This window comes from Miniopterus natalensis, chromosome 3 (assembly GCF_054644295.1).
Source record: "Miniopterus natalensis isolate mMinNat1 chromosome 3, mMinNat1.hap1, whole genome shotgun sequence".
Lineage (NCBI taxonomy): Eukaryota > Metazoa > Chordata > Mammalia > Chiroptera > Miniopteridae > Miniopterus > Miniopterus natalensis.
Genome location: NC_142083.1, coordinates 96,711,552 through 96,781,382, shown reverse-complemented (window position 1 = coordinate 96,781,382; position 69,831 = coordinate 96,711,552). Strand labels below are relative to the sequence as shown.

Sequence of the window (69,831 nt, the reverse complement as noted above, 5' to 3'; positions counted from 1 at the left end):
CCATGACTTCAATAGGGTTGAATGTTTTAGAGGACTTGCTGTAGGGTGAGGGGAAGCTCCTGAAGCTGGAGGCTCTAGGTGAGCCTGGAAAGCTACCGAGGCAGACCCCCTGTGCAATAAGAAGGTTCAAAAAGTGCTCTGGGATAAGAAAAAGAAGAAAATGACTAGAATAGGACATAAGAGTCAGTCAACTGGTGTCTGACATAATGTAGGACAGGGAGACGCAGTGCAGGGAACTGACATGACACAGTAGTCAGACTCCTGGGCTTTGACATCAGATTCTGAGTTCTAGTCTCTCCTCTACCATTTACCTGGCTTTGAACAGGTCACTAGGCTTTTCTGAAGCTCAATTTTCCCCCTGAGTAAACTGGAAAATAACAACTTTGTTGAGTTGTTGTGAGAATAAAATGAGGTTACAAAGCCCTGGCTGGTGTGTCTCAGTGGTTAGAGCATCGGCCTGAGCACCCAAAGGTCATGGGTTCGATTCCCAGTCAAGTACAGGTACCTGGGTTGCAGGTTCAATCCCTGGGCCCAGTTCTGGGTGCATGAGGGAGGCAATCAACTGATGTGTCTCTTTCACATTGTAGTCTCTCTCTCTCCCTCCCTCCCTTTCTTCCACTCTCTCTATAAATCAATGGAAAAAATACCCTTGTGTGAGGATTAACAACAACAAAAAAGACTGACAAAGCCCTAGCCAGACTCATGAAAATAAGAGAGAGGATCCAAATAAATAAAATCAGAAATGAAAGAGAAGTAACAACTGACAACAAAGAAATATGAAAAAGTATAAGAAAATATTACAACAACTATATTCCAAAAAATTGGATAATCTGGATGAAATGATAAATTCCTAGAAACATACAATCTTCCAAAACTGAATCAGGAAGAATCAGAAAACCTGAAGAGACAGATAACAACTAGTGAAACTGAAGCAATAAAAAAATAACTCCCAGCAAATAAAAGTCTTAGACCAGATGGCTTCACAGGTAAAATTTACCAAACATTCTAAGAAGAACTAACACCAGTCCTCACAAACTTTTCCAAAAATTCAAGAGGAAAGACAACTCCCAAGCTCAATGTACAAGGTCAGCATTATCCTAATTCCAAAACCAGATAAGGACATTATAAAGGAAGCAAATTATAGGCCAATATACCTGATGAACGAAGATGCTAAAATCCTCAACAAAATATTAGCAAATGGGATACGGTAATACATAAAAAAGATCATACACTATGATCAAGTGGGATTTATTTCAGGGATGCAGGTTGATACAATATCTGCAAATCAATAAATGTGATACACCACAGAAACAAATGAAGGGTAAAAACCACATGATCATATCAATAGATGCAGAAAAAACATTTGAAAAAAATTCAGCACCCATTTATGGTTAAAAACAACAACAAAAATAACTCTCACAAAGTGGGAATAGAGGGAACATACCTCAACATAATAAAGGCCATATGTGACAAACCCATAGCCACCATCATACTCAATGGGCAAAAACTAAAAACGTTTCCCTTAAGATCAGGAACAAGACAGGGTGTCTGCTTTCACCACCCTTATTCCACATAGCACTAGAAGTCATAGCCACAGCAATCAGACAAGAAGAAAAAAAGGCATCCAAATTGGAAGGGAGGAAGTACAACTGTAATTATTCGAAGATGACATGATATTGTGCTTAGGAAACCCTAAAGACTCCACCAAAGAGCTACTAGATCTAATAAATGAATTTGGTAAAATAGCAGAATACACAATTAATATTCAGAAATTGCTGGCATTTCTATCACCAATAATGAACTATCAGAAAGGGAAACTAAGAAAACAATCCCATTTACTATCGCAACAACAACAACAAAATAAGGCACCTAGGAATAAATTTAACTAAGGTGGTAAAAGACCCGTACTCAGAAAACTATAGGACATTGAAGAAAGAGATTGAGGAAGATACAAATAAGAGCAAGCATATACCATGTTCATGGATTGGAAGAAATAACATCATTAAAATGTCCATACTACCCAAAGCAATCTATAGAGTCAATGCAATTCCTATTAAAACACCAATGGCATATTTCACAGATCTAGAACAAATATACCAAACATTTATATGAAATCAAAAAAGGACACTTTATTATAGCCTCAGCAATCTTGAGCAAGGAGAACAAAGTTGGAGGTATCACAATACCTGATATCAAACTATACTACAAGGCCACTGTAATCCAAAGAGCCTGGTACTTGCATAAATACAGGCATATAGATCAATGGAACAGAACAGAGAGCCCAGAAATCAACCCACGACTATATGGTGAATTAATATTTGACAAAGAAGGTAAGAGCATACAACGGAATAGAGACAGTCTCTTCAGTAAATGGTGTTGTGAAAACCGTTGGAAGTCCTGCTTGGACAGGTACATGGAAAAAAATGAAACTAGACTACCGACTTACACCATACACAAGAATAAACTCAAAATGGATAAAAGACTTAAATGTAAGTCGTGAAACGATAAAAATCCTAGAAGAAAATGTAGGCAGTAAAATCTCAGACATCTCTTGTAGCAATATTTTTGCTGATATGTCTCCTAGGGCTAGGGAAACAAAGGAAAAAATAAACAAATGGGACTACATCAAACTGAAGCTTCTGCACAGCAAAGGAAACCATAAACAAAATGAAAACAGAACCCACTGTATGGGAGAACATATTTGCGAATGATACATCTGATAAGGGGTTAATTTCCAACATATATAAAGAACTCATACAACTCAACCAAAGGAAGACAAATAACCCAATTAAAAAGTTGGCATCGGACCTGAATAAGCACTTCTCCAAAAAGGACATACAGAAAAAATGCTTATCATTACTAATCATCAGAGTGATGCAAATTAAAACTATAATGAGATATCATGTCACACCTGCCAGAATGGCTACATTCAATAAATCAACAAACAGCTCAGCCGTTGTGGCTCAGCGGTTGAACATCGACCTATAATCCAGGAGATTGCAGTTTGATTCCCAGTCAGGCCACATGCCCGGGTTGCTGGCTCGATCCCCAGTAGGGGGCGTGCAGGAGGCAGCCGATCAATGACTCTCTCATCATTGATGTTTCTGTCTCTCTCCCTCTCCTTTCCTCTCTCCAAAATCAATAAAGACTTTTTACTTTTTAAAAAAATAAAAATGTGTCTACCTTTTGACCCAGAAATCCCACTTCTGGGAATATATCCTAAGAATTCCAAAATACCAATTTGAAAGAATATATGTACCCCTATATTCACAGCAGCATTATTTACAATAGCCAAGATCTGGAAATAGCCCAAGTGCCCATCAGTAGATGAGTGGATAAAAAAGCAATGGTACATTTACACAATGGAATACTATGTGGCTATAAAAAGAAGGAAATCTTACCTTTCGTGCCCATCAGTAGATGAGTGGATAAAAAAGCAATGGTACATTTACACAATGGAATACTATGTGGCTATAAAAAGAAGGAAATCTTACCTTTTGTGCCCATCAGTAGATGAGTGGATAAAAAAGCAATGGTACATTTACACAATGGAATACTATGTGGCTATAAAAAGAAGGAAATCTTACCTTTCGTGCCCATCAGTAGATGAGTGGATAAAAAAGCAATGGTACATTTACACAATGGAATACTATGTGGCTATAAAAAGAAGGAAATCTTACCTTTCGTGACAGCATAGATGGACCTGGAGAGTATTATGCTAAGTGAAATAAACCAGTCAGAGAAAGACAAATACCATATGGTTTCACTTATATGTAGGATCTAATGGACAAAATAAACTGGTGATCAAAATAGAAACAGAGGCATGAATACATGGAATTGACTGACAGCTGTCAGAGGGGAGGAAGGGGGGGCAAATGGATGAAAGGAGGTAAAGAGATTAGCCAAAGAATACACATATGCATAACTCATAGAAACAAATAACAGTATGGTGATGGCCAGAGGGAGGGTGGAGGCAGGGGCTGGATGGAGGTGAGCACAGGCGGAGACATCTGTAACAGTGTCAACAATAAAACTAAAGGTAAAAAAGAATTTTAAAAAAGGAGTCATTAGCCAGAAAAAGGCAATTAAGCCAATACAGAAAGGGGACTCAAAGGGTGAAAGAGCCATCCCTGACCACATCATTTGTGTACCTGTTGCCAGGCATGACTAAGGCTTCACATATCCTGGACTTATCAGTTGTGTGATCAATGAACTTCAAATTGAATTTCTGTTGCTTGCAGCTTAGAGGATCCTGAGTAATATAGCAAGACCTCGGTGCAGAGAGTGGGAATATAGGGCTGAATATTGGCTAGAACTTGTTCTTATGAAACCATCTGATTTTCAGAGTGAGTTAAATGCTGAGGCCAACTTTCAGGTATCCATAGTAGTTGCCAGATTCTTTGGGGCTTTTTTGGCCATAGTCAGGCAGAATTTGAAACTGGAGTCCTCTTCCATAGCTGGGAGAAGGGAAATATGAGAGGAGGGCATCTCCCTTTTCTCAAGTTTGGGGAGCCCAGAGTCCTCACCTTCCTCGGGTACTTGTACAGGGCTGTCACTGACTTCACATGCAGTTCCTTAACGAGCTGGTCCAGGACATGGGACAGAAACTGTGGTGCCAGGACCACGAAAGCCTTCACCACCTGCAGCAAAGATGAGGGCCAGGGCCAGGAGAGAAAGGACCAAAGTGCAGCGTCATCTCCTGGGATGATGCAAAGTCAGTGTTAAGGCTTCCACCACAGTCACCACCTTTATGTGCTCTTGATTGAACCTCAGATATTTGGGGCTGCAGAAAGGGAGAGAGTGCAGATACTAATGTACAAGAGTCTGATTCTCTCTCAAACGGCTTATGGGGTGGGCAGTAGGACTGTAGATTGAGACTCACCTCCTGTCCCAGGGACACTAGAGAGTGACAGGGAGAAACTAGACAGTGAGGAGAAGAAAATAAAGACTGTGGACCATATCCCCCAATGATCTGTTTAAGCTCTTCAAACTGCAGTTTGCACAGCTATATTATGGAGATCCAGTTGTCATACTTAATTCATGGGAAATACAACGAAATCACATACAGCCTGGCTTAGCTCTGTGCTTGGCACACAGTTTTCTCAGTAGACGATTCTCTTTGGGCCCCATTTGCCTAGGGGCTCCTATGATCTCTATGGTGATATGTCCCATACCTGCCAGACATATGATATTGTCAATTTGCACCCTACAGAAATGTACTTGGACACTGGCCCACACCTCTGAACCTTGACTTCTCTCCACACACCCACCAAGCTCCATGAGAGTCCAGCTGGGTCTTTTCTGTAGCCCTGCATGATTGTAAGGGTCCTTCACCTTCCCCGTATTCTCACTGCAAACCCCGTGGCTCAGAGGCTCTGTCTCTTGGCTCAGATCTCTCTCTGTTCTTCCGGTCAGAGACCAGATTCTGATTCAAGTGCCACTAATAGAAGACCTTTGAGATGCTTGCTATGTGCCAGATCTTAGTCCAAGCACATTGTAAATATTAGCACATTTAGTCCTCAAACTACCTTTCATCTTACTTATGGGAAACTAAGGCTCAGAGGCCAAGTAACTTGCCCAAGGTCACACTGCTAAGGAGTAGGGCCAAGATTTTGGCCCAAGCTGTCCAGCCCCTAGAATACACGCCCTTGATCATCATACTATACGCCCTTGTTTCCCAAATCTGCACAACCCCAGGCTTCCGCTCCCCATCACCTCTCCTCGGATGGGGCCCGGGCTGCTGACAACAGCCGTCTCCATAGCAGGGTGCTCCATCAGAACATTCTCCACCTCTACAGACCCCGTCAGATACCTGTAGAAGAACCCACCCGTCAGAGAAGTAGACACAACCTCCAGGCCATCCCCACAGTCCAGAATCAGTCAGAATAAAAATCCAGGTTACCCTTCCCAGCCCAGAAACCAAGCTCACCCACTGGAGCTCATGATGTCATCTGCCAGGTCCATGAACTGGAAATAACCATCTTGATCCTTGATGGCTCGGTCTCCCATGAGCCAAATGAATATTGGCTGCCGTCTTTTCAAGATTGTCCTGGTGACCACAGAAAGACAGTCATTGTGCCTGCAAAGCCTAAATCTTGTGTCCCAGACTAGGGTTGCCATGAACAGATTTGCAGGTTGTGCAGTTTACAGCCTGAACATCTATGCATGGTGAGCTTTCCCTGAGCCTGTCAACCCAGCCCCCAGGCAGAACTGGATCTCTCCCCTTGATTTCAGTTACTCCTCCCAGGTTTTTCCCCTGCTCCCTCGGGCAAGTCGAAGGGGAAATGTTAATGCATTCATTTGCACAGGCTCTAGGGCATTTTCCCTGACTGATTCCACCTTCCCCTCAATGGTCAGCCTAACTAATCCTTGCTCCATTTCAGGATACCTTTGAAGGGTACCAAGGTTTATGAGACATTTTTCTTGGCTCCTTTCTTAGATTTGAAAGTTCTAGAAATACACCAGTAAACCGCCTGGGCCCTGCCAATGTGCTTATTTCTACAATGGCTGGACCCCTCTGTTCAGCTGAGGCACTTGTTCTTGAACAGTGAGAAGGTTTGGGGTTCGCCCCTTGTTAGTGCGTCTTTGTGTCTTGTTCAGGTGGAGGAGTGTGGGCTCCGGACTGGACATTCACTCACTGGGCTCGAAGGCAGCGTAGGGAGTTCATAGGCTGGCCTCGTCATCTGGGAAATAAGGGCACGGAAGGTCAGACGGACCAGGAGGCATGTCCAAAGCCTAATAGCCATTACAGATGACAGAGCTGACTGGAGTCAAATCTCTGACCCCCACCTTGACTCTTGCTCCTGGTCACCGTTCAGCCCCTGCTGGCACTAGCTCTGCGGGCCTTGAGTCTACCTGTTCCCTGGACTATCCAGTGGGGAGAAGCCCCTGCCTTAGCTGCCTCACCGACGTGTGAAATGAAGGGGGACAGCCCCAGGAAAGGCCTGGAGAAGTGCACGTGCGGCTGTGCCCTCGTCTCAGGCTCACTTTTCCTCATGTGTATAATGGGAGTGAGAATTTGGGTCTCCAGCAATTCTTCTTTTACACACTCTTACACAGCACTGCTCCAAGTGTTTCACAGGTAATAATGCCTTTGGTAGCCATGGTAGTGCTATGAGATATTATAACACACATTTTACAGGTGGGGACAGCGAGGAAGAGAGATCAGTCACTTGCTCAGTGAGCAGTGGAGTCGGGTTTTGAACTCAAGCAGTTTGGCTCCAAGGATCTCATAAGGTCATTGGGAGGAATAAATGAGTGTAATGTACGCGACGTGCTTTAGGACTGTGCGTATCATGTAGTGAGCACACGATAAATGGCAGCAACTATCATTACCGACTGATTATTTCATTTAATATGAGGCCTTCCCTGCCCCTTTTCAGCAGCGCGGGGCTCGCGTGAGGCTTCTCTGGAGCGAGGTGTTTGGAGCCGAGGCTCATCGAGTTGTAACATCCCGAGGCCTGAAGACAGGAAAGCCTCCAGCTGCACGGTGCGGTCTCGGCGTGAGGTGTCTAACGGGGCCCTCAAGAGCATCGACGGCACAGCGGAGGGAGATGACACTTAGGGGGGGCGCAGGGCTGCCCCGGGAGAAGCCGCCATGCACAGCCCAGGGCAGTAAGCTTTCTGCCACGAAGCGGTTCTTGTGGGTGGAAAGGGGTGTCCAAATAAACATAAGGATCATTTTTTAGATGAGGCCTTAGTGACGGGCTAAGGATGCAGGGTGATTGGCCAGCCTTTTACTTGGCAAAGCGCCCATTCTTAGACACTGGATCTCCTTGTCAATGCCCTCGGGAAGTTCATAACTTTAGGAGTCCCCCCCAGAGCCCCACATTCCCACCAGGGGACGGTGGTGGGGAGACACATCCCTTACCACGTAGCCAGAGAAGATGCCTATGGGCCTCATGGGTTTGATCCTGATGCCCAAGTCTCCTTCTGCACCAGGGGGCAGGACATGGCCCTTGTCGTCTACGACCTGGAGGAAGAAGCCGATTGGAAGAATGCGCGGCCAGCAGGAGCTGCCTTCAAGAGCAGCATGGAAGAGCTGGGCTGGTCAAGTGGAGACCCTCTTGCTCTAGTGGTGACTGAAAACAAGAACCAGAAACCAGGAGAAGCCAAGAGTTTGAAACCCAGATCTCTGGTCCATCCGCCTGGAATGGGTTAGGTGAAGCCCCTTACTGAGACTGGACCAGTTGAGCTTGGGAAGCCTCTGGCTTCGGGAGCTCAGGAAACACAGCAGCCTCCCGTTGTCTCTGAGGCCCATGGACTTGGACGTCAGACAGATCAAAACGCAAATTACGGCTCTGCTACCTTACTCGTTCGTTGCCTCTGAGCTACTTAAGTCCTATGTCTCAATGCCTTCCCCTGTAAATCAAAGATAGTAACGGCTTATTTCACAGGACTGCTGTCAGAATGAATGGGGTACTAAAACGAGAGCCCCACAAATGGTCACCATAGTTGGTTAGCGTCGTCGGAGCAGGAGTTACAGGCAACACTGAACAGAATATAAATTGTTATGCTCCAGGTCTGGGCAACTGTGCACAGAGCCATAGACACACGTACACGAATTCTACTCGTGGGAATTTAGCCCAGAGTAATAATAAAGGAGGGGAGCAAAGTCTTAGCTACAACACACTTATTGTAGTGATGTTTTTACCAGTGAAAATTTTAGAAATCATCTATTGACCGACAGAAGGCATAAGGAGTGGTGGAACCATGCTGTCTACACTAGGTAGTCGTTAAAGATCCTGCTGCACGTCAGTATTAATTGACCTGGGAAGATGGTCACCCCAGGTTGTTCAACAGGAAAAGTAAGTAACAAAATGACATGTCAAAAATGACCCTTAGGTTTGATTTTAAAACGTGTGTGTTTATATAACTGACTGGTCGGCTAATTTGCTAGCTACTCAAAGTAACTTCCTCTTCATGATGAGAATATAAAATGTCCCTTTTCTTTCCTTCCGTCTTCTTTCCTGCCTCCCCCCTTTGGCATATGATATTAATACTTTTTAAATTTTTCATTTATTGATTTTATGAGCAAGTGGGAGAGAGAGAAAGCACACTGATCGCTGTTGGATTTACTCACCGCTCAGCGGCTGATTCCTGTACCTGCCCTGACTGGGGCTCGACCCCGCAGCCTTGGCCTATGGGGACGACGCTCTAACCAACTGAGCTACTTGGCCAGGGCTTATTTTAATATCTTTACTTTTCACTATTTTTCCTCAATGAAGAACGTAATAAATCAGTTACTGAAAAATGTGTGTGTTCCCCATTTCCCTTCGTCCTGAGTGCACCTAACACACCTGCACATCCTAAAGGGGAATCTCGGTCCCCAGGCAGCCAGGTTTCACTTCCATTGTCTTGGAAACTCTGCAGGTGAGTCCCAGTGGGAAGCAGTAGACAGATGGGCCGACTTCAGGAGGCTCAGAAGGTCATAGAAAGAATCCAGCAGAGCAGGTCCTGACACAGTCCAGAAGGTGGCTCCCATTTGCTGGCTCTCTTCCTCCCGTTTCTCTGGCTCTCTCCCTTTTCCTGGAACCCCCATCCGAGGGGTTGCACTAAATTGTTTGGAACGCAATCTGATTGACTGCTCCCCAGGAAAAAGGAACTAATAACCACATTATCATATTTTTAAGGAGATCCATACTTTCCTAAGGGCCCATGGACACCAAAAGTCCTTTAAAATCTGATGGGATTAAATTGCCTCCCATAAGAGGGCCAGCCTTGCTTGAATCCTGAAATAAATTTTCCTACAGAGAGGCTGGTGTCAAAGGAGTATTTTCTGAACAAGGCTCCCTCCGAATGGCTGGGCCCCGGCCGTGCGTGCACTGTCCTCCCACAGCGCAAACCTCTTCCACATCGCAGCGCAGCCAGGAGCCCGCTCGGTTCCGCCGGGGTCCCCTTAGCCACAGAAGGATGTCGGGTGAAAGAGTGGCAAGGAGGTGGGGACAGGTACAGAGAGTCACAAGTGACGGGTACCGGGGAAAGAAGCTGGGGGACAGCACTCCCAGGTTGTGTTGGCAAGTGGCACAGTGAATCCACATTGGGCCCAAGGGGCCCCAGGGGTTCCAAGGAGATACGACAGCAGGTGAGGCGGGGCTCCCAGGGGGTTCTTCTCACCCCTCACTTTAGTCTGAGCAGCTCAGCATAGTGCCTGACGAGTTTGACAAACTCAAGTCTCGGCTAAAATGTCACCCCACTACGAGGACTTTCCTGACCACCATTTCTGAAAAGCCAGGCCTTCATCCCACCTCACCCCATCTCACTCATCTTCACCTTTCCCCACAGACCTTCTCGCTGTCTGCCATGCCATGTGTTTATTAGTTCATGTCTTTCTGCCATGCCGTGTGTTTATTAGCTCATGTCTCTTTCCCCCACTCCCATGGGAATGCAATCTCCATGAGAGTCTGGCCAGTTTTACTCTCTGCTGAATTTTCAGTACCTATCCCACAGTAGGTGCTCAATAAATAACTATGGAATAACCACGTGATAAATGGTGCCTCATATTTTTATAATCAAAGAATGATTGCCCAGGTTGACCAGCTCATGCTCCCCAGGAGCAGGTGTCATTTCTGTCTGGCCATAGAATCTTGGATGTCCAGTCCTGTCTGGGACTTCCTGTTCTCCAGAGTGTCTGGGAGCAGGGTCTCCCCTCCACTGAAGCAGTTCTCTAGATGTGGGAACTTGTAACTGAAGAAGAGAAGAGAGGTCAGTGTTCCCCCTTAGCCTCCCTGCACCAAACTCTGCCCAGGCCCAGAGCTGGATTCTGGGTGCTTTGACGATGACATTGACTTCATGGGACAACTATGCTCAGGGGAGATAGGTGTGCGTGTGTATAAGTAGGGGAGGCGGGAGAATGGGCCAGTAGATCCAGAGGTCTTCACCATGGCATGGACCTGTAGGTCCCAAAATGTGACTCAGTGGGAAAGGTCAAGAGGTGTGTGTATATAATCAGCCATGAGGAATTTTCCTTCTGCTTATGACTACCTTTGTGACACTCCAGGAGATTGCCAGACACACCTATTATAACCCAGTAGGATCAGCCGGAGGTATGATCAACACAGGAGGGCAACTAACCCAGCAGAGGGTGCAGGGGGTTGGAGAGAGGATCAGGGCAGACTTCCTGGAGGTGGTGAAACTTCAACAAGTATGACTGAGAGAAAGACAGCAAGACATGCCCAACTCTGGGAGTTAAACCATCCACCAGGAAAGCCTGGACAGTCAGGGATGTGTGGAAGTCTTTGGCTCAAAGGGTCAGGAGCTTCCCACCTGAAGGCAGGATATGTAATCAATGTGGATTCTTGAGTGTAGAACTAGGGCACTCAAGAAGCCTAAATGAGGTGAAGCAAGATGTGTCTATATGGCCCGGCCAGGCGTGGCTCAGCGGTTGAGCGTCGGCCTAGGCGATCTGGGTTCGATTCCCCATCAGGGCACATGCCCGGGTTGTGGGCTCGATCAGTGACTCTCTCATCATTGATGTTTCTACCTCTCTCTCTTCCCCTCTCCTTTCCTCTGTCTGAAATCAATAAAGATATATTTTTAAAAGAAGAAAAAAGAAAAAAAAAGATGTGTCTATATGACTTCATGGCCCTGTCCAGAGAAACCCTCAAAGCTGGCACTTGCACTTATTCTCGGCTGTGTGATTTCATCACCTTGAATGCAAATGAGTGCAGTCTTTCAGTGGGCGATTTGGCAGTGCTGGTAAGAACACTCAATGAACATGTCCCTGATACTGTGGTTCTACTTGCAGGAATGTCTTACCGAAATGCTCCCTGCCTACTGTAGCTGACAAAAGCAAAACAATCTCAGTGTCCATCAGTAGGTGACGGATCAGCATCCTTTTGTGAAATACTCTGTAGCCATTTAAAAAAATAAGTTATGTGTCTAGCTCTGATGAGAAAGTTGCCCATGATACATTGTTGGATGAACAAAAGCAGGTTGCAGAACATTATGTATACTATAATCTTAATTTTTGCATTAAAATTATTGAACTAATACAGATTCTAAGCAATACATTGTTTTCAGCATAATATAGGTGTCCCACATTTCTTCTGGTTGCTGAAGAAGATAAATGGCCAGATAAAACAATAGTAGAAGAATCTGGAATACTAAATGGTATTACTGGAAGTCGCCCTAGAGATCAGCAAACCCAACTCTGTTGAACAGACCAGGAAATAAGGACCAGAATGGTTACTATTCTCCACTCTACAGATGTTTAGAGCACTAACCATGAGGCAGACACTTGCTTGGTGCTGGGATATAAAAGTTAGCAGAACATGGTACATGTACTCAAGGGCTCATTGACAGGCTAGTGGATGGTTGCAAGGTGCACCTAACCCAGGCTTGTGAGCAACTGCCAGAGAAGGGCACGTGTGAGCTGACCTGGGAAGGATGAGAAGAAGTCAGATAGAGCAGGAGGTGACAGAACAGGGTTCCAGGGAGGCCAAAGCAGGGGAAAGCATAGAGCCTTTAGTTAACCAAAGCAGTTGGAGGACAGGGAATTCTAGTCCTGGATTTAGGGCCATGGTCTCTGGTCCCCCAGTTCAGTGCTATTATTAAAATACTACCTGCCTCTTGCCCGGCCAGTGTGGCTCAGTGGTTGAGTGTCATCCTAGGAACCAGGAGGTCACAGTTGGATTCCTGGTCTGGGCCCACGCCCGGGATTTGGGCTCGATCCCCAGCAGGGTGTGTGCAGGAGGCAGCTCACCAATGACTCTCTCATCATTGATGTTTCTACCTCTCTCTCCCTCTCCCTTTCTCTCTCTAAAATCAATAAGAACATATTTTTTAAAAATAATAAAATAAAATAACAGTATGTGATGACTCAGCACATATATCAATTAAAAGTCTCATCTCAAGTCTTGAATCTGTCTCAGGCTCATGCCACTGGCATGTGACGTCCAATGCTGTCACTTTTGTGTTTGCAGGCTCACCAGGAGCACTCTCACTCACCTTCTCTACTAGGCAGCCTGGCATGTGCTCGGTGGAACAAACGTAGAGAGGTCGTTAATGCCCTGCTGTATGGTGAATATCTCACTAATTTTTAAAATTTTTATTGAATTTACTGTGGTAACATTGATTGATAAAATTACATAAGTTTCATGTGCACAACCCCACAACATATCATCTGTACACTGTATTGTGTGTTCACCATCTCAAGTCAAGTCTCCTTCCATCACCATTTATATCCCCATACCCTATTCTACCTCCCCCCACCCCCCTTTCCCTCTGGAAGTCACCATGCTACAGTCTGTGTCTAAGAGTTGTTGTTTTTTTTGTTTTTGTTTTTACTTAATCCCTTCACCTTTTTCTCCCTAATTTTTTTAAAAAAATATATCTTTATTGATTTCAGAGAGAAAGAGAGAGGGAGAGAGAGAGAGAAACATCAGTGATGAGAGAGTCATTGATCGGCTGCAGCCCACAACCCTGGCATGTGCCCTGACCGGGAATCGAACCCTGATCACCTGGATCCTAGGTCAATGCTCAACCGCTGAGCCATACCCGGCTGGGCTCTCCCTAATTTTTGATGAAGGTTTTCTGGACAATCCTTGACTATATCAACGCCAATCCAAGTTTCATATGCTCTAGTTGACTTTCAGTAGACAACACCTGGATGGGGTGTGCTCCTAGGGGCCTCTATGGAGAGCTGGTCTTCAAAGGTGGCATCCTGAGGAATGTCTAGAGGATCCTTGGGATCTGTCAGGGTGACCTTTGAGTGTCGCTTGGTGGCTTATACTATCTGAAATATCACTCCATCCTTACAGAGGAAAATCTATTCAAATAATCTCTTGCCGGGGTTGACCAGCCCCTTGCAGGTTGAGTGGGTGGTGAGAGAGTGGGGCATAGCTAGAGGGGAGAGCAGTGGGATGTGTACCAAACTCTCCCTAAACATCTGGAGGGTGGAGAATGCTGGTTATATCCTTGACCAGGATTGCAGAGAACTTTTATTTTGTCCATTGTAGATTTTAGATTTGTGCAGTGTTTCACTTTTTCACAGTATATATCTCTTTTAGAAGTGGTGGGGTGCCCTGGCTGGTTGGGTCAGTGGTTTGAGCATCGGCCTGTGGACTGAAGGGCCCCAGGTTCAATTCCAGTCAAGGGCTCTTGCCTCGGTTGGAGGCTCGATCAAATGTGTGGGAGGCAGCCAGTCGATGTGTCTCTCTCACATCAATGTTTCCTCCCTCCCTCTCTCTCTCCCTTCCACTCTCTCTGAAAAGCAATGGAAAAAATATCCTCAGGTGAGAGTTAAAAAAACTCAAAGAAGTGCTGAGGAAAGGGAACTTTTAAGAGTTAATTTATTTCATCTCCTTCCTCCTGGGTTCCATGCATACTATACCACCTTCTGATATGGCTTCTGTTGTATGTGTTGGGGACAGATACCATTAAATGTGAATACCTACAATTGCCCCCACCTGCCTGCCATGGGTGGCAGGTCCTAAAAGAGAGCCTTCTTTGTTTTCCCCAAGTGGATGATGGGTGAGCGTGATCAGGGACAAGCTGAGAGATGGGTAGGTGGCTTTACGTTGAAGGTGCCTGAAGCCCCCATGCAAAAAGCCAATTCTGCAGGCAGAGAGAGCAAAGAGGAGGGAGTGAGGTGAGCGTTGCCCTCAGCAGTGGAACTCTGGGATTTGTAAAGGGATTGTTAGGAAGTTATGCAATGTAACTCCCTCCTTGCATCCTCAAGAGCCCTTCGGTGAAGAACCCTGTGAAGGCTTTTCAAGGCTCTTTGGCAAAGCATTTCAGATGTGATGGCCTGAAGCATTGAGACTGTAGACCAGGGAGTCCCAGATTTGCTTGCCTTGCTGTGGCTCTCTCACAGGAAGGGGGACTTGCTGCCCAGGCAAAGGGAGTTCTGGTCAGCTCCACAGTTCTGACTCTCCCCATATGACTCGGCAAACTCCTGGTTTATACCTTGGTCCCTTGTGAGTTGCCTCAGAAGGAGTCTATCCTGAGAGGTTGCTGACAAAATGGAATTTCTGGTCCTGCTGAGCTGCAGACCAAATTGTATAGCAGTCACGCCACCAAAATGCTGCCCCCTCAATGGCCCTCCCTGGGCAGCGATTACATCTTCATTTACTCTTTATCTAACAAACATTTATTTTATTTGCCAGGCACTAGGCTAAGTGCTAAAGATACAGTGATGAGCATAAACAGATATGAGCCCAGCCTGCATGGAGTTTATAATGTAGGGGAAGAGGGATAGGACAGACATGAATCAAATTGTCACAAATGCAAAACTGTCACAATTGCAGGAAGTCTACAGTTGCTCTGAGAGACTATAATAGAGGGATTTGGCCCAGCCGAGGAGATCTGAAGGTGAGAAGGAGATATGGAGGGAAAGGAGAGGGAAATGTGCTCCAGGCAGCCTTCGCAGAGGCCATGGAGAAGGCAGGGGGGTGGCAGGTATGAGAGACCTGAAGACTGAGAAAGCTGAGGTGGATTGTAAGAGGAGGAGTTGCAGCAGGAGACAGGGGCGCCAGAACACGAACACACTTGCATTTTAAGATTTCTCTAGCCAGAATGGATGAGGGGAGACAATTTAAGAGGCTATATTATTCAGTCCTATTAGTGGATATACATCCCCCCTCAAAATACCCACACAGGCCACAAGGGGCATGCATGAGCTGTTCATAGTGGCAGGCCCATCACCCTGGGTCTGAATAACTAAAATGTGGGTGCCCACTATGAAATATTGCACAGTTGTTCTAAGTAACAGACTAAGTATGTACACAGCAACAACAACAGGTCTTAAAAGCATGGTACTGAGTGGAAAGAGTAAGAAATAGAGTGACGTTTATAGCACAGTACCATTTAGGTAAATTAAAAATACGTGCACACTAAACAACACATGTTTTCCAAAGACACTCCCACACACCATTGGGGAAGGTGGCAGGAGTGGAGAAAAAAGGCCATAAACACAGAAAATAGGAGCGAGGCCATGCAGAGCCCAATGATGACAGTGTGTCATAAAGTGAGAAATGAGTAATTCAACCTCTGCATGCAGGATTTTAAAAAACAAGACGTTTTTGTAGTTGTTCAGGCAAGAGTGGAGGTACCTTGGACTAGGTTGGATGTGATGGACATGAAAAGTGGATTGACTATGTTGTACCAATGAACACATGTAAAGCACTTCAACGGTGCCTGATACATAGTAAGTGCCCAACAAATGCAAGCTATTCTTGTTTTTATACTGCAGACGCTTCGTGATGGATTGACTATGTAAGGGGAGGGAAAGGGTGATGCCAAGGGTAACTCCCAAGTGCTGGATCCGGCCGCTGTTCCCAAGTGGAAAGTGAGAAAGTGAAAAGCAAGGACCCACAATTCTGTTTGAGGAATTCCGATGTGAAGGGAAAGAGAGTTATCCCTTACATGTGGACAATACTCTAAAACACTTTTTAAAAATTAATCAAGTAAAAGAGGTTTATTGTAGAAACACCAGAAATTACAGATAAATTCAAACAAATTATTGTGAGTCCCAAATATCTCCTGTGGAGCAACTAAGGTCCATATTCAGAAATTATAAGATACTAGCATGTGTGAAATCCCTGCTAGCATAAGTCTCATTAAATGCAGGATACAGAGCTGAGACTGGGTAAGTGGTCAAACCATTCATTGAGGCAGACGCCCCAGAAAGGACAGAACGCTTGATGGACGAAAGTGATGCACGAAGTTGTGGGCTGAAACAGTGTGTTGAAGTTTGAGATTCTCCTCTGAAAACAAAAGTATTGAGGGCGTACTATGTGCCAGACACTGTGCTAGGTACTGGGACTACATAGGTGAACAAAACAGATGATCCTAACCTCACCGAGTTGGCCAGAATACCAAATATTCAAGCAGGTATAAACTTTGGGCGGGGTTATGTAAGAAATTGTAAGATACTAGCATGTAAACCATTACACTTAAATGTTTGCTCACATTCTTAATATGTTCCTGTGGAGGTTCCCTAAAAGCGCGATTTCTGGGTCTACAGACTTGCTTGTTTCAAAATTATTTTTAAAAAATTAGACTTTTTTGTTCACAGCAAAATTGAGGCACAAAACAGAGTTCTCATATACCCACTGCTCCCCCTCAACAGTCTTCTTGGACTTTTGCTGTTTTTAGTGTTGTCGTTTTTTAATGATTCTTTTACAGAGGCTTTGGGGAATGAAAAAGGATACTAAAAACACACAAGGACTTTGGTTTGTTAAAAATAAGGTTAAGCGGAAGAGTCGGGAAGTGTGTAAAAGAAAAACTACATTTCCCAAGGTTCCGCGCGGCACGTCACCGGGAACGGGCGGCGCACGCACAGAGGGGTCCTCTCGCCGCGACTCAGCTCTTAAAAGGGAAGAAGCGTGGTTCTCGACGTGCCGCGAACCTTCGAACGCAAGCACGTTGTTATCGACAGACTTTGGAAAGCGTCTGAGGGACGCGCCTACGCCCGCTCTCGCAATTCCCGGCGCGACGCGCTTGTTCGGCCCGTGGGTCGGTAGGTGGGGACGGGTCGCGATCTGGGACCCCGGGAGAATGGCGGGAGCGGAGGGCTGCGGCCCTCCAGCTGCGTCCCCGTCCCCGTCCCCGTCCCCGGCCTCGCTGACGCTGAGGTGGCGCCGGAGAGGCGGTGCGCACGCGCCAGGTCTCCCGGGGCGGGGGCTCGGGAGGCCGGGCCCACGGGGCCTTTGGGGTCTGCGCCTGCGCCCGCTGGTCCCACGGGCGGAGCCTGGTGCGGGCGCCCGCGAAGGTGGGCTGCTCCGCCGCGGAGCGAGGAGACGGGGGCTGAGGCTGGGCTTCCAACCCCGGCAGTTTTGACCGCATCCTGAGGATGCGCCGCTCTTAAGGAACCGCCTCGTTCTCCCTCCGTGCGCCGCCTCTGCCTTCCCTCATGTGTCTGCCCCCGTTTCAGCCAGAGCCCCGGTCTCCACTCGCCAGCACGTTCTCTGCCCCGAGCCTCTCGAACCCACTCCAGTCAGGCCTCGGCCCACACCACGCCCCTGGGCGAGCTCTTTGTCAGGGCACCGACGACCCCTGGGTCGCCAGATGCCGGGTTGGGCTCGCAGCGCCGGCCCTTCGGGGGCGCCTTCCTCCCGCGGCGGGGCGGCCTCTCCGCCGGTGTCCTCGCCCCTCTTCCCGTCAGGGTTGTGCTGGCCTCAGGCCTCACGCTCATCTCTTCCCAGCTTTCACTTCCGAGGAGGTTTCCATCGCAGGCTGTAAATACAAATACCGTCTGTTGCGACACCTATCAGGTTTCCGTCCTCACACCCAGTGCTCTATCTTTACCTCCAGGGTTTCATTATATTCTGCTCTCTTGGGGCATCTCTTAAGTAACTGAAATTTTGAGTTGTCCCCATCCCCGTCCTTCCCCCACTTCCGGCTCCTCGAGCCAAACACCTTGCTATTCCTGGTGTCTTTTGCCTCCCCTCTCCTCCCCCTGCACCAGTCTGTTAGCACATGTTTATCCTTGAGGCTTTGCAGTTTCGCTGCTGGGTGTTTAATGGTACGTATTCTCTTTGGCACTTGGTCCTTTCTGCCTGAGAATTTGTTTTCAGCTCTTTGACATTCTCGTCATTATTGAGACTTATCTATTTCTCTGCATTCTGCTCTATATGGTCCTTTTAGAGCGTTGGTTTCACCTACAGATAAGTATGTGGAACTATTTGTTTAACATCTGTGTTTCTTTCTGGACTTTAAGTTCCCTAAAAGCAAGGCAGGGACTGTTTGTCTCTCTCACTGTTATATATCCCACATGCCTGGCGCCAGAGTAGGTGCTAGATAAATACTGTTAAATGAATGAGTTTATAAAAGGGAAGTACCTCTTCTCCATAGGTGGAAAGGAGACAGCCCCTCTTAGAATATGTTGGTAGTAACGGATTTGTCTCTGCAGTGGGGATAAGGTACTGAATAGCCCAGCCTCAGACTTGTTGCTGTGTTTATAACTTGAAAGACTGTTTTAAGAGGTTTCCAGGATTCGGTTCAGCAGTCTGTTTTGAGGACTAATCTGTTGCCAGGCCCTGTGCTAATCGCTGGGAATAGGAAATGAATAAAACGGCATCCCACTCTGCTAAGAGCTCACAGTTTGGCGGGAGAGACAAGTAAGTGAAACATTTAGTCTTTCCTTGTATATGTGACAAGTGCAAGAATGAAAGTTTGTGTATGGTGCTTTGAAAGTTTTTATTGCCCTTGGCATTGGGGCAGATCCCCCTGCCGGTCATTTCTGGCTGCTTTGTTCTTTACCCCAGTATGCCATACAGATATTTTCACGTTCCCTGTGCTATGGTGTAAAACGGTTGGCCAGTATTGCTATAAAAGTGTCAACGTTTCTGCCATTTGATTAGGACCCTGAATGATGAGTAAATTTGTGAGATCCAGAGAAGAAGGGGAAGGATTAAAGGGCATTTCAGGGAAGCATAACAGGGCAGGTTTCACAGAAGCATGGAAGTCTGTGCTTGTTTGAGATGGGGGCGCTGGAATTGTTCAGCATGGGCATTGTAGCGTAGGGTCAGTAGGAGAAGGCTGTTTGGGAGGTGCTATCCAGGATCTGAAGCAGTGCCTTTGAAAGTGTTTTATAAACCACAGTGGCCCAACAGTGAGGCACCCTGTTCTCACTGGGTAGCTTCATTACAGTCCATAGCTTTTAGTTTTTAGTTATTTATTTAATTTTTTAAATTTATCTTTATTGTTGAAAGTATTACAGGTGTCCCATTTATCCCTCTAATTGACCCTCTCCACCGCATTCCCATCCCCTCCCCAGGACTTCACCCCATTATTGACTGTCCATGGGTTATGCCTATATGCATATAACGTCCTTGGTTAATCTCTTCCCACCCTCCACCCTTCTTCCCTCTTTCCTTTGAAATATGATCGTCTGTTGCATGCGTCAATGTCTCTGGATCCATTTCGTTTGTCAGATTCTTTTGTTCATTAGCTTCTTCTTAAAGAAGACCCTTCAGCATTTCACATAGTACTGGTCTGGTGGTGATGAACTTCTTTAGCTTTTCCTTGTCTGAGAAGCTTTTTATCTGACCTTCAGTTCTAAATGATAGCTTTGGTGGGTAGAGCAATCTTGGTTGTAGTTCCATGTTTTTCATCACTTGGAATATTTCTTGCCACTCTCTTCTGGCCTGCAAGGTTTCTGTTGAGAAGTCAGCTGACAAGTCTTATGGGTGCTCCCTTGTAGGTAACTAACTGCTTTTCTCTTGCTGCTTTTAAGATTCTCTCTTTGTCTTTAACCTTTCGCATTTTAATTATGATGTGTCTTGCTGTGGGCTTCTTTGGGTTCCTGTTGTTTGGGACTCTCTGTGCTTCCTGGACTGGTAAGTCTGTTTTGTTCCCCAGGTAGGGGAAGTTTTCTGTAATTACTTTTTCAAATAGGTTTTCAAGTTCTTGCTCTCTTTCTTCTCCCTCTGGCAGCCTAATAATTACGAATGTTGGGCCTCTTGAAGTTGTCCCAGAGACTCCTTACACTATCTTCATATTTCTGAATTCTTTTTTCTTTTTTCTCTTCTGGTTGGGTGCTTTTTGTTTCCTCATGTTCCAAATTGCTGATTTGATTCTCAGCGTCCTCTACTCTACTGTTGATTCCCTGTAAATTATTCTTCATTTCAGTTTGTGTAGCCTTCATTTCAAATTGGTACTTTATTATGTCATTGATTTTTCTCAGTTATTTTTGTAAAACTCTTACTAATATGGTTAAGCATCTTTATAACCAAAATTCTGAACTCTGTATCTGTTAGCTTGCTTGGATCTATTTCATTTAGTTCCTCTTCTGGAGATTTCTTCTGTTCTTTCCTTTGTGACATGTTTCTTTGCCTCCACATTTTGGCTGCTTCCAGGTGTTTGTTTCTATGTGTTATGTAGGGTGGCTTTGTGTAGTAGGTGTCCTGTAGGGTCCTGTGGCTCAGCCTCCCCATTCACCTGAGCTGGGCCTTCTAGCTGCTCCCCTGTGTGGGGTGTGCGCACTGACTGCCCTGTTGTAGTTGAGCCTTGGTTGCTGTTGGCGTCATTGGGAGGAATTGACCCCCAGGCCACTTGGCTGTGAGGACCAGCTGCAGCTACAGCCAGAGAGCCCTTGTGCTGGAGACACCCCTATTGAGCAGGATTTATTTCAGTGGAGCTTTGGTGTTCACCAAGTGTGCCCCTTGAGTGTGTCACTCGTGGATGTGGTAGGGTTGTAATCCAGTGTGGCCAAGTCTGACCACCAGGTGCACTGTCTCTGGGGCCTCTGGGGAGGTGCAAAGTCAGCCTCTGCCAGTACCTTGCCCAGGGCCAGCCAGCATGAGCTACACAACAAACCGTAGTTGGCTGCTACTTGTGCTGGGCTTGGAGGTGCCCAGGAGAGGCCAAGCTGTGAGCCAATGCAGGCTGCCGCTAGAGCCAGGCCAGGGGCCACTTATCGAGACATATGAGGGCTCGCTGCTACTTATTTGAGAGATTTTAGGAAAGTCCTAACCATAAGGCACGGGAGGCCACTTGCACAGAAAAACCACTGGAAATGGCTTGGATGAGCTTGCAGGTGGGGAGGGTCGGGGTCTCGAGGAATCACCGGGGCCTGGCCAAAGGTGTGAGTCAGGTGCTGGAGATTCAAATATGGCGCCTTCCTGCCGGCTGTGTGCGGGGAGGACTAACCTAAGGAGCAATGGCCTCTGCCAGCTCTTCTCTCTGGGAGAAAGCTGCCCCTCCAGCTCTCACCCCAATTGCAGGCAGGTTATTTCCTCCCCAAGTGTCCCAGGTTCCTTTCAAGCTGCTCCCCGACGCTGGGGCTCAGAGGGAGCACGTCTGAGTGAGTCCGTGCTCGGGCCCTTTTAGAGGAGCTGCCGGGAATTCTGGCACCCTCTGGGACCCTCAGCAACAGTCCACGCTGGTTTTCACAGCCCGAAGTTGTGGGAATTTCTCTTCCCGTCCCTGGAGCCCTGGGCTGGGGGGCCTGATGTGGGGCTGTGACCCCTCACTCCTCCCGGGAAATCTCCGCTGCCGAGATGTCCTCCCCGGTTTAAATGGCAGCCCCGGGTGTGGGGCCGCGGCCGCGTCTCTGGGATTCAGCCCCATCCACCCATGCCTGCGTCCCTCCTACAGGTCTTGGTGCTTTTTCAGTTCCCTGGTTGTAGGGCTTCTGTTCACCTGGATTTCAGGAGTTTCTGATGATGGTTGTTCTGTATTTCAGTTGTAATTTTGTTGTGGTTGTGGGAGGCAGCGGTTGTAGCTGTTACCTACGCTGCCATCTTTTTTCGGGCCATTCCATAGCTTTTAGTGACCAACTTTCTGGAGCTAGAAGCAGAGACATTTGATAAGTCACAGGCCTTATTTTTAAAATTTTTTTTCTTTTTTTCTGATTTCTAAATTTGTATACAAAGATTCTTACAAAGGTTTAAAAAGTGATTCTCATTTAGATTTTTGATGAATTGTCTGCACTAGAAAAAATAATTTATGTCTCTTCAGGATTTGTGGTCACTGTATCCATGGAGCAGAAGGTAGCCTGGTGAACATGCACCAGTGGGAGTTGGATGTTGATGATAAGGGCTCTTTGAGCCCTTAAGGCTCACTTAGGTTATAGAGTCAGACAAATCTGGATTTGAATTGCACTTCTGCCACTTTGTACCTGCATGACCTTGATAAAGTCATTTATTTCTCCACAGTACTAAATGAATAGTACTTTCTTTGCAGGATTGTTAGAAAAGTTAAATAGGATAACCTACATAAACATGCTTATTAGCATATGGTAGATACTCAGTAAGGAATAGCTGTCATTATTACCTTTATTTTTCTACCTCTTTTTTTCAGATGCCACAATAAATCACCATCAGTGTAATCTTAATAACCTAACAGATGAGTGGCAGTTTACAATAGACTGATGCATCTATTTGCATTATCTCTTTTGCTATTGAATTTGTGAAGTTGTGACAGAACTTGGAATTGGAAGGAAGAGCATAGATTTTAGAACTTGCAGTCTTGGAATCCCAGCTTAGTTACCAGTATTTCCTAACTGAGTTGCCTAGCATAACTTAACCTATCTGAACTTCTGTTGTCCCAGATAGAAAGAGGGTGTGCCTGTAGGATTGCTATAAGGTTTAAAAGAGAATCACCTGTGTAAGGTCCAGTACAGAAGCATGGTAGGTCCTGGGGGGAAAATACCATTTTCTCCTTAACTTTTTAAAACAATTAATGAATGTAGATTCTTATTGATGGTGGCTGGATTGAAGGATGGGATCTAAGTGTAGGGCTTTAGATGCTTTTCTTCCCTTTGATTCAGAACAAAGCTCGTATTGTCTTAAGCCCTATGGGATTAATTTTAGAGTGGTTTAAGTATAGGATATTTGGATTTGTATGATGCCTTGGCTGATAGTAGAGGGGCTACAGTGCTGCTTTAGGTGTTTAGCAGTTCACATATAGTTCCTTTCTGCAACCTTTGTCCCTAAGTATTACTTCTTAGTTGTCAAACTTCTCAGTTGCAGATAAGAAAAAGCTAACCCAAACACTAGCCCAGGTGGAAAAGGGGTATACGTGCTTCAGGCACGGCAATATCCAGAAGACTAAAGTATGTCACTGGCATTTTCTGTCTCTCAGCTCTGCTTTCCTCCATGTTGGTTTCTCTCTCAGATAGGCAAAGCCTCTATCAGTTCCAGGCTTCTGTGCTACTCTTTTAACCAACAACCGAAAGAAGATATCTCTTTGCAGATAACTCTAGCAAAAGATCTGAAATTAATTTTTGGCCAGACTTGGGTCACATGATGGTCAGGGAGAATGTAATATTTTCATTGGCGCAGGCAGTACACCCATCCTTGGAGCCAAGGTGAGGGGCAGTTTTCCAAAAAGAAATTGTAGTGCTGTTATCAAAATGGAGAAAAGGTGCCAGGCGAGACATTCCGAGGTTGCTACAGGCCAGCCTTCACGCAAATAATGAATATTTAACTCTTCACAAAATATTGGGAGGAGAAAAACCACTATTTGAAGGTATTGGAGAGTAGCCAGAAGCAGGTAGTAACTGGTCAGGAGATGACACCCAGAAGACAGCAATGATACCGGTGAGTTTCCTATGACAAAGGTGCATCTTGGAAAGAAGATAGCCACAGAGATGTTCCAAATCTTTATATAAAAGTAGTTTTGGGTGTGGCAAACACACAATACACTGCACAGGTGATATGTTGTAGAATTGTGCACCTGAAACCTGTATAATTTTGTTAACCAATGTCAACCCAATAAATTCAATAAAAAAGGAAAAACAAAAAAAGTAGTTTTACCCAAATGTCCATCTACTGATGAATAAACAAAATGAGGTATATCCATGCAATGGAATATTATTAAACCAGAAAAGGAATGATGTACTGATACGACATGGAAAACATTATGCTAAGTGAAAGAAGCAAGTCATAAAAGGCTGCATCTGTATGATTTGGTTGTATGAAGTGTCTAAAATAGGCAAATCCATAAAGGCAGAAACAGAATAATGGTTTCCAGCGACTAACAGGAGGAGGGAATGGGGAGTGACTGCTGATGGGTAAAAGTTTCATATAGGGGTGTTGAAAATATCCAAAGATAATGGTGATGGTTACACAATTTTGTGAATATACTAAAAAATGAAAAACAACACACAACAACACTGAATTGAACACTTTAGAAGAGTGAATTATATGGTATGTGAATTATATGTAAATTAAGCTGTTATTTTCATTCTTATTTTTTTTAAATATATCTTTATTGATTTCAGACAGAGGACGAGAAAGAGAGAAACATCATTGATGAGAGAGTCACTGATCAACTATCTCCTGCGCACCCCCTACTAGGGATCAAGCCTGCACTTGGGCTTGTGCCCTGACCAGGAATCAAACTGCGATCTCCTGGATTATAGGTCAATGCTCAACCGCTGAGCCCCGCCATCTGGCCAAGCTATTATTTTTAAAGTCTGCCAGACTTCTGAACTGGACAAGCATTGGGCACAGTCCAAGCAGTTTGGCCAGAGCTGAAAAAGCTGTACAGATTCAGCTGATGCCTACCACAGGGAGTTTGAGTTCTGCTGTGTTTAACTGTTTGGTAAAACAAAACAAAAATAAGACTTTTTAGAAGAGCATAACAGAATCCAGAGTCATTCATAATGGCCAGGATGCAATTCAAAATTATTAGAAAAAAGAAACAAAAATATGAAGTATATTCACACAAAAAAAGCATTCTATGGAGATCAACCCCAAGATGAGCCAGTGTTATTAACAAGAATTTTAAAGCAGTTATTAAAACTGTGTTCAAGTATGTAAATAGGCTTATAATGAGTGGACAGACACAAAATCTCAGCAGAGAAATAGAAACTAAAATAGAAACAAATGGAAATTCTAGAACCAAATATTCAGATATCTGAAATAAAGACTTTACTAATGGGGTTAAGAGCATATTGGAGTGAGATATTATATGGATAAGAAATACCATTGACCTTTACCTTACACCAAACATAGAAATTGATCTGAGATGGATTATAAACTTAAAAGCCAAAGCTACAGAATATCTGGAAGAAAACAGAAGAGCATCTTTGTTACCTGGGAACACAGAAAGCAATAACCATGAAAGAAAAACTTTGATAGACTTAAAGCTTAAAATTCTGCTAATCAAAAGACACCACCACTAAGTTGAATAGGCAAGCCACAAACTGGGGGAAAGAATTTTCAAAATTTACATCTGACAGAAGACACATATCCCGAATATATGACAAACATTGAAAAATAAGTAAACCCTGGCCAGTGTCTCTCAGTGGTTAGAGCATCACCCTGCACACCAAAGGGTTGCTGGTTTGATCCCAGTCAAGGGCACATAGTTGCAGATTCAGTCCCTGGCCCCAGGCAGGGCTCATGCAGGAGGCAGCTAATTGATGTGTTCCTTTTACATCGCTCTTTCTCTCTCCCCCTCCTTGTCTCCCCCCCCCGCCCATCCCTCCCTCACTTCCACTCTCTAAAAATCAATGGAAAAAATATCCTTGGGTGAGGATTAACAGAAACAACATAAATCAATAATAAAAAGACAACCTAGTTAAGACACGGGCAAAACACCTGAACAGATTCGCCATAAAGGAAGCCACATAAGCACATGGGAAGGTGCCCATCACTGATAGTCACCAGCGAAGAATAAATTAAAACCACAATGTAGCACTTCACACTAGCGAGGGTGGCTCAAGTTTTAAATAAAATAAAAGTGACCACACTGTGTGATGCCCAGGATATAGAGCAACTGGAAATCCGTACATTGCTGGGAGTGGAAAATGGTGCAACTACTCAGGAAAAGGGTCTGGCAGTTTTTGGTTTTTTTAATGTTCGCCCAAGGATATTTTCTCCATTGTTTTTCAGAGAGTTGAAGGGAAAGAGAAACATCGATGTGGGACCAAGGATCGAGCCTGCAAGTGAGATATGGGTCTATGGGCAGAATCCAACCCGGGAACCTTCAGTCCACAGGCCAGCGCACTAACCATTGAGCCAAACCAGCTGGGGTGGGTTTAGCAGTTTCTTACAAAATTAAATATACCTCAGACCTAAGTATTTATTCAAGAAAAGTGAACATCTGCCTCAGAAAGGACTCCCTTGACTGCTCAGAGCAGTTTTATTTATAATGGCCCCAAACTGGGAAGAACCCAGGCCCAATTAAAAGAGCTAGTTAGCCCAGGTCAGCGTGGCTCAGTGGTTAGAGGTTTGGCCTCAGCACTGGAGGGTCATGGGTTCGATTCCCGGTCAAGGGCAGGTACCTGGGTTGCAGGTTTGATCCCTGCCCCTGGTCAGGGCCCGTTTGGCAGGCAATCAATGAATGTGTCTCACATCAATGTTTCTCTCTCTCTCCTCTCTTCCACCTCCCTTCTACACTCCCTAAAAAAGCAAGGGAAAAATATCCTCACTCCTTGAGTGAGGATTAAAAAAAAGAAGCCTGTTAAACAAACTAGTTTGTTCATACAATAGAATGTATGAGATTCATACATAGGTGAATGTCAGAAACATGTTAAGTGGAAGAACCCAGGCCCAAAATAATTGGGTGGCCTGATGATGTTTATATGAAGTTCTAGAACAGGCATAACTGATCTGTAGTGGAAAATATCAGAATAGTGGTTGCCTTGGAGGGTAGAAAGAGATGGTGCTGCCTTCTAAGTCCCTAGAGAGAGGAGAGAGTGCTAGGAGCCAGAAAGGTCACAGCACTGACCTTGCTTCAGGGCATGCCCGAGGCCTTGCAGGAGTCGCCCAGCCTGGTGGTTGGAGGGTAGTGATGAGGTCACCTGGGAACCCTGGGCTTTGTCACAGGCAGCTGGGCCTGGAGCTTTCCAGCTGCCTGGCAGCCGCCCGGCCTCTCCGTCGGGGCTGCGGGTCAGGTGTAGTTCGTGTCCCCTGCAGCTTGCTCCTGCTTGCTTTGCACCAGAAGGCGTGGTGCTCAGAGTAGCGAGCCTGAGGAAGCTTCGCCTCTGCTTAGAGTGTGTTTTCTGAGAAAATTCAAGTTCATAACTGACCATGTCTTGAGGTAGCAGTAGTTTGTTGTAAAATCATAAAGCGAGGGAGTTCTTGTAGGCAGGGTGCTACCCAGCAAGCCCAGTGATCCGCAGGAACCCCGCCACTCATCGCATCGCTTCAAAATTATTTCACATGGATAAGAATGGGGTGGGCGGAGAGCATTTGAAGTCACCAGTCACCGTTTGTATGTGTGGGGAGCCAGATCATTGGTGGGGCGGAGTGTTGGAGAGACTGAGACTAGTCTCTTCAAAAACAGGGCCCTCCTTTCCCACTGCTGCCTGCTGGTTGCAGGTGTAGGCCCTGCCTGGTTGGTATCTGACCTGTTCCTTCCCATCCAGACCACAAGGTGGCGTTTTCACTTTGGTTTGCTGAGCATGGCAACCTCAGTCTCCAGTGTCTGTCTGTCTCTCCACCTACCATTTGCAAAGGTTTGAAGAAATACTTCTTGCCTGGCCGGGCGTGGCTCAGCGGTTGAGTGTTGACCTAGGATCCAGGTGATCGGGGTTCGATTCCTGGTCAGGGCACATGTCTGGGTTGTGGGCTCGATCAATGACTCTCTCATCATTGATGTTTCTGTCTCTCTCTCCCCCTCCTTTCCTCTCTCTGAAATCAATAAAGATCTATTAAAAAAAAAAAAAAGAAATACTTCTTTTCTTGTCTATACATGTGATATCAGTGGAGAATAAATACCCAAGAACTATAGTAGTTGCCTCTAGGGGTAGGAGGTATTGTACTTCTTGAATTGTTTGAATATTTTTTACTAAGTACATATATTATCTACTCAAAGCTTTTTTCCCCCCTTAAGAGAAACAGGCTTTGTGTCCAGCCACAGTGAACAGAGATGGGATGATATTGTGATACATTGAGGAGGGCCTAAACTAAGACAGTGGCAGGTGTGGTGGAAGAGGGGAAGCTGGGTTTGAGATAAATTTCTGAGGCCAATAGAATTTGAATGAAGACTGATCATGGAGATGGGTGGTTGGAGATGAGCAAGGAGGAGGAATGAGGGACTCCAGGATTTCCAGCTTGGGAAGCTGGCTGGACAGGGATGGATGCCATTTACCCACATCTGGAAGGCAGAGCAGTGCAAAGACCCTATGGCCAGGGAAGGTCACATTCACCAGTCCCCGGGTTAGGACTACCGCCAATCTTTTTTGAGGGCACAGTAGTTTAACCTGTAACGGCATCTAACGAGGTTCTCTTCTGTTCCTCCCCACCCCAGGCACCCCGCCCCGTACCATGGCCCTCGTGTCTGCTGATTCCCGCATTGCAGAACTTCTCACAGAGCTCCATCAGCTGATCAAACAAACGCAGGTGAAAAGCCACAGCCCTCCATTCCTAGAGGGAAACATGGGCTGTGATGCCGAGGTGTGGAGGGGTGGGAAGGGGTTGTGTTCAGAGAGATTGGATGTGCAGGAAGGAAGAGGACGTGATGAAGGTGAGAGGAGGAGGGCAGGACTACCATTCCTGTTGGGTTACCCATCACGTGCAGGATCTCATGATTGTTTGTTTAATAACAGCTATATTGAGGTATAATTTACCCATTTAGAGTATATAAGTCCATGGTTTTCAGTACATTCCAAGAGTTTTGCAACCATGACCATGATGAACTTCAGAACATTTCACTGCTTGACAGAAGTGCCCTGTATTTAATAGCAGGCACTCCTTTTTCCTTCCACCCCTGAGCCAGGTAAACAAAGATGCTCTTTTGAGGCAAGATAGTCCAAGGGTTTAGAGGTTCACGCTCAGAAGTCGGTCCAAGGCCAAACCTGTTTTGGATGTGCAGGGTTTGAAAACCCAGGCTGGCTGAGTTAATCTCTTACTGCGTAAGGTACTCCCTGACCCTTGGCCTAGCGGCTCTCTTATTGCAAAACAATCATATTTGACCATCTGTCTTTGGTATGGCGTTTACACTGTCACAGATACAGCGATAAGAGCAGTGTGAATACGCTTGACCTTTGGAGAAGCCCTTGGGGCTAGGGATAGACTTAGGAAAACAACCAATGTGTACTTAGAGCCATTGCATCCATTTTCATATTGTTGAGCTAATGTGATTACTCGTTTTGCCCTTCACCTACCACTGTTTGTACATTATTATAAACTTGTGTAGAAATATTTAGCATAGAAATTAGCTGATGATTAGAGAAATCCAGTTCTTCCTCAGGCCACTCATTTTCCATGAGTATTATACTCTGAGAAGGCTGTGACTCAGCCTCCCAATACAGTTGGACATCAGTCTCAGTGTTACCATATCACGTATTTACATAAGGTGGTTGAATCTTAGCGACAGTGCCGTCTGTTACACCATAGTGAAGTATGGTCATGGGAAAATTCATTTTTAATGTGGAACTAATCAGTAAGAATTACAGGGCCTGCCCGTGTCCCAGATATTGCTATGGGCAGGCGTTATTACAGTGGCCATGATTCAGTTATTCCTGGGTTCCAAATCAGCTGGGGATAAAGCCAGTCACCCTGCCTCAGCTCAGAGGCTTTACTGAGCCTGGTTTCCGTTGTGTGCTCTCCTAAGGGGAGGACAGGCGGTACTCAGTACAAGTCCTGTCTCTGCTAACTGTATTTCAGGCTGTGTCTTATTTTGATTAACCCTTGGGTCAGGGTAGTCCTGGTGCATCAGTGTAACCTACCAGTGTCCCTAGAGGGCTTCCACAGGTTTGGAGATCATAACATCCCATAGTTGTGCCCCTTGGGGCTTGGCAGGCAGTGTGGAGAGCCTTCACCCTGTGGCTGCATTAGCCTCCACCTATATTAAAAAAGCCAGGAGGCCTGGTGGGACTGGGTGCAAGCCCTTTCCAACAACACATGGGTCCTAGAAAACTACTTTACTAAATCTTCATCATCTTTCCAGGCTGACTCTCATCCCTCCCTTCCCCTTGCAAGAGAATTCACTTCAGTCTGTTTTTTCTGATTAACACATCTTTTCCCGTTAATCCTATTTCTCATTAAAAGTGCATTTGGCTGGTCCCACAGCGCACACACCCTTTTGTCTGTGAGCCCGTGTCGCTTACTCCGCCGTGATTGTGTTGACGCCCTGTACTGATGGCCTGGGTGCACTTAGCATACATATTTGTCCCCAGAAGTGTTGGGTGCCCCAACTAGGGTTAGATGCGAGGTGGTCACACCTGGATGTAACTTAGCCTGAGCGCATCATACAGACTTTCAAAAGCTTTCTTGGCTCAGGGTGGGCTGTTCCCGGGGAATTTAGACCCAGCATGTGGTGTCTGGTGCTTTAATCCTATCAACAACCAGTTCTCTCCCTATTCTTTCTAATAACTTTTCATTTACAAAGACAGGGGTGATGTGTATTTGTGCCCAGTGTGCTGCGGTATATTGATAGGCACTGCCATAGTCTGTCCCTTGTCCCGTTCTCAGCATGCCATCACCCAGGTTTATAGTTATACGAGGATCAGTCTGCTGAGAGCCATAACTGCACAGTCCAGTGGCCCAGGAGGGAGCAGTTCCCAGAAATTCTTTCCTAAAGGATATCCTTTGTAGTGGGCTGTAACCTGGAAACTAAGAGTCAGAAGATGCTGGCACACATATTCCTAAGTGAAAGAACCCAGTCTGCAAGGTTATTGACTATGATTCCACCTATATGACATTCTGGAAGTGGCAGAATGAGAGAGTAAAGAGATAAGGGGCTTGGGGATAGGGAGGGGTGCATGGGGATAGGAAGGGGTTTTTAGGGAGGTAAAACTATTGTGTGTGATACCGTAACGGTGGGTACATGACCTTATGCATTTGTCCAAACCCATGGAATGTACATCACAAAGTGAACCTTGCCCTGGCCGGTGTGGCTCAGTTGGTGGAGCGTCTTCTTCTGCACCAAAAGGTTGCCAGTTCAATTCCAGCTCAGGGCACATACCCAGGTGGAGGGTTCGATCCCTGGTTGGGGTGTGTACAGGAGGCAACCAGTCAGTGTTTCTTTCTCACTTCGATTTTTCTCTCTCTCCCCCTCTACCTTCCTCTCTCTGTGAAATCAAATTTTTAAAAACATATTAAAAATAATAAAGAGGGGGGAAAAAGGAAGTGAACCTTAATGTAATCTATGGATTTTCGTTAATAATTGTCAGTATTAGTTAATTAATTGTAACAGCTGTACCACACTAATGCAAGATGTTAATTAGGTGAAACTGTGCAGAGGAAAGCAGGTGTATGGGAACTCTCTACTGTCTGCTCGATTTTTTTCCAAACCTAAAACTGCTCTAAAAGTTCATTAATAAAATGTTAAGGCTAAAGAAAAGAAGATACTGGCACATTGCTAGATTCCCTTCAGTCGTCAGTAGTTAATCCAGTTTATCATCATAGCGTGTAACCAGAATGTCTCTCAGAGGGATGCCACTCAGGACTGCAGACTCCCTTTTAACTCTATCCGGTTCTAAAAGCAGGAGGGATCTTAGCAAATATATGGCTTCACGCTTTTGGGCGTCTGGTATAACCGAGTTTAGAGCCCATAGTATTTTCTTAGTCTGAGTGTATCTTGAAGTTATCAGTATAATATTGAACTTACACCATTTCATAACCCATTCATTCCTCAGCTACTAATTTCTCTTTCTCTCCCCTTGTCATTGATTTTTAGCCACATTTTCCAGCCCTGGAAGGATGTTAGGTTCAGCTGGTCCAGATTGCCAGCAGCAATGCTAGTCTAGCAGGTGTCATGTTCTGTCTCCTCCCCAGCCCTCCTCGGTCATTCCCATTCATGAAGGTTAGGATTACATAGGTACAGAACTACTGGGCTCTTTCGACCACTGGGTAGTGTAGCTGCGTTCACCATTAACTCCACTTTGCAGGCACTTAGAAGTTCTAAGAACCATCCCTGCTTCTGGCACCTTCAGTTGCAGCCCTGGTCCCAGGACCGCTGATGTGGGGAAGAACTGCACCAGCATCCTTCCCCATCCCTCTCCCCCAGCGGAAATGACCATGGATGGATGTGTGAATTCTGGACTCAATTCTAGTCCCTTGCTCTATAGGCCAGTATCACCATTTGACAACTGTAGCTTTATAGTAAATTTGGAAATCGGGAAATGTGAGTCCTCCAATGCTTTTGTTTTTCCTTTTCAAGGTTGTTTTGGCTATTTTGGGTTACTTGAATTTCCATTTGAATTTTTTTTTTTCCCCCCATATCAATTTTAAAATAAGCTTGTCAATTTCTACTAAGAAGTGAGCTGAAATTTTGGTGGGTATTGTATTGAATCTGTAGATCAATTTGTCTTTTCTGGTGGAGAGTCATTAAATCTGTAGTGTACAATTTCACTTTAATGCCTTTGTAATGCTTTTGTGTTAGTGAAGGGGGAATCCTTTGTAACTGGTCCTGACTTGGATGTAGAAAATGAGCGCCATGCTTATGGGCCTGTGCCTGGGGTGCAGGTGGCCCAGCAGGATGAAGGCCTCCCTCCGACCCTGTGGCCTCCTCCTTGCAGGAAGAGCGTTCGCGGAGTGAACACAACCTAGTGAACATCCAGAAGACCCACGAGCGGATGCAGACGGAGAACAAGAGTGAGCAGCTGGGCTCAGGGAAAGGGGATGAGCAGTGGGTGTGGGCCAAGGCTGGGAAAGTGGCTGCTGTCGTTTTCACAAGGGCCTTTGGCATGTGCCTGCGTAAGCCAAATGAGCTGCTTAGGCCAGAGGGACAATTTTCCCTTAGGCTGGGTGACTTAGGGTGACTTAGGAGACAGATACCAGGCTGCCGAGTACTAAGGAACCTTAAAGTCCCCCAACTCTAGGGGTGGGAAAGTCACTGAAATGAGTTTGCATCTAGGGAAACGCCTTGGCTCACAAGCTCCGGGTCAGCTGGTGCTTTCTAGAGCACGTCCCTCCCCGGGCCCCCAGGTGGCCAGGCTCCTGGCCTTGTCCTTTCCAGCTCTGAGCAGCTTTGAGATTGGTTTCTGTTCTTCCGTGTGCTGAGACATCCTTTCTGTATGTATCATGCTATGGCAAAGGCAAGGATCTTCCCTCGGATGTAGTGATGGCATTTGTACCACATGAGAAGGTGAACTCACAGCACAGGGGGCCGGGGGCCTCGGGGAGCACTTCTGAGCCAGTGAAACTCATGCCGCAGTCCGTCGTGGCTCCCCTGGGCCTCCCGAGGCCTGAGCCGGGAGTACTGGAAGCAGGGCCACATTGCTGCGGGCTCCCCGCGCCCAGCTCTCTCTCGCTGTGCTTCCTCCGCAGTCTCTCCCTATTACCGGACGAAGCTACGAGGCCTCTATACGACCGCCAAGGCCGACGCAGAGGCCGAGTGCAAGTGAGTACCGGCCACCAGCCGCCCTCGCCTCCCTGCCTCCCGGTGCTGGGCTGCAGGAACCTGAGGACCACGGCCCAGCTACCTTCCTGGCAGGGATGAGCCTCTCCCTTGGGGCCGCCTTCCCCGGAGCCCACTTCTAGGCCCCCCTTCCCTAGCCCTCCTGCTCTGTAGATGGCAACAAGGCAGGGGTCAGTCCTCCCACTGCCATTTACCAGCCACATGACCTTGGGCAGTCACTTTAGCAGAGACTCAGTTGCTCCATCGTTAAAAGAGAGATAATAACTAACTATAGAACTGTCTACATAAAATGAGATGATGCATATTAAGTGCCTAAGACTAGTGTTTTTCAAGCTCTGAACCATAACACATTAGGAAGTGTATTCTCTATTGTGCGGGTAACAACAGCAACAGTAGCAGTAACCATAACAACTCCATGTGACCTTACTCTGTGCCAGGAACTGTTGCATGTGTTCTATATATTTACCTCATTTAACCCTCAGCAACCCCACTGTGGGGTTACACCCACTTAACAGATGAGGCACTGAAACACTAGGGGATTCTTTATCTGCCAAAAGTCACAATTAGGAAGTGGGGAGCCCAGTTTGAAACCCAAAGTCGTGTTCTTTAATACCATGTATAAGGATCCCTTTCCCCAGTACACACATCTGTTTTATATGTACACACGTCACAGACTTGGAACAAGAAGCACAGTTTTTACTGTTACTATTGTATAGTCTATTCTTATTTATTTTTTTAAATGCTGGTGGTTACCCAAGAAATTAATTTTATGACTCGCTAACGAGTCATAGCCTACAGTTTATGTCACACTGCCTTGCCCTTGTAGGTGATGCCTGGCATGCAGGGCCCAGAGGGGTGACAGGCATGTGCCCGAGCAGCACCCTAAGCATTACTCGAGGCTGCAGGGCTCTTCCTACCCTTCCATCTGGCTCTTCTCGGGCTCTTCCCTGTGCTCATGGTTCTGTATTTTCTTTGCCTGCTGTCAGTCATTCTGTAAACCTTTGCTGGTGCTACCCTGCCTCTGGCACTGGCAGTCCCCATATAGAGACAGGATAGTGAGGATCCTGCCTTCAAGGGCAAGCTGTCTAAAACAACACCTATAGGACAGTGTAGTTGATGGACCAGCAGAGAAGGGGCTCACTGTGCTGGGGGTCGGGGATGGCATCAGGGAGAAGGCTCGGGTTGGGGATCAGTAGGGAGACAAGGCGGAGAGCAGAGAGTGTGCAGAGGCCATGGAGGGGACCTGCAGAGCGTGTGCATTTGGGAAAGGAGAACTAGTCCTTATGGCCGGGGTAGGGGAGGGCGGGAATGTGGAGGGCCTCCAGTACCTGGCCTTTATCCAGGAGGTGATAGGAAGCCATGGAAGATGTAAAAGCAGGAGGAACTGCCACGTGGGGAGTAGACTGGGTGAGATTGAAGGCTACTTAGGAGACCGGGCAAGAGATCCTGATGGAGTTGAGCTGAGATGGTGGCAGTGGGAATGAAACGCAAGAGTGGGCCCAAGGGCAGTTTCTGAGACCAAATTGGGGACCAGGTGGGAGCAGAGAAGACTCTGAGGTTCTTAGCTTGGACAAAGGGATCTGGTGAGGCTTAGGGAGGCTGGGGAGCAGAACAAAAGGGTGGGGCCAATGTGGGGGGAGGAGAGTGAATTTTGATTGGAGGCATTGCCTCCTTGGCTCTCCAGCCCATGCTTCCCCACCAGTATCTTCTCCCTGATTTTCAGGTTTCTCATTTGGCCATAGTCGGACCCTTTCTCAGTCACCTGGGCTTGCTTGCATAAGTCAGAGTGACTTGGGGTCATTTGTGGGTAAAATGCAGACTGTCTCTTCCCAGCTAAACTGCTGACAAAGTGAGGTGACAAGTTCTGAAACCAGTGTGGTGTGGGCTCTTCTCTGGCATTGACTTACCCAGAATTCAGCTTGTTCGTAACTGCGGGTCCCAACTTCTTGCAGTTCTGCTGCCATTTCCATTTACAGCCTCTCAAACATGTGCACGTTCATTGTCTAACCCCTGAGTGAGGCCTCTCAGCACCAGCTGCCCTGCTGGGCATGGAGACGGGGGAGGTAGCAGGAGACAGGAGGTAGCTAAGATGCCAGCCCTGCCTACAGGGCGCCCGAGGCTGGGCGGGGAACAAACCCTGTCCTGCATTCCTGCAGCTCTGGTCCAGGCGCCAGAACTGCGTCAGCTCACTTTCTAAGTAAGTGGATTAAGACCCTCCAGAAACTCTAGAGGAGCCAAGAGCCGGCTTCTGGAACTAGCTCGAGTCCTGAGGGAGGTTGCCATGCTTTCTACTGTGTGTGCTAAGGCTGCCTCCCACCTGGCTTTCCGCCTCCTGTTTGCAGAGAGTGGAAAGGAGACCCTGTGTCTCCATTTCACAGTCATCTTTTTAAAAAGGCCTTGAGCTCTCACACTGGCAGCAGGAGTCAGGGAAACAGGCTCAGAGATCTCACTTTCCATATTCCGGTGGAGGACACGTGGCCGTTGCCGGGGAGCAAGGTAGTGACTAACGTTAGTTCAAAAGGCCTTTCTCAGGTGCAGCTCGGTCAGGGCGCAGTGAACAGCGTGGGGTTGAGGGGTAACGCTGACTGGAGACAGTGGGTAACAGCCTCAGTCCCTCAGATTGCCGCCAGGGAAGGTAGTTTTGGGAGCGGCTAAGCCAGTTCGTGCAGAGGTACCCGAGGGACCGTTTAGCTTTCCAAGGGCCGAGTGACTCACGGGCTGAAAGGCAGGTGCCTGGAGGAGAGAATCAATGCCTGGTCCATCTTTGCGAGCCAGGCACTGGGCCCCGGGCAGCAGCCCACTTGCTGGTGGGCACCTGCGACATGGTTTTGGTCCACGATGCCGACCAGAGGAGTGCTCTGGTCTTGACGCGTCCCGGGAGGGCCCGCTCCCCCCCTCGCCCCTGACACAGATCTCAAGAGTTGGCACAGAAGCCACGTGCCCGAGGAGCTAACATTTAGGAGCCTTGTCCTCCAACTGAGCCCCTCCCCACTGCAGCCTGGTGCTGGGGCAATCCGGCAGCAGCGGGGCCCCTGCGGGTTCCTTGTGCTGCAGATGGGCAGAGGCGAGGGGGTGGGGCGGACAGCTCAGCTCCCCCAGTTCTGCCTGGATAGTGCCCTGGCCTTCGCTGCTTTGCATCTAGCTTTGCGAGCACGACTACAACTATTTCAGCAAGCGAAGGAGGCCCCAAAAGGAATCACTTTTTCCCTTTTGCCTTTGAAAATGTCACCCTGATAAATAATCACACTGTGAATTTGTATGCAGCAGTGTTGGAGTATTTTAAAGGGCCTGCACCATTTTAGCTCCTTCCTACTGGTCACGGAGAGGTGCTAAAGTCCAGGGGAGGGAGGTTAGGGCTCAGGGCTCTTGGCTGAATGCAACAGGATGTCACCCAGAAGGAATCCCTTCCTCAGCTGTCACAGGTGAAGGGGGCCCCTTGGGGTGGCACCACCCTGAGCATTGCTGCCAGGCTGGCTGACTGCCTGTCAGAAGGTAGGGAGCCAAGCTTTACCGGGAGGTCATACCTGGTGACCTGAAGCTTTTATGGTCCTGAGATGGAGAAGTTTCAGTTCCAGAAAACTGCTTTTTAAATAGTAACTGCCCTTAACACATTGTTTCCTCAAACCCCTGCGGTGGACCTGCGATAAGTTCCGGACAGGAATTACATTCCTCTCCTAGAGATTCACAGTACAGATTGACAGTATCCAAGGCTCTGCTAAGTTTTGCAAACAGTTTCTTTCACTCGGTATCTCATGTTTATACACTGCTTCTCAAGTCTGGCTGCACCTAAAGGTTCTGATTTAATCAGGGTGGAGCTCAGACACTGATAAGGATTTAACTTTTTATCTTTCATACCTTCAGACTTACATAAATGTAATATATTTCCACATCTGCTTTCTCATTGGACATGTATACACATTTTTTCCAAACTCTTTATATTACAGTCGTGATGCCCCTTGACCTCTAAATACATGAGCCAGTTTTTCCGAAAAACAAGGACATTCTTTTTTTTAGCCAGGATATATTTATTTATATAGCTGAGTCATAACCTTACATTCAAAAGGCACTAAATGAGTCATGTGGAATAGTTTAAATGTAAAAGGAGAAAAGAATGTCCGGAAGATCAGTTATATTGGAACAGAATCATAGTGATCAGTAAAGAGAAGTGTGTTCAGCCCAGTGTCACAGGGAGGACTTGCCGTGGCAGAGCTGCTCACGTGGACACTGAATGACAGTCTGGAGCTGTTCCTAATCTGGAGCTGCCATGATTGCCTGGTCCTTGATCTGATCCTAGGAAAGGTCAGGTTGCTCAGAGGAGCAGTGGCATGGACTGTGCGTGTGACTTCCCTCGTCAGCTGAGGAAGAGACCTGCACGTTGAGTTGCTGGTGGTTCAAGGTGGTTTGGATTGCAGTGCCCTCTGCACCCAGCCAGTGTCCCAGTAACGCCTTTCTGACTCTGCTGTACCGTCTTTAGGGTTCCCTCCCCCTCGGCCAGTATTTCTGTTTAATCTGTCAGGGTCTTTCTTTTGTGCTTATTATTTATGAAGAGCTCTGAGTCTCTGAAAAATTGCAGGTGGTAGCGATGGAGGTTCTACAATGTGCCCAAGGACTTTCATTTTAAAGATTTTTTAACTGATTTTTAGAGAGAGGGAAAGAGAAACAGCAAAGATGAGAGTGAAACATTCATCGGCTGCCTCGTGCATGCCGCCTACTGGGGATCGAGCCTGCAACCCAGGCACACGCCCTGAGCAGAAATTGAACCCATAACCTTTTATTATTATTATTATTTTTTTGGTTAATCCTTACTTGAGGATATTTTTCCATTGATTTTTCAAGGGAGTGGAAGGGAGGGAGGGGAGAGAGCGAGAGAAACATGATGTGAGAGAGACATGGATTGGTTGCCTCCCCCACATACCCAGACCAGGGCTGGGGAACGAACCTGCAACCCAGGTACACCCCCCTGACTGGGAATTGAACCCGAGACCCTTTGGTGTGCACGCCGACGCTCCAACCACAGAATCACACTGGCCAGCGCTCTTCTTGTTTGTTCTTTGCCCGCGGACATTTTTATGCAGCCATGCACATTTCTTAAAATCAGGACTAATATAAAACTATTAACTAACCTACAGATCTTGTTCAGATTTCATCTCTGTCTTCTCATGTCCTTCGTAGCAAAGGAAAAGTTTTCTAGTGCACATTGCCGGTGCATTTAGTCACCAGGCTGCCTTAGTCTCCTTCACTCTGCAGCCGTTCGCAGGCCGCCCTTGCCTCTCCTCACCTTGACACTGGAAGATCATAGGCCAGTGCTCTTGTTGAATGCCCCTCAATGTAGGTTTGTCTGACATTTCCTCACAGTTAGATTCAGGTCTTACCCTTTGGGCAATGGCACGGAAGTGATGTTTTCCTTAGTGCATCATGTGAGAAGACACTGTCCCTTTGGTTAAGGTGGTCTCTTCCAGGTTTCTCCTGTGCCAGGTTAATGCTATTTTCCATTGTGTTATTAATATGTATCTCCTGGGAGATAGTCCGAGACTGTGTAAAGATCCCACTTTCAGACCCACTAGTTTTCACATTTGTTTATGATTCTTGCTTAAAACAATTGGGATTTTTTTTCCAGAGCTTCCCAGGGGGTTCTGATGTCTAGCTCTGGTTGAGAACCACTCCCTTAATATGCCACAGAATACAGCTTAGGACACGCTACATACACCCGTGTCCCCAGGCAGGCCCAGCGGCAATGATCAGACTCAGTTCCCTTTGGCCTCCTGGCTTTTACTCCTCTGCTCTCCTGGAAGCGTTGAGTGCCCCACATCCCGTTGCTCACAAACCTGTGGTGGCTCTGGCTGCATCCTGCCTGCGTCCTGGACCAGCCACACCCAGCAGTGATGCTCTGAGCATGTTGGGCAAGGTGTCGCTGCTCCCTACCCCAACTTCTGGCCTCTGCCTGATGATCTCCACAAGTCACACCCTGTGGGACACCTTCTGTGACTCTGTATTGTGCTGTGTTCTCCTGTCTCCCTCCTACAGAACGAAGGCCTAGAGGCGCGGCCTGGACAATAGCCCAAATAAGCATGTGGAGTCTGTGCTGCTTTTTTTTTAAAAATGTGTTTTTATTGATTTCAGAGAGGAAGGGAGAGGGAGAGACAGAAAGAAACATCAATGATGAGAGGGAGTCATTGATCGGCTGGCTCCTGCACGCCCCCTACTGGGGATGGAGGCCGCAACTAGGGCGTGTGCCCTGACCGGGAATCGAACCATGACCTCCTGGTTAATGGGTCAATATTCAACCACGGAGCCACACTACCTGTACTGTGCTGCTTATTCATGTTAAAATGTAGCTGGCCACGCGTGGCTTAGCAGTTGAGCATTAACCTAGGATCCAGGAGGTCATGGTTTGATTCTCGGTCAGGGCACATGCCCAGGTTGTGGGCTTGATCCCCAGTATGGGGCGTGCAGGAGGCAGCCGATAAATGACTCTCTCATCATTGATATTTGTCTCTCTCTCCCTCTATCTTCCACTCTCTTAAATTAATAACGATATATATTAAATACTTATACAAACATACCCACACACATATACATATACACTTGAGGGCACCTGGCCAGAGTGGCTCAGTTGGTAGGGCACCATCCTATGCACTGAAAGGTTGCCGGTTCAATTCCCGGTCAGTGCATTTACCTGGGTTGTGGGTTCAATCCCCAGTCGGGGACCATTCAATGGATGTCTCTCTCTCATATCAATGTTTCTCTCTCTCTCCCTCTCCCTCTCACTAAGCATGTCCTCACGTAAGGGTTAAATATATATATGTACAGGAATAGGCAAAAGTAGGTTTACAGTTGAGAGTACTGGAAATAGCATTAATAAAGGATTGTAATAATCGTAACCTGCATGTCTTTTTCCACATGAGCAACTGTAAACCTATTTTTCCCACCCCTGTATTAGGGGAAAAGATTCCCCAAGGTCTAGGCTGAAGAAACCTTCCTCTGGCCAGGACTTGTGTTCACTTCTGCCAGGTTGCTTGAGCTGCAGTCAGTCTAAAACCTCATCAATTAACTCCACAGTTTTCTGGGGCGCAGCCTTTCAGGAATGAGTTCCCTCCACCTCCAGCCCTGCTCTGAGCCAACAACTCCCACAGTCCTCTGCAGAGCCTCCTTTTACATGTCCCAATTTGGGCAGACCCCAAGTTTTTCTTCTGTCTTCCAAATCCCAAGAGGTTGTTAGAGGCTCCCCACACTCAGTGACATTTCTTTGGGCTTTGTCGAATGCACTCAGGCAAAGGCAGCCCTCTGCTTTGCTTACCTATCTAGGATGCTCTTAGGATTTTTGGCCTGCTACTTCCAACTGTCTCATAAGTTGTTTTGTTTTGTTTTAAACATGTTTTTATTGACTTTAAAGAGAGAGGACTGGAGAGGGAGAGAGAAAAAGCAACTTCGATGAGAGAGAAACATTAATCGGTTGCCTCCTGCATGCCCCCTACTGGGGATGGAGCCTGCATCCTGGACGAGTGGCCTGACCAGGAATCATAATGGCAGCCTCTTGGTGCACAGGACAGTGCTCAACAACTGAGCCACACCCGCTGGGCTGACTCATCAGTTTTTTTATGCTTTTAAAATTAAAAGTCACCTACATGGGGTGCATAGCTTTCAGCAAGAAGGTTGGTCTGCATTATTAACCAGAAAGGGAAGTCGATGCTTTGTGCTTCAACCAGACCTCTTTCCTTTCTCCCACCCTCAGCATCCTCCGGAAAGCCCTAGACAAGATTGCGGAAATCAAGTCTCTGCTGGAAGAGAGGCGGATCGGTGAGTTAGACACGTCAAGTTAGTTCAGTGTCCTCAGCCAGGTGGAGTGAGGGCTCCTGAGAGCTGCAGTCACGTCTTCCTGCAGGGGTAGCCTGTAACCTCAGCCTGGTGTGATTGATCGGTCCATGGGTCTTGACAGAGACCCAGGGCAGCCTGGGACTGGGAAGAGAATGAAGTCATTCCCAGGGTTCAGAGGCAAGGCCTCCTCATTCTCGAACACCATGGTGATTTTCCCCAATCCCTCAGGATTCTCTCCCTGCACTGCCCACTCCTACTACCCCTAGACCCATTTCTTGCTGTGCTTAGAACCTGGCTGTTTTTTGAGAGCCACACGGGGATGTCTTGGAGCCAGCCTTTCAGATGGAGTTGACACCAGTTGCTGGCTTCCAGAGCCCTTTAGGCTGCTTTCCCACGTCTCTCGCCCTTTCCATGAACCCACAGTGGACAGACTCCTCACCCATGGAAATTGTCACACTGCCACCTGGGTTTAAGTTGACTGGGTGTGTGGAGCCATGCCTGAGGAAGTAAGGGCTCTGCCCACATTTGATAATTCTTTTAACTTTTTGCTTAATTACAACATATTAATAGAAAAGACATGCAAGTATACACACAGCTCCATAAATTTTCACTAACAAATGGTTGTAACCAGCACCCAGATCAAGAAACAACATGACCAATGCCTCAGAACGCCCCTTTTGCCCTTTCTGATGCCTTCCCCCAAAGGCATCCACTAACCTGCCATCTCACTAGGTTAGTGTCGCCTGGCAGTCTCTCACCAGGGCCTTCTAGTGGAGGGTCAGGGGGCACATCTGGGCCCTTGGTGCTCACTCAAGAGGTGGGGCGGCCTCCTGACAGCTCGATGCAGGCTTGCTGGGGCCCGGCGGGCCGGCACCCTCTCCCTGGTGCCTCAGGGGCTCACTTCCTTCCCGCAGCGGCCAAGATCGCGGGCCTGTACAATGACTCGGAGCCCCCGCGGAAGACCATGCGCAGGGGGGTGCTGATGACCCTGCTGCAGCAGTCAGCCATGACCCTGCCGCTGTGGATCGGGAAGCCTGGTGACAAGTGAGGGCAGGCCCAGGGAGGGAGAGCTGGCAGGGGAGGGGCTGGGGCTAACACTTCATTCCACCCTCAGGCCGCCCCCCCTCTGTGGGGCCATTCCAGCCTCTGGGGACTATGTGGCCAAACCTGGAGACAAGGTGGCTGCCCGGGTAAAGGCCGTGGATGGGGATGAGCAGTGGATCCTGGCCGAGGTGGTCAGTTACAGCCATGCCACCAACAAGTGAGTGGTCACACCCAGCCCTGTGGGAACTGGGACAGCGTGTGAAGAGCCGCTCCTTGGGCCATTTCCCCTCCCACCCTCCCCCTCGGTCCTAACCTAGCTCGGGTACCTCCCTGCATCCACTGTTCCCTTTTCACCCACAGGTATGAGGTTGATGACATTGATGAAGAAGGCAAAGAGTGAGTGTGCTGGCCAGGGAGGGGCAAGGGAAGCCTGGGGACGGCCTGGCTGCTGGGAAAGAGCCCCCCGCCTAGCCCCGGGTTGACCTAAGCGCCCCTCCAGGAGACACACCCTGAGCCGGCGGCGTATCATCCCACTGCCCCAGTGGAAGGCCAACCCTGAGACGGACCCCGAAGCCTTATTCCAGAAGGAGCAGCTTGTGCTGGCCCTGTACCCCCAGACCACCTGCTTCTACCGAGCCCTCATCCACACCCCCCCGCAACGGGTAAGGTAGCCCCCATGCACGAGATCCCCCATGACACCAGGACCACCTGGTTGACCAGATGGGTCATGGGGTCATCTTCCCCTCTTGTCCTCACCCTGTAGCCTTTGAGCTGGGAGGGTCCTGTGAGCTGCCCTCCCCTGCTGACAGTCTGCACTGTGACTCCCCTCCAGCCATGTCCTCCAGGCAGCGCCAGTGGCCCTGCAGAGCCTTAGCAGGCTGGGTGGGGCGGACCTGCTGTGTCCTCTAACCCCGCTTTCCCACTGAGATGGGGAGCCTGAGCCCGGAGATGGAAGCGCCATCCTAGGGGCCTGTCTTCCAGCCCCTGACTCCTGCGCCACTGCCCTTTCCTGGCCCAAGGCTGCTTTTCCTGGAGCTTCTGACACTAGTGCTGGCTCCCTGGTCACCCATCATGGATGGCAGTTTAGAGGCTCTTCTCCCCTCTTCCTCAAGGTCCCTGTCTGCAGCCTTCTGAATTGTCCTTGCTCCCCTTAACATCGGGTCCCTGAAAGGCACCAGTCCCTTTAGCTGCGGCCTGCCTGAGTGGGTAGTGAGTCCCCTTTTCCCTGCTTTTCATCCCGCCCTTGGCCCTTGGCCCTTTGGAGCTGAGGAGAGCTCTGTAGCAGCCGGGAGCGGGCTCAGACATCCAGACTCAGTGAGCCAGATGAGACAGGGAAGGCTGGGCCCACACACCAGGGGTTCCTATGGGTCTAGGCTTGGGGGGCCTTGCCTGGGTTTCTGACCAGCGCCTCCTGTCTGCCTCTTGCCACAGCCCCAGGATGACTATTCGGTCCTGTTTGAGGACACTTCCTATGCAGATGGTTACTCCCCTCCCCTCAATGTGGCCCAGAGGTACGTGGTGGCTTGTAAGGAGCCCAAGAAAAAGTGATGCAGGCTGGCAGGTTCACAGTCTCCTGCCGCCCTCAGGGGCAGTGCAACAAAAGGTTATGTGATCAAATAAATATTCCTCCCCTTGGCCCATGTCTCCCGGGTTTTACTTTTCTAGACTGTTCTCACCCCTCCCCGCATATGGCAAGTTGGGTTGCTGGGGCCTCACTTGGGGCATTAACTCTCTGGCTCAGGTTTGCTTTGCTTCCAATAGAGACACTCCATGCAACACAAACTGTACTTTATTCCGAGGCCACTGCCGGGCTGCTTTCACACCACGCCCTCTGCAGCGATCCCATGAACAGCTCACAGCTCAGAGCGGAACTCGAGGCTGCAGCCTGCCATCTTCTCAGCATAGTCGGCATCAAAGCGCTCATTCTGGGCCACAGTGAACATGGTTTTCCAGTCCCCTGTGACGCCTGTGGGAGTGGGAGGGAAGGAGGGAGCCTGGAAGTCCTGGCCACAGGGAGGCCCAGAGTGGCTCAGGGCAGCTCCAGCCGCTGCTCCCGCCCTCGCCTCCCAGATGCCCCTCCTGGTGGACGCTCACCTTTCCTCATGAAGGGGGGGAAATGCTGTGGTCCATGATTTCAGTGGGGACGGTGCTGTGGTTGGCCATGCGGTTGTTCTTCATCTCCTTAAACAATGTGTGCCGCACAATGTGATCCACGGTCTCCTCTGGCAGGGAGCGTCCCAAGAACTCCAGGATCTTCCGAATCTCCCTTTTGGGGTCCTGGAGCAGCAGAGGCGCTCTTCAGTGGGGGCTTGGCTTGTTTGTTGAACAAACAAAAGGGAGGGCCCTGCCCAACGTCATGGCCACATCCCACCCTGCTCCTTGACTCTGGTGCTCTGTCCTCTGTCCCTGGGGCAAAGTTAATTACTTTGTGCCCTGTGATCTATTAAGAAGCTGTAATGAAAAGCAAGGATCTGAAACCAGGACTACTCTATCCATCAAGGCTATAATTCACAATAGATGGTGAAAGTGAAAGCTTCCCAGACAACAAAAGGTGTAGGAATTTATCACCACCAAACCAGCATTTCAAGAAATGTTACAGTGAGTGCTATAGCCCTAGCCAGGTCGGGTCAGTGGTTAGAGCGTCAGCCTGTGGACTGGAGGGTCCCAGGATCGATTCCATCCAAGGGCACGTACCTCAGTTGCAGACTTGATCCCTGGCCCTCGTCAGGGCATGTGTGGAAGGCAACTAGTCGATGTGTCTCTCGCATTGATACCTCTCTCTCACTCGCTTGCTCTCTCCCTTCCACTCTGTCTGAAAAACAATGAAAAAAATGACCTTGGGTGAGGATTAAAAATAAATAAATTTTTAAACAGGTGTCATTTAAAAAGGGGCGCTGCTGTAAAAAGAAGTAGAAATAGAAGCATAGGCATAAAGAATTAGAGAAGCATAGGCATAAAGACTGGCAATAGATTAAGCATCTTTCATTAATAACCTCAAATACAAATGGATTAAATGCTCCAATTAAAAGACATGGGACAGCTAAATGGATAGGAAAACAAGACCCAAATATATGCTGTCTACAAGAGACCCCCCTCAGAACAAAAGACACACAGGCTGGGAAAAAACGTGGAGGACTTTAAGGGTGAGATCAACAGCAATACAGTCACAGTAGGGAACTTTAACACCCCACTGACTTCCCTGGATAGGTCTTCCAGACAAAAAATCAGCAAGGAAACAGTGACTCTAAATGACACACTAGATCAGATGGATTTAATCGACATTTACAGAACATTTCACCCTAAAGCCGCAGAATAGGCATTCTCCTCAAGTGCACATGAGACATTCTCCAAGATAGACCACATGTTAGGACACAAAACAAGTCTCTACAAGTTCAAGAAGATTGAAACATCAAGCATCTTCTCAGACATTTACACCATGGGATACTGTGCAGCTGTAAAAAAGAAGGATCCTTTACCCTTTGAGACAGCATGGAGGGACCTGGAGAGTATTATGCTAAGTGAAATAAGCCCGTCAGAGAAAGACAAGTATCCCATGATCTTACTCATGTGGAATCTAGTGAACAGAATAAACTGATGAACGAAATAGATCCAGAGACATAGAGGCTGGAACAGACTGAGGGATCTCAGAGGGAAGACAGTCGCGGGTGGGAAGAGATTAACCTAAAAACATAAGCATATATGCATAACTCACGGACACAGACAATAGTAGGGGGAATGCCTGGATGGAGTGGGGTGCAGGGTGGAGGGAATCAATGGGGGGAGAGGGAAGGGACGGCTGTAATACTTTCAACAATAAAGATAAATTAAGACATTAAACACACACAGGAATACCCAGAAACCAGGCCCGAAGTGAAGGGGCAGAGCCCTGGCCATTGTAGCCCAGTTGGTTGAGCATCCCCTGGTGCACCAAGAGGTCACCGGTTGGGTTCCCAGGCTGGATCCCCAGTAGGGGGCGTGCAGGAGGCAGCTGATGGATGTTTTCCTTCCTCTCCCTCTCCCTCAACCTCCGCCCCCAGCCCAGTCCAAATGGCCTCCAGGTTCCTGATAAAGCCAGGACCCCTCCTGCACTCATTGAGAGTGTAGCAGGCCCTCCTTGCCCTGCCCCCCACTCACGGTCCAATATCTTGCCAGGGTGGGTATGAGCAGCACGAGTCAGAAGCATGCAGGAAACAGCCCTGGGCGGGTAGCTCAGCTGGTTAGAGTCTTCCCCATACACCGAGGATTCGGGTGTGATCCCCAGTCATGGCCCGTTCTCTCTCTCTCTCTCCCCCTCTCTCTCCCCCCTCAATCAATGAAAATGAAGAATGCAGGAAAGAAACACAGTGATGGGGCAGCGGGAGAGGAAGGGCAAGTCAGAGAGAGTGGAGCCCAGGAGGTCCCAGCCCCCACACTCCCTACCAGGAACGGGCCCCTTCCGGGAGCAGGCGCGTGCATTCCAGGCTCTCTCAGGAAAGACCAGGAAGTGCTCAGGAGCAGAGACAGGGGGGCAGGGACCTGCAGGTGACAGAACTTGTGGGCACACTGGCCCCACTCACCAGGACCCCTCTCTCAGCACTGCCTGGTCAAGACCTCGGAGCCCTCACCACTGTCTTTGCTGGTCCGATAAACAGAATGCAGCCGAGCTGGTCCTGGAGGAGGGCAGTCGACTCGGAAGCGGAAAACTTACATGGGCTCCCCTCCCCTTCCTTCTCATTCCCAGGGACATGGGCTCCCCTCCCCTTCCTTCTCATTCCCAGGGACAGGGCCTCCCCTCCCCTTCCTTCTCATTCCCAGGGACATGGGCTCCCCTCCCCTTCCTTCTCATTCCCAGGGACATGGCCTCCCCTCCCCTTCCTTCTCATTCCCAGGGACATGGGCTCCCCTCCCCTTCCTTCTCATTCCCAGGGACATGGGCTCCCCTCCCCTTCCTTCTCATTCCCAGGGACAGGGCCTCCCCTCCCCTTCCTTCTCATTCCCAGGGACATGGGCTCCCCTCCCCTTCCTTCTCATTCCCAGGGACAGGGCCTCCCCTCCCCTTCCTTCTCATTCCCAGGGACATGGGCTCCCCTCCCCTTCCTTCTCATTCCCAGGGACATGGCCTCCCCTCCCCTTCCTTCTCATTCCCAGGGACATGGGCTCCCCTCCCCTTCCTTCTCATTCCCAGGGACATGGGCTCCCCTCCCCTTCCTTCTCATTCCCAGGGACAGGGCCTCCCCTCCCCTTCCTTCTCATTCCCAGGGACATGGCCTCCCCTCCCCTTCCTTCTCATTCCCAGGGGAAGCAGGCAGCCCTGAAATCGGCCCTCCTGCAGCAAGAGGTGCTGAGGGGCCTGGAGCTCCGTGTGCGGACAGGCGATTCCTGTGAGGACCTGGGAAGCTTCCTGGGAGAGTCCGACTGGCCCTGGCCCAGGGGCTGCAGCTCCAGTGGTGCCTGAAACAGCTGTATGGCTCCTAGCAAATCTTTTTTTTTTTTTTTGTAATCACGCGAGGATATTTTTCCATTTATTTTTCAGAGAGGAGGGGGGTAGAAACATTGATGTGAGAGACACAGCGACCTGTTGCCTCTCACACCCCCAACCAACCAGGGCTGGGGATCAAACCTGCAACCCAGGAATGTGCGCTTGACAGGGACTCAAACCCGTGACTCTTTGGTCCGTGGGCTGATGCTCTAACCACTGAGTCACACTAGCCAGGGCCTAGCAAGTCATTTTCCTTTCAAGCCTCAGTTCTGTGCCTGTGAAATGGGGACAGTGACTCTGTATGCTCGATGAGGGCACTGGGAGGGTCAGATCTGTCGGATGACCGGTGGGGAAACTATAAAGTGGAGACGCGACACTACGTGAATAGGGTCATTATTCAGAACCGGTGGAATTCTGACAGGTTGACATGAGAGGAGACGTGTCCCCAGCAAGAAGGATGGTGTGAAGCAAGACTTTCTCACACATTCACTCATGGCTATTTATTGTGCACCTACTAAGTGCCAAGGACCAACCCCGAGGAAGAGGAACCAAAAGGCACTTAGACTAAGGCGCAGGTGGTTGAGGTTCTGGAAAGCGACACTCAAGGACAGGCACTGTGCCAAGTGGGCAGCAGGGGACCATGCTAGGAGGGTGGTGAGAGAGAGGCCTTGCGACCAGACAACCGCGGGAGCTGGGGGGCATCTCCAGGAGCAGGGTGGCAGCTTTCTGGGGGAGGGGGTGTGGGCACTCAGGCCTCCCCGCCCGGCGCCCACAGTGCCCCCCAGTCCCGCTCTCTGCCTGTGGCCACTCAGCCCCAGCTCTTCCCTTTACCTGGGGTTTCTCAGCTGCCAGGGGCCGCCTTCCTGACCCCAGACAATAAATGAATAAGGAAAATTAGAGTTCGTCAGGTGGGGATATCATCCCAAGTCGCTCCCCGACTTCCCCTGTCCATAGCTTAACTGCCACCTGGGCCGAGGCCTCCCGGGACCAAGGCCCCTGGGAGCGCGCAGGCCGAGCCCCTGCTCCCCGCGCTGGGTCCGCCACCAGAGCGCGAGCTCTGAGGAAGGCCCGGCTGCCGCTGTGCCCGTGGTTTCTAGAACACTCTCTGGCTCAGATATTTGCTGAATGAATAAATGATTATGTCCCCAAACAGTTCAAAACAAAACAAAATAAAACTCTCGAACCCCGTTCTCCAGAGAAAGGAGACAGGACCGGTCACACGCAGCTGGCCTGACATTCTGGGAAGTGATTAGAATCGAACTTTAATTTTATAACTTACATGTTTTGCAAAAGTTGGAAGGAGGGCGAGTTCAGTCAGGAGGGCTGAGCTAGAGGTCGGGGGTTATCTTCTGCTTCCACAACATCAACTGTTTTTGTAACCAGAAAAGCAAAGAAAAGGAAGCGCTTGCTTCTGATGGACAGACCCTGGGTTCTTGGTCTCAGGCTGGGAGCAGGGAGCAGGGAGTGGTCTCCTCTGTCAGGTTGGCCGTCTGCACGGGGACCTGGGACTGGAGCTCTCTCACTTCCTTGCTCCCCTCTGACACTCGCTGAGGTGCACAGAGCTCTCTAGAAGGTTTGAGCGTGGGTGTCAGCACACCTGTCTTCTACCGGCTCACTCTGTGGCAGTGATGAGCGCAGGACCCAGGTCTTTTCTCTCCTGCAAGACTGGTAAATACTCGGTGTGATAATAGTCAGGTCAGGTAACTGGCCCCAGGTCACACAGTCAGAGTTGGGACTTGAATCCAGAGTCCAAGTCCAAACCCTGAGCACTATTTATTTAAAATATATCTTTATTGAATTCAGAGAGAGGAAGGGAGAGGGAGACACAGAGAGAAGCATCAGTGATGTGAGAGCCATTAATCGGCTGCCTCCTGCACGCCCCCGACTGGGGATCGAGCCCGCAACCCGGGCATGTGCCCTGACTGGGAGTCGAACCAGGTTCTCTTGGATCCTAGGTCGACGCTCAACCACTGAGCCACGCTGGCCGGGCCAAATCCTGAGCTCTTATCGCTACTCTGCTGCCTCCTGAAGTTCTTTTTCTGGCTCTGGTACTCTGCTAAGTGAGTGAAAAAACAATTTCCTTGTGTTCTCAAACCATGCCAGGAGGCGGGTGTGCTCTGCATCTCCTGTTTGCAGCTGTGTGTGGAAATCATAAAGCAGAGGAAACGCTGACGAGTCCCACATCCCAGCCAAGTTTGCAGGCAGGATCTGGACATAACCTGGGGGACTCTGGGCTTTTCAGTCACTCTTGCTGCGTAACAAATCCCAAATGCAGAGCCTGGGAACAACCATTTGTTATGCTCCGAGATTCTGTGCGTGGAAATTAGCTTGTCCCTGCTCCACAATGTCTCAGGCCTCACCTGGGAAGATGCAGTTGCTGGAAGTGACTTGACAGCTGAGACTGGAACCTCTGCAGGCGCCCTTCACTCACGTGTCTGGAGGCTAAGAATGGCTTCCAGCTGAGACCTGAGCTGGGCTGAAGGCCAACAACCAGTGTCCTTTCCACGTTGTCTCTCCACCGGTACAACCTTGGACTTCTGCACAGCAGGGGCCTGAGGTCCAGGAACCCCAGGGAAAGAGGTGGAGGGCACGGCACTTTCGGACACCACCACTTGTGCCGTACCTCATCAGGCAAGGCGGCCAAAGGCCCTCACTTGTTTGAAAGGAAGGGACACAGTCCCCTGCCCTCCATTTGCTGGAAGGGTGTCAAGGCCACACCATAAGGAGAGCATGTGGGATGGAACTCCTGCTGTGACCGTCTTTGGTAAATATAATCTGAGACAAAAGTCCAGCATCGGTGTCCTAAACTTCAGTGCATGTTAGAGTCACTCTTCAAAGTCTCAGTGCCCAAGCTATACCCCAGACCAAAGGGATCAGCATGTCGGGGAGCGGAGCCAGGCACCAGTGTTTGCTTTAGCTTCCGCGTCGTTACCATGAGGCGCCCTCCCACGTGTGCAAAGCACCTGGCAGAGTGTCTGGCTCCTGAGCAACCAGTGTCTCTCCAAGTGTGAACGCCTCTGACTCTTCGTACACAAGGTCGCTGTCGGCAGTGTGCAGGTGGCCGTAAAAAGTTATAGTTCGGGTTTCTCTTTACAGTTATCGTCTAACAGTGACACGTGGTTGTTGGTTTCCACTTTCAGTGGTTATGCAGTTTCCTTTTTAAATGCATTTGGGACAAAAGGTAAGGAAGTAGAGGTAATTTTTAGACTTCCAAGTAAGTAATGGTATAGCTTGAATGCTCATAGGGCAGAAACTGCAGAAGTGGTGCCCGAAAGGGAAGGCGAGGCTGGGAAAACCTGGGGCAGATCAGCAGCAGCGGTAGCTGTGACTATTGCTGTGAATAGCATCATCTTTAAGGACTGCTGGCTGAAAATCAGCCTTGGGGAGTTCTGAACTTTTAAAACTAGACGTCTGAGAGCTGGCCATTGAGAAAGGACTGGGCAGGAGAAGACCAGGGCGTTTGTGAAACAAATAAAGAGCCTGGTAGTAAGTTTCCTGGTTCTCTGCAGGGAGCTGGGAATCCTTTGAAAGAATGGTGGCAACCTGAGGGGACATTTCTGTAAGCCCCTGAGGGGGACAGAGACCAGTCATCTCTCTCCTTCTCAGGAGGAACTCAAGAAATTGGGGAAACAGGTATTACATGCAACTGGGAGATGAAAAAGAAAGGGTGTAGGAAAAGGGGGGTGGAACAGAACAGGGAGATTCTGGAGGGCTAGAGTCAGGAGCCGGTTCTTGTCCTACTGAGACTCTAGTCCCCATGTGAGTTTAAGCCAGTCCCTGACCCCTGATCCACGCCCCCTCCAAGGCCTTAAAAGAGTGGAGGCTCTAACCCCAGGATCCTTCCTGACCAAACATGCTGTAATTCCAGGAACTGCCTGGTGCCTGGAACACCCACTTAAAGGCCTCCCAGTCATAGGCTGTGCCAGGGAAAGGCGAGGCCTGGGAAGGCCAGTCAGAGGCCAGGAGTGAGGGGTGGCATGTGGGGCCTTCAGGCAAATGTCAAAGGACCCAGTATCCAGGGTGTGGCCACAGCCAGCAAGGGACACAGCACTTCCCAGGCTGTTTTCTCCTTTGACATAGACAGAGAAGAGGGTAGTCTCACCAATTGACAGGTGAGGAAACTGAGGCTCAGAAATGAACTGGATTCTAGGATTCCTCAGTCAGTATTCATGGTTGTCAGGCATGTAGTATACAGGGAGAAGCCCAGCTTCTGCAGGTTTTGGTTGTGTGACTTTGGGCAAGTTACTTGACTTCTCTGAACCTCAATTTTCTAGTCTGTAAAACGGGATCAATAATAATAAAATGGGTTATTATAAGGATTAAGTGAAACAATGCCTATAAAACACCTATCACAAAGTAATAGCCCAGTACAAGGAAGCTGCTGGTATTATTAAATTAAAAAAAATTCTATTTATTTTTGGTTTTATTTTTTTCTATGTAAGCGTTTTATTTTATTTTTAAAATTTTATTTTCTATTGATTTTTAGAGAGAGAGGAAGGGAGAGGGAGAGAGAGAAATATTGATGTGAGAACAAAGCATGGATCAGGTGCCTCCTGCACGCCCCAAACTACGGATCGGGCCTGCAACCCAGGCTTATGCCCTGAGCAGGAATCGAACCAGCAACCCCTTGGTGCACAGGACAATGTACAACCAACTGAGCCACACCGGTGGAGCCTGTTGCTATGATTTTTGAAGCTGACATACCAGATCTGTGCTGCGCTGAGAGCTCACTGCCCTATGCTGCTCCTGCATTTTCCTTGAGTTCCAGAGCTGACAAGTGGCCCTAGGGACTGGTTCCAATCATGCCAGGCTCCCGTTTGTCCCTCTGTGCAATGCATGCCTTCAGCCAGGCCCTGGTACTAGTAGGCATCCAATAAACATTCACGGGATGAGTAAATAACTTGGGAAAGGGGGGTTTGAGGAGAACCTCCGGAGCTGTGGGCCAAATGACGGTGGGATTCTGGGCACAGGCTTGTGTGGCGGGATCCAGAGAAGGCGACCGCCTGGGGTGGAGGCAGGAGACGGGTGGTGGAGGGCAAGTTGGGGATGGCTTCGCAGAGAAGGGGGCATTTGAGCTGAGCCTCATGGGACGGGTGCGTAAAGGCATCTCAAACAGAAAGGACCAGAAGAAGAGAAAGGACCAGAAGAAAGGAAAGGACCAGAAGCTTGTTCAGGGGCAGGTGGGAGAGTCAGGTTTCATCTGCTCTGGAAGGAATCAGGCAGCTCCAAGGCAGCAAGTGCCCTGTCCCAGTGAGAGTCACGCAAGCAGGTGACTCCAGTAGGGGCAGCTGGGTTGGGCTGGGTGGTTTAATGTCCTCAGGGAGCGATCCTGTCACTGACCTCAGGCTGGACTCAGGGGAGGCCACTGGCGAGCGGTTCCCAAGGCTCAAGCGGGCCTGGCCGGCTGCGCATCTGCTGCGGCTCCAGCGGGCGCCTCACTGCTCTGTCACCGTCCCGGTCCCTAGGACCCGCTGCTTCCCAGCCCTGCAGCCCAGGGCTTGCACCGAGGGCACCGGAGGGAGAAGGCTCTGCCCGGGGCCAGCCTCGGGGTGGTCCCCCCCTTTCCTTGAGCCTGTCTGTGGGAAATGTCCCTTGCCAATTTTAGCCGGTACCCGCTCTCGCCGCCTCCTTCAAGGAACGCGCCCTTCCGAGCCTGGCCCACGCGGGCTAAGCAGCTGCTGCTGGACTTTCCGAGCCGCTCCCGCACTTGGGTGTGGCTGTGTAACTGAATTCCAGCAGAAGCGGCCTGTTCCACTCTTAGGTTACGGCCCCAAGAGGGACTCGGTGTGGCCTCCCCTGGTCCCTCCCTGCTCCCTCTCCACAGGCTGGCTCCGAGCAGCCGGCTGGGGCCCCGAGTGGAAACCATGCTCTGAGGGGGCAGAACCATGGGCTAAAGTAGCCGAATCCCTGACGGGTGGAGCTGCCACTTTGGCCCAGGAGTGCCTGCCCTTGCGGCTGTCCTGTGACAGAGAGAGAACCTTCTATCCCGTTCTGCTTGCGTCTCCAGGACAGCAGCCCCAACTCGTATCTCAATCAACAGATCCACTTGGCCCCCCCTCCTGTTTGCCCTGCGCTCCTCTCAGACCTGGTCTGAGACCCGTCACACCAGGTGAGCATCCCCCCAGCTGACCTCCCAGAGCCCTGTCCTGGCAGCCCCCTGAGCGAAGGGACCCTCCTCACTCGAGGACCATGAGAATCCTTGAAGTTGAGCCCCGAGGAACTTGGGCAAACCCCTCAATGTTTTAAGTCTCAGTTTGCTCCTTTTGGGCATCAATAGATACTCACTCGAACGGTGGCCTCATACGAGTACAAGGTGGTCAGCAGACCCTTATTCCGGAGCTGGGAGGCGCTGGGAGGGGGGCGAGTCGGGGCAGATTAAAAAGGCGCCTGGCTCAGTGGTTAGAGCGTCGGCCTGCGGACTGAGGGCCCTCGGGGCGGATCCTGGCCAGGGGCACGCACCTCGGTTGCGGGCTCGATCCCCGGCCCCAGTCTAGGTGGGTGTGGGGGGCAACCAGTCGGTGTGTCTCTCTCACATCGGTGTTTCCCTCTCTCTCTCTCCCTGCCACTCTCTCTGAAAAGCAACGGAGAAAATACCGTGGGGCCTGGATAAAACGCCGCAGCAGAGGAATGCCCTTCACGCCAGAGGACACCGCAGAACCCGATGCTCCGCAACCGTGCCACTGAAACCCAACCAAACCCACCCAGCCCTGCAGGCCCCTCAAAGTCAGACCCCCCCAGATGCATCACCAAACGCAGACACTGACGAAAGCCGCTCACTGGCCACGCAGACGCAGACACGTGCGGAGCCCGGCACAGAGGAACCAGGCAGAGGGAGAAACACTCAGCTGCTGCTGTACTTTATTGTCGCTGCCACGCAGGGCGCTCCGCTGTCTTCAGCATCTTTCTTTCAGGGGTGTCTTCGTGGCTTTGCCTGTCCATTCCCTGCCTCTTGCTCCCTGTCTTGCCCTCTTTCTGGGGCCTCAGTCAGGTGGGGTAAGTCCTGGGGATCGGGTGGGGTCACGTAGGCCTGGACCCTGCTTCCAGGAGCTGGCTCCTCCGTGGTCCTGCCACCATTGCCTTTCGGGTGCGTGCTCTGGCCTCACCTGGGGAAGAAAACCAGCTGCTGGAAGGGACAGAGGCCTGGGCAACTCTGCCTTTCCTACTCACGTGCTCTGATTCCAGAGAAAGACCCTGCCCTCTCTGGGCCTCAGCTTCCCTCTCTGAACCACATTTCCCTCCTGTAGGAAGGGGTCCATATTTCCCCCTTTGCACTGGCCACTAGGAAACGCAGAGTCAAATGTATGTCTCATCTGCTCCGACGCGGATACCGCAGTTCCTTCACGCCCCCTCCCACCCACAGCGTGCGTCCCGTCCTGGTCCTGCCGTCCCAGGCAGGGGGCCTCCCCGCTCTGAGCCCGACCCGCACCTCCAGCTCTGCCTCAGGGCCGTGCCCCTCGCTTTTTCCGCTCTGTATTCTGGAGCTTGGTCACCAGCTTCCTCTCGTGCCCACCAGGGCTGGGGCGGTTGGTGTTGGCAGCGGCTTCTCTCTTGGTGCGACCCTTCCTGCCTCCCACTCCTGGGAACCGAGGAGGCAAGAGCCGCAGTGAGGTGGCCGGAGGCGGGGTGGCCTCAGAGGGGAGGAGGGGCTGCGAGTGAGCGGTGGAGAGAGCTTGGGTTGGAGTAGGGAGGCCGGGGTTGCCACCACACAGCTTTGGGGTACAGTCTCTATTTCCCCGTCCGAGAAATGAGGGCCCCCAGATGGTCCATTGTTGCTCCAATATTCTAGGCAGGCTGAGGCCCCAGGGCTGAGTAGGACAGTGCTCAGGGGATGAGGGGCCAAGGGACAGGTTGGCAAAGGGTGAGGGATGCGGAGAAGTCCCAGGAGGGGTCCTAGTGCCCCGGGGGGGGGGGGGCAGAGGTGCAGGGACCAGGAAGGCGGCCCGGCCAGGCCTTACCGGGGTAAGAATGAGCCAGGCTGTACAGGTCGCACTCATCCAGGCTGGGGTCTTCGTCCTGGGGGTCTGGGGGCTGCTGGGCTGGGCTGGCTGCTCTGGGGAAGGTGGCCATCCTGTCCCGCTTGCTCTCACTGTCTGTCTGTGTGTCTGTGTGTTTGTCTCTCTCTCTCTCTCTCTCTCTGTCTCCTTCTAAAGCCTAGTTTGTGTCTGGTTTCCTGGCACCTCCCAGTTCACTGGATCCAACTTTTAAGGCCACGTCTCCTCCTCAGCTGCCCGCAGGCCCAGCCTGACGCAACCTGGCCCTTCCCCAGCATCGGCAGTAAACACCCGTCCCTCACGGTCATGAGAGGGGAAAGAGTCAGTCTCATGAGTGCTCCCCCCTGCCCCCCCTCCCTGGGGCTCCCCAGCAGGTGTTTTCCACAGAGGAGATTCCCTGCCCCAGGGAAGACGAGGAAACCGGCGAGGTCTGGCCATGAACAGTCCTTGGGAACCGCCTGCAGGGACCCGAGGGCCTCACTGGGCCCACTCCTTCCTGTCCATCTGCTGCGCTCTGCACGTGGCCCCTCTGGGATTGGGGTCACGGTCACACAGCTGACCCTCACTCCGCCAGCTTGGCTCAGATTCAGGACTGTGGTGGCAGCAGATGGAGTGAAGTATATGGGGTCAGGATATCAACATGCTATCTGCCAGGTCCGTGGATCTCACCCTGTCACATCCAGCACTCCCCCCCCCCGAAACAGCTTGGCAAGCCCCCTTAATATCCTGAACTGGGGGTCCCTAGGCAATTTCCTTCACCTGAGAGAGGCCAGCCGAGTGGTTAAGATTGTGGAGCTAGATCTCCAGCCCCTGCTCCACCACTTCCTGTGTGACCCCAGACAAGTCACTTGACCTCTCTGTGCCTTGGTTTTCCTCTGTAAAATGAGGATGATAATAACCGAAGCTGCCTCACAGGGTTGGTGAGAGGAGCAGATGAGTAGCTCGTGGAAAGGCACTTGCAGCTGGGCCGGGACAGCGCACACCGCACAGGGCGAGAGTCAGTCTCGTTTCCAGACCCCTCAGTAGACGCCTATCGTAACGTAAAGGAGCCATCAAAGGAGATTAATTTATTATAAAGTAGTATGTGCTTCAAAACATGGATATCCCAGAGCAGAAGACATTATGAAGCAAGATGTTTGTAGTGATCGAATAGGAATTAAAGGAAGGGGTTCAGATGGGAGGTGCGTGAAACTGGAATTTTCCACTCCTGCCTGAAGGATCTGCGCAGGTCGAGTTGCCCAGAGAGGCCCCACCTTCCGTGGCTGCGGCTTCTGCCCGGCTCCCAGCTCCTACTGCCTGGGGCAGGGAAGGAGGCCTCGTCCTTGTTTCTAACTCTGGTTTCCAAGGCGACAGGACCTTGTCCGGGTCCGCTCCCACTTCGCTGTGAGCCAGCTGCCCCGCTGCTTCCTGAGCCCGTCCTTCCCCAGCCCTGTAAGGACCCCGCCCTGCCCGCTGCCCAAGGAGCAGCAGCACTTCTGCTTGCATGTCTCCCTGGCCTGAGCCAGAGGTAAATTCAGCTGTTTTCCAGGTCGGGTGGTCCCTGAGTTCTTCAACACCCAGGAGGTGAAAGCGGAGACAGGAGGACTCTTGGATAAAAACAGAGTTGGGATAATAACCGATCAGGTGATGAGGGAGAGAGGAAAACAACCCTCATTGAAACAAAGGACAAACTAAGGTGGAGGAATGAGGAGCCGTGTCCTGCGAGCGGAGGACTTTTCCACTCCGTGCGACTCCCTGTATCGTGGCATCGGATGGGGTAGGTTCTAGGCTCAGGTCAGTCCTTGCAAATAAGTTTTTTGGCTTCGTGAATGTCTCGCGGGACAGTGAAATGTTGTGTGGGACGTGGGACAGTTCTGTGTGCCACTGTTCTGTTCTGCCTCCCTTGTGATGACCAAGAACCCCCCCCAAACCCTGGAGCTGCCCCTCAGGGTGGTCTTTCACTGACTCACCTCTGCCACCAGGACCCTGGTTCCTCGTGAGATTTGGGGCTCACTTGTGAGTCTGCTCACCTGTAAAGCCAGGAGAGCCACAGCGCCCACTGTGAGACAGGGCTTCAGACAGGGCTTCGTCCAGAGGCCCCCTCCCCCGCCCCGGTCTCAGAGTGTCTTGCTCAAGGCGAGGCAGCTGGAGAGGGCTGAAGGACCCTCCCACGGCCTCCTGACCTCCCGTGGGGCTCACTCTAAGTCGGCACAGCTGGCCAAACACTGGCAGGTGTGTGTGGAGCGCCTGCCAGGGATCCCTCCTCCCTCCCTTCCCCCTTCCCGCCTCCCCTCTCCCCTCCCTCACAGCTAGTGTCTGCTTTGGACCAGGGGACCCACAGGACCGCACCGCCTGGCCCTCTGCAAGCTCTGCGCCCTGGGGGAGGAGGGTCTGTGAGTGCAGTGCCCTCCAGAATGCCACACATGCCCCCAGTCACCTGATTTGATCTTACTCTCTCCATAGCGTTAGTTACCACTACGGAAAGATCTTTTTTATTCGTTTACTTCTTGAGGATTTGTCCCCATAGGGTGCGGGCGTTGGTTTGGTTCAGTTAGCAGCTAAGGGAGCAGGGGCTGCAGGCGCACCGAGTCCAGGCCTGGTGCCACCACTTGCTAGCTGTGTGCCCGCAGACAACTTATTTAGCTTCTCCGTGCCTCAGTGTCCTTCTGAAATGAGATTAATAATAGTGCCCACCTGGTGAGACTGTTGTGAGGATAAGAAGACCAGTTCCTATACAGGCTTAGCACAGTGCCTAGAACACAGTAAGTGCTCAATAAATGTCAGCCACCACTATAATGATCGTTCCCGTGAGGGAAGGCATCTTGTCTATCCTGCCGTTGCTGTGTCCCCAGCGCCTGGCCCAGTCAGCGCTTAATCGGTGCCTAGTCGGATGCACAGAGCTGTGCTGGGGTTGCCGCTGCGCTTTCGGACGCTCTGCTCTGAGGGAGCAGAGAGCTCAACCCCGGGCCGCTCGGGTCTGTGAAGTCACTGCGCAGTCACTGAGCCAAGGAAGGTGCCCCTGGCCTTGATCATGCAGGTGCCGGAAGGACCCTGGGGGAGGGTGGGCGGGGGGGGGGGGAGAAGGGACTTTTGGGAACCCACCGCCTGGAAAGGTCCTGTTGAACAGCACTGGGGAAGCAGCGGTGCCCCTGCCAGGCTTTGGTTGGCAGCTGGCCAGCGCCTGCAGGGGGAGCCAGCTGAGACCCTCATCAGCAGGTCAGCTGCACTTACCAGCACACACAGTGGTGACGACGGAGCGCGGGCTGTGGCATTGGAGGGTCTGCACTGAAGTCCTAGCTTATTTGCTGTGTCTCAGGCCAAACGAGCCCCAGTTCTCACGTACCCCCAAGCCTAAAGTAACAGAAAGGGCCTGCGCGGGGCCTCCGCTTTGCATCTCTCCCGCGGGTCCTCGTGGCTGTCAGCTTCCCAGCTGAGCCGCAGAGCCCCAGGCGGCAGGGCTAAACACCCCCCAAAGAGAAGGGCCAGGGTGAGCCCCACATCGGCCTGGGTGCACCCGGGGTGATCCTGCTCTGCTTCAGGAGCTTGGCGAGTTGCTCGAGGTCTCTGCAGAGCTCTCAGGTCCTCACTCGCCTCCTCCTCGGGGTTCGGCTCCAGCGTCTCCTTGTCGGGCTTCACGGCCCCCGGGGGGCAGCGAGGGCTGGGGGAGGCCCCTGGGAGCTGCTCCCCACCCCGGCTCCCGCCTCGCCCTCGGGCTCAGGGGTCTCCAGGCCGCCTTGGGGTGCCAGCCCCACTCCAGCCCGAGGTCCACAGGAGGCCACCCCCCTGCAGAACTCATACGGCGGGGGAATGGGGGGACTCCCCACACCTCAGCCCCGGGTCCAAGCCCCGGCCTGAAGTGAGACCCACCGGGAGGGCCCGGGAGCCCAGCCAGGTCCGAGGGTGAACCCTGCCCGGCTCCGGCCCTCCCGGCCCATCGCCTCCCCCGCCCGGTGGGGGCCAGAAGGAAAGTGGGAAGCCAGGTGTCCCGCATGGGAAGGACAGCGCCCCAGCCAGGAGGCCTGGTGGAAGGAGCTCAATAAATATTTTTTTAAAAAGGGGAGAAATTAGTCTGTGGTGATGGCAGTCAGAAGAATGATTAACTTACGGCGCGTGGACAATGGCAGGAGCACTTCTGCAGTAAAGCGAATGCCTTATGTCTCGATAAGGTGATGGTTACTCGTGTCTGTCACAGATCGAATGCTGTGTTCCCCCATTTCATATGTTGGAGCCCTAAACCCACGTTATGGTGTTTGGAGGTGGGGCTTTTGGGAGATAATTGGTTTAGATGAGTCATGAGGCTGGGGCCCTACGATGGAATTAGTGCCCTGGTAAGAGGAGTGAGAGACATCAGAGTTCACTCTCCCCACTACATGAGGACACAGCAGAGGGCAGCTGTTTATAAACCAGAAAGAGGCGGCTCTCTGACTGCAGAGTCCCAGCCTTCAGAGCGCTGAGAGGCACATGTCTGTTGTGTAAGCCTCCCAATCTATGGTATTTTCTTATAGCTGCCCAAACTGGCTAATACAGGGTCTCACAAAGGTAAGTTATTTGCAAGCTGTAGGCTTAAAATAATTGTACTCTATGCAATTGACCTCTAGTCTGTGCTGTACTTCAAATAAAAAGGAAATCACACACACGCGCGCACACACACACACACACACACACACTTCCAACAGTGCATCCCTCCCTATACTCGGTTCACCACCATCTGTCTGATACTTGGCACCAGAGCAAGAGACCAGTAAATACGTGTTGAGTGAACCAATGGCCCATGATGCCCGTCTCCTGAAGATATTCTTTTTATCTGTATATGGGGTTATCTCTTTCCCTGAACCATGAGCTCTATGAGGCCAGGGACCATTTCCATCTTGCTTACTGAACAGCGTCCATCCATAGGGCAAGGGTTCGTCAACATTAGATGAAGTGAAAGAAACTGCAGGAATTTGCAGTGTGCAAACTTGGACTGACTCTGAGCATCTGGTGCAAACTGGAGCCTCTCTTACCTTTAGAATGACCAGCGGGTCAAACTTTGACAGGAGATGGATAAATATGCATGCTCCTGACGTCCAGGGCTGCAGAAATGAGCCCAGGCGCTCACTATCCAGGCTGTGTCTGATATGGTCCATATCAGGCCTGAGGCTGGCAGGTCCATCCAGTGGCTGAGAAAAGGGAGGAAACGCAGGGACACACGTCAGTGCCCGCGGGGGGAACGGAGCAGGAGTGTGCACGTGCGGTGGGGCAGCATGTGGGCTGGGGGTGTGCCTGAGTGTGTTTGCACACCTTCGCAGGAGTGCGCGTGAGCACAAGCTAGCAGAGGAGAGAGAGCTGTTCCATCTACACATTCCGTTTCAAGAGGAGGAGGGCATTCGGAAGGCGTGACCCAGCTGACACGACTCAACAGACACTGTACTTGGGCCTCATCTCACTTTGTTCCTAGGACGCAGTACAGGTTTTGACATGTGGCAACCAGCCAGGAAATTTTACTCACAAGAAACATCTAAGTGGTGACTCTCGCAAGTAGCCTTGCTAAGTTCCAGTTCAGCTGAGTAGACTTTTGGTTTCCTTTTCTTGAAGCATCACAAAACGCCTAAGCTGCTTTCCTTTCTCTTTTTGGGCCACAATAGAAGGTATTAGGTCTGTCCTTTTTAAACAAATTTTTAAAAGAATCCTCCCTAAGGATATTTTTTCCGTTGCTTTTTCAGAGAGAGTGGGAGGGGGAGAGAGAGAGAAACATGGGTGTGAGAGAGACACATCGATTGGTCGCCTCCCGCACCCCTCCCGACAGGAGCCAGGGATCGAGCCTGCAACCGAGGGACGTGCCCTTGGCCGGAATCGAGTCCAGGACTCTTCAGTCCGCAGGCTGACGCTCTAACCACTGAGCCAAACCAGCTAGGGCGGTATGAGGCCTGTCTTAAAGCAGGAATGATTTAGGCTAGACACGAAAAACTTCCTTGTAGCTGGGAGTCACCGTAGCATGTGTCCCTTCCTGAAAATGATTTTTCTTTCCATGCTGTAAGAACATTGGTCGTAGTCTATCAGGAACAAATTTGGGGGATGGGGTGACAACTAATATCTTAGTTACATTTATCTTCCATATTTTAGAAACTGTATTTTACTAGAGCTCTTCTAAATTATTTCTGTTAAATAACTTAATTTTCTGGTAACACAGACTCATAGGTGGGACATTTAAATTTTTGAAGATTTTATGCATTAAATATTTTTCCAGTTGTGATAATAAAATAACCTGGTAAGCAGGACCTACTGGAAAAGACCCCAAAGACTCTTGCTCTAATTGCATGACAACCCTGGCACAGTGTTTCCTGATTCCACTGATGGGGTCCGTGTAGAGTGGAAGGAAATTCTGAATTTTGACATCTGAGATCTCATTTCATCTAATTAACCCGATTATAGCTTCCACTTCAATGAATTTGAAAAGTAATTTGCTGCTGACAAAAGTGCCCCCTTGGAATGCGGGTTGTGTCAAAACAAATGACCAGCACCTCAAAGGACAAGCCATGGGTCAGCCTGGGGAAGATGCCTATGAACCTTTGTTAGACAGACATGACGGGGCACGGACGATGGGCCAGGGACAGAAACTCAGGTCAACTCAGGCACAGAGACTCACAGGGCAGTGGGCCCCGGATGCCTAGCAAGGGGCAAAACTGGGAAAGCAAGGACCTTGTCCCCAGGGTAACCTATCCTCCCCGGCATGTCACTGGTCATTCGGTTTAGACCCCCTGAGCCTTTCCTTCCTAAAGACAACATCTCAGTAGTATTTCAGCTCCAGGCCCAGAAAAGCAGGGAAACCAGACAAGTGGTGCCCTGGCTGGCTCAGGACCAGCTACACTGGCTTAAGGACCCCCTGTCCTGGCACCGACCAATCAGTGGAGACCAGGATCCCACCCGGAAAGCTAATGAATATTCTTTGAGACACTCCTTTGAGACCTCTCCTAAGATTTCCACCCCAAGAAAGAGATAAAAAAAGAGATAAAGGACCCAGCACGCACCCCCACCAGGGAGCATGCTGGTGCGATCTCCTTCCCCTTCTTCTCTCCAAGGGGACCCCATGAGACCTGCAACCAGGGGAGCAATGGGCAGTGGCAGCTTGTCGTGGGCTTACCCCTGAACCTGTCTCCAAGGCCCCTTCCCTCTGACTTCCCAGCGAGCCAGAGCAGCCCAGCCAGGCCCTCCCGGTACTCCTAGGCACCGTCTGGTTTCACCGTCCTGAGTATATTTTTGCTGCCATCGTGGTCCCAATACCCTTTGACTCAGCGCTGTGTGGCCCTTCCCTTCGGATATCCCCACGCCCATCCCTTCCCTAAATAAATTCAATTTTTCTTTATTCACCCACTGACATGGCTATTTAGCCTCCCAGCACACCATGGACCTTGACGTTTCAACTTTGTGCTAATCATTGGAACTAGCAGACTCGTGGCTCAGAGCCCTGAAGAGGTTTTGAGATTTCGCGTCATCAGACACAGAAATGTCACGCTGGAGGTCACTGACACCCGCACGCTAAGCCGTGCTCCCTCTTCCCAGCTGTCTCTCAGAAGCACCAGGTGGTAGCCGTCCCAGGAGAGCAGGGTTTGAGCTCAGAGAAGTCCCGAGGTCTGGCCCCGCAGGTCTCTGTAGAAAGCAGGGTCTTCCCACCCAGGGACCATCTCGGCCTGGAGGCCCAGGCGTGCGCGGGAGCGCTCTCCCCCTTGGGAGGGCCGGTGCTCCCACTGGTGAAGTGGGTGGCAGCTGCCTCTTGGCTTCCTGTCTCCACACAGTGGTGAGTGGTAGACGCTCCTCTGACAGAGACAGAGTGTCACCTTCTCAGGTCTGCCCTGCACCAGATGTCCTGGTGGCCCGTCTTTCCCCCCTTCCCCCTGCTGGCAGGGGTAAGTCGGTCCACCCACTCCAGAGGGAGGCTCATCAGTGGTGAAGACCATGAGATCCTAAGTCAGTGGACTTGGGCTTGAAAGCCACTCGGGTCGGAGACTTTGTTAACTGTGTAACTCTGGACTACTTATTCAACTCCTCTGGGCCTCGCTTTCCATATCTGTGAAACGGGATCACTAATACCTGCTTCATAGTGTTACTGGGAAGGTAACTGCAGCAAAAACTCAATAAATGCTCACCTAATTGTTGTTGGGCCCCCTAGCATGACACCAGGTAAAGCGGGGTGCTCAACTAGTCCCTGGAAGCATGTGCAACTCTCTCGACGCCTCCGGTGCCCTGAATTCAAGTCTCTCGGAGCTGCTCTCACGCTGTCTGATCCTCTGCAGTTCCCTCGGGTGTCCCGTTTAGGGACTTCACACGTTTCTCGCTTCCGTTCGCTCCTCCTGTATCCAGGGCATGTTACTTAAACATACGTTGCAAGTCCACTGGATGCTCGGGCGGTTTGGCCACACTGCAGAGAATCTTCAGGTCATGAGATTCGTCAGCTCCTCTTCAAGGCGGCACAAATGCAGTTATGGTTGTTTGCTGGGGGTGGGAGGGGGCGGGAGTTCTGGGCCTGTGGGACTCTGCTTGTCCCCGGAAAAGGTTCAGTGTCCCCAGAGGCTACCCCTGGTATTCCTAAACTGGGGGCACTTTTGCCCCTCCCCCTTCCCCCGAGACTCTAGGCAATATCCGGAGACATTTCTGATGGTCACACCTGGTGGAGAGGACGGTGCTACTGGCATGAGCAGGCAGAGGCCAGACAGGACGCTGCTCGACAGCCTACAGCGCACGGGACAGCCCCACGGCACAGAATGATCTGCTCCCATGACAGCTTTTGCTGGTAGTTCGAATGGCGATTTCTGCCCTAGTGCCTCTTAAGGTCTTTCTGCACAAGCATCCGATGCACAGGGTCGTGATGGGGTAAGTGGTCAGCGTCTGGGTGACGGACAAAGAGACAGCTGTCAGAAGTGGTTAATTAAAGGCCACCCCTAGGGACGACTTCTACGCCCCCAGTTCTCCTGTGCCCATCTCACAGGAATAAGAAAGTAAATATTTTTAGTTGTCACTAGTGACTGTCTGTTGGGAATTCTCAAGTATGGGAAAGAATATATATATATTTTACAGTAATAGACATACACAGTCAAATTCAACAAAAAGCGAATTGTTGAACTTGAGAACCACCCAAAGTCTGAACTGCTTTATTCTGCTTTGGGGCTTCAAATTACCTCTCATGGCGGAATTTTGAAGTGCTGACAACTGGATAGTACCAACTCCGGATCCATATGCTAACCTACCTAAACCTTTCCAACACCGTGTCTATAGAAGACATTAGTCCCTGGCGTGCCCTTGACCAGGCAGGTTAAGGAGAGTGTCAGCCTGGGTTGCCACTGAGCACACTGCCAGCCTGCCAGCCCTGTGTGTTTATCAAGTGACTCCGCCTGCAGGCCCCTATCCCACCCCAGCCGCAACGTGCATCCTTGCCTCTCCCCACCCAGCGGTGCCTGGTGTGCGCGTAGAACAGAGGAGCACTGCTGGCACACCGAGCTGCCAGTCCCTTGCCACGCAGAGCCTCAGGAAGTGGCCCTGAGCCCTGGACCTGCTCCTGGGGCAGCTGCACTGGGGCAGGCACAAGGGCTGGTTGGGTCCCTAAAACACGGGGACCCACAGTGGAGAACAGGGCCTCTGTGTAATACCCACTCCCAGAGTCTGGGCCCCTGGCCAGAGGATCTTCAGGCTGCTTCTTCCCCGGGGCGCTCTCCTCCTGCCACCTGCAGGGCTGCTACCAGAAAGGGACCTGGCCCTGACTGCACCTGCCTAGGGCCGACTGGCAGTGTGGGTTCCTGACTTTCTGCAAGAAAGACTTCACAACAGGTGACTTTTAGAGGATGTTTTGTAAAGCTGGCGACAGTGAAGCATGGAAGGGCCTGGGACAGGAGTAACAGGAGAGGCACTAACCGGCACCTCAGAGCGGAGACGGAGGGTCCTCCTGGGACAGGCTAGTAAGCCAGGACGAGTGCACGAAGACTCAGATAAACAGCCAGGGCGTTTACAACAGCTAGAGAACCGAAAAATCCTGCCTGCCCTAAGCTAGGGCACCGGCAGCAAATGGTTCACCCCTGTCCCCAACCAGAGGGTAAATAGCTTAACAAAAACAGATCACAGAGTCCAATAGGTGCTGTTTGTGCCACACACCCAAGGAGGAAAGAAGGCCACAGAACAGATCTCATCTCGGCGCATTTAGAGCTGATGGATATTCCGCTGAGCTCCCCCCTGAGCGCCCAGCCCTTAAAACCCTGGAGCCGGGCTGGGCCCCTCCCCCCGCCCTGCGGGTGCGTTTCCCTCTCCCTCCCCCCGCCCTGCGGGTGCGTTTCCCTCTCCCTCCCCCAGCCCTGCGGGTGCGTTTCCCTCTCCCTCCCCCAGCCCTGCGGGTGCGTTTCCCTCTCCCTCCCCCAGCCCTGCGGGTGCGTTTCCCTCTCCCTCCCCCCGCCCTGCGGGTGCGTTTCCCTCTCCCTCCCCCAGCCCTGCGGGTGCGTTTCCCTCTCCCTCCCCCAGCCCTGCGGGTGCGTTTCCCTCTCCCTCCCCCAGCCCTGCGGGTGCGTTTCCCTCTCCCTCCCCCAGCCCTGCGGGTGCGTTTCCCTCTCCCTCCCCCAGCCCTGCGGGTGCGTTTCCCTCTCCCTCCCCCAGCCCTGCGGGTGCGTTTCCCTCTCCCTCCCCCAGCCCTGCGGGTCACCTTCGCCTGCCCCTCTCCTCAGCTCCCAGGGCCCTTTCTTTGCTTCTGTGGCTCGTTCCTGAGCCCGCAGCCCGGCCGGCTCGCTCCTTCCTCTGTAACTTTCTAACCAATGCCGCCCACAATTCGAGCTCTTGGGTCTGAAACCTTCCTTCACCGCCGCAAGAACCGAGGTCCAATTTCCCGCCAACCCGCGGGCCACACTCGGTGCTGCCCACCGTCTGGGCACATTGGTCAGTTGTTGTTGTGGTTTGTAAACAGCTCTCAAGGGCCGCGGGACCGCGCAGCCCCAGGTTAAAGCCTCGGAGCGTCCTCCCTGGAGTCCCGAGCGCGGCCAGCGGCCCGAGGCCAGGGGCGGGGCCGGGATTTCTCCGCCCGACGGAAAGGGCGGGGCGGGGACGCGGGGGCCCTGGTCTGCTCTGACCCGCGCTGGGGTGTCCGCTGGTGGTCGCAGGGGCAGCGCGGGGAACTCTGAGCCGTCGCCGCCGAGCGCGGCCCGGGGCACCTGTCACGGAACCGGCCGCGCCCGCTGGGAGCCCCGCCCGCCGCGTTCCCCGTGGGGCCGCGCGGGGCGGGAAGGAAGCCCTGGCGGCGCCGTGTGCGCCCGAGCAGCTGCTCCCGCGCGGGGGCTCTGGCCACGCGGTGAACACTCCAACCAGCGGGCGTTGGCCAGAGCGACCGGCCCCGCGCTCTTACCGGGTCCGCAGCAGGACGCGGGCCGGAGCCCGCCGCCTGTGCCCCCGGGCTGTGCTGGGGAGCGGGGGCCGGGGCCCCGCGCCGCTGCCTGCGAGCCCTTGCGGTCCAGTCCCGCAGCGCCCAGAGGTCCTCCCGACACCACCGGAGCCCGGGGGAGGGGCAGCGTGCGGAGGGCGCTGGGCGTCTGTCTCCGCTTGGTCACAGGTGACAGCCTCTGGGACACGGGCGGAGCGGGCGGTGCCTCCTCCGGACGCGTGGACGGGACAGAGGAAGGAGGGTCCAAAGGGCCACGGGTCGGAGACGGGAAGGCCAGGCCCTGGGCCAGCGCACGGACCTCCCGGGGTGGTCCCGCATTTCCTAAACTACTTATCCACGCAGTGCCTGGCCCCGCGGCAGGCCGCGGGTGGGCTTCCACGGCTTCTTTATTAAACGCGGTGCCTGCAGTTCTGGAGAAAAGGGACCGCTGCGCTTGGTGAAACGGTTTCCGCGCGCGGGGGCGAGGCGGGGCGCCGCGGGCCTGGAGCAGCCAGCGGGCGCTTTGCGGGGCCGCCCCGCGCGCAGCCTCCTGCGCGGCCGCGCGTTTCCTCGCGGAGCCCGAGGCTCTGACTCCCCGGGGCCGCGTCGCTCGCCGAGCTGAACCCCGCGGGCTGGTGCTTCTTGCTGTGCCCGGAATCCTCATTTTCACGCAGCACCAGTGTCTCGGGGTCAGTGTGGAGCTGAGTCCCCGCCGCCAGCGGGAGGCCTTGGGTGGCCCCGCGCCGTGGGGCGCGCTCGCGGGGAGCCCACTGGGTCGGGGCGTCCCGCCGAGGCCGAGAGGGGGCGCCGCGCCGCCAGCACCGCCTTCCCGCAGCCTCGCCGGGTGGCCCCGCGCGAGCGAGCGCACCCGGCCTCCGCTCCGGCCCGGCGACCGGGAGGCGGGTGGCGGCAGCTAAGGGCGCCCGCGGGGAGCGCGTCCTTGCAGGGCCGGCCCGGGGCTGCCGGGGCGCGGGGCGCACGGCCCAGGCGGCAGGGGCTTGGCGATGCCCGCGGTCCTCGGGGGCAGGGAGCGGTGCGGAGTGAGAAGGGCAGAGCTCACCCGCAGGGCGTCGTCCCTCACCGAGGCGCACGGATCCCGCACCTGCGAAGCAGGACACAAAGGACAGGTCAGGCGCCGGCTCGCTCGCGGCAGCTGGACGCCCGCCCCCAGGATCCCCACGCCCGGCGGCGCGACTCCCCGGGACGCCGAGGGCGAGCGCCTTGGGTCCTGAGTAACCCTCGCGAGGCTTTTCGTCTCAGAAACTCCCGACCCCGTGACAGCTGGGCTGGCAGGAGCCCCGTTCTTCCGTCGGGGGGTGGGGGGGGCTCCGCATCGGCCCGGAGCTCCAGGCCACAGCCCGGGCTGTCAATTTTCCCGCCTCTGCCCGCGCCCGCGGCCCCGTCCCTCCCTCCCGGCCCCTGCGTGGTGCCCGGGGCGCCACCGTGTGGTGCGCGCGGGGAGGTGAACTGGCCGCACCTCAGCCCGCGAGCTGCGGGGCCCCGCCCGGTTCTCCCCCAGCGCCCCCGCCCCCCCTCGGCGGGCGGCGGGCCCGCTCCAGGAACCCCGCAGAGGAGCGCCTGGGGGGGGGCGGGGAGAGGGGGGCACCGTGTGCATCTGCCAGCGGCTGCGGCGAGAAGCCCACCGCCTGCATTCAGGTGACACGGAGGAATCCCGCCAGCGCCGCCCACCCCGCGCCCAGGGCGCATTCTGACAACGCTGGAAGGCAGGAGAGCAAGGATTTTGGAGGCGCTGCACTGGGTGTATTTTATTTCATTTTCCATGGTTTAGATGCCAGTGCATTTTTTATTCCTAGGAAAAAAGAAAAAAAAAGCTACCAAAAAATATGATCGATTGCTTTTGTAAAACTCAACAAGGACCAACAGACCACCCTCCTTCCCAGTAACCAGCAACGCACTGTGCTGTTCGTTCTTCAAGTTCTCAGGCAGCCATAAACTTCTTTCACTCACTAAGTTACAGTTCACCCCAGGTTTTCATGTCACGTTGAGTTTTAGACACATCAGTTAACCAGCCACAGCTCCGCCCTCGGGAGTGGACATCCCCGGGCTACGCTAACGCTGTTAAGACCACAGGTCGCTGCGGGAGTCCCAAGTTCCACTCAGGCGTCCAGGGACAGTGGGGAGGGGGCCCACCCAGCGGGTGGGGGGCCTGGGGAAGATGATGAATTTTAATAGTCCAGCAGTACCTCTGCATTTTAAATGTGCTCCATTACATCAGTAATTTCTAATGAAAACACTCTTTATGCCCTGTGGTTAAGCGCCATCAAATCAGTACTGAAAAGACCTTGACCATATTTATAAGACGCGCCCTGATGAACTTTCACTGACCAAGATTTCAAAGTTGGTAATTCTCTTGACAAATCCCTGACCTATCTGTCAACTCTCAAAGTATTTAACCACAAAGTTCAAAACCATCAGATGGGTAGTCCCTCTACTTTCCTGTGATGTCATTATTG

At 50.9% G+C, this 69,831-nt stretch overlaps 2 protein-coding genes and 1 long non-coding RNA gene across 6 annotated transcripts; 1 reads left to right on the top strand and 2 right to left on the bottom strand.

Moving 5' to 3' along the window:
- Window positions 1-17,378: 17,378 nt before the first annotated feature.
- LOC148093582 (SAGA-associated factor 29) lies at window positions 17,379-44,130 on the top strand. 3 transcript variants are annotated; one of them, XM_087815776.1, is made up of 11 exons: window positions 17,387-17,461; window positions 26,289-26,428; window positions 28,651-28,742; window positions 32,864-32,939; window positions 33,615-33,687; window positions 41,438-41,502; window positions 42,435-42,564; window positions 42,635-42,781; window positions 42,925-42,960; window positions 43,064-43,226; window positions 43,996-44,130. In XM_087815776.1, the coding sequence occupies exons 3-11, from the start codon at window positions 28,668-28,670 to the stop codon at window positions 44,110-44,112; spliced, it is 882 nt and encodes a 293-aa protein (XP_087671902.1). In that variant the 5' UTR covers window positions 17,387-17,461; window positions 26,289-26,428; window positions 28,651-28,667; the 3' UTR covers window positions 44,113-44,130. The 3 variants fall into 3 exon arrangements, with proteins under 3 accessions (XP_087671901.1, XP_087671902.1, XP_087671900.1); XM_087815775.1 differs by lacking the exon at window positions 26,289-26,428 and having other exon boundaries at window positions 17,379-17,461; XM_087815774.1 differs by lacking the exons at window positions 17,387-17,461; window positions 26,289-26,428 and adding an exon at window positions 17,702-18,466.
- Window positions 44,131-44,268: 138 nt separating this feature from the next.
- On the bottom strand, window positions 44,269-47,264 carry LOC148093581 (uncharacterized). Its single transcript, XR_015714228.1, has 3 exons — window positions 46,699-47,264; window positions 45,259-45,376; window positions 44,269-44,841 (listed from the first exon to the last, which is right to left on the bottom strand). It is a non-coding gene; the product is annotated as an uncharacterized LOC148093581 (long non-coding RNA).
- Window positions 47,265-55,461: 8,197 nt separating this feature from the next.
- Window positions 55,462-56,089, bottom strand: LOC148093580 (nuclear protein 1-like). 2 transcript variants are annotated; one of them, XM_087815153.1, is made up of 2 exons: window positions 55,978-56,089; window positions 55,462-55,598 (listed from the first exon to the last, which is right to left on the bottom strand). In XM_087815153.1, exons 1-2 carry the CDS (start codon window positions 56,087-56,089, stop codon window positions 55,462-55,464), a joined length of 249 nt encoding a protein of 82 aa, XP_087671279.1. The 2 variants fall into 2 exon arrangements, with proteins under 2 accessions (XP_087671279.1, XP_087671280.1); XM_087815154.1 differs by having other exon boundaries at window positions 55,462-55,595.
- Window positions 56,090-69,831: the final 13,742 nt, after the last annotated feature.

Coding starts and splice junctions, on each gene's coding strand:
- LOC148093582 (XM_087815774.1), top strand. CDS start 18,421: ATGTTTATCCTTGAGGCTTTGCAGTTTCGCTGCTGGGTGTTTAATG. Junction 18,467..28,650: donor TCGCTGCTGGGTGTTTAATG/GTACGTATTCTC, acceptor TCCCCACCCCAG/GCACCCCGCCCCGTACCATG. Junction 41,503..42,434: donor GCTGGAAGAGAGGCGGATCG/GTGAGTTAGACA, acceptor TCCTTCCCGCAG/CGGCCAAGATCGCGGGCCTG.
- LOC148093580 (XM_087815153.1), bottom strand. CDS start 56,089: ATGGCCACCTTCCCCAGAGCAGCCAGCCCAGCCCAGCAGCCCCCAGAC. Junction 55,599..55,977: donor CCTGGCTCATTCTTACCCCG/GTAAGGCCTGGC, acceptor CTCGGTTCCCAG/GAGTGGGAGGCAGGAAGGGT.